The sequence below is a fragment of the Vombatus ursinus genome, unplaced genomic scaffold (assembly GCF_900497805.2).
Source record: "Vombatus ursinus unplaced genomic scaffold, bare-nosed wombat genome assembly UNPS02000577.1, whole genome shotgun sequence".
In the NCBI taxonomy this organism is placed as follows: Eukaryota; Metazoa; Chordata; class Mammalia; order Diprotodontia; family Vombatidae; genus Vombatus; species Vombatus ursinus.
In genome coordinates, this window is record NW_020940355.1 from 5,562,197 (window position 1) to 5,634,285 (window position 72,089).

A 72,089-nucleotide genomic window follows, 5' to 3' on the forward strand; every position below is an offset into this window, starting at 1 on the left:
CCATGCTTGAGCATATTAAAAAAAAATTGAGTGGATTTTCCCAGCTTTAAAACTTTCAGTGACTTCCCATTGCTCTAGGATAAAATCTAATCTATTATATATACATATATGTGTATATATATATATATATATTATAAAATATAAATGTTTAGCATTTAAGGCCTCCCACAGTTCAACTTCAAACTACCTTTCAAAACTTATTTCACATTACCTCTCTTCTCATGTTCCAAATTCTAGGCAAACTGACTAGTTGTTCTTCAGTCTCATTCTGCCATCTCCTATCTGAATGCATTTGACCAGATTCTTGCCTCGTTCCCGTAATTTCTAATTTATGAAATCTTCTTTCATCAGGGCTCAGTTGCCACCTCCTCCATGAAGCCTCCTCTGATTTCCCCAGTTAAAAGCATACTCTTCCTCCATGAATTTTCCAAGATCTGCCTGGATCTTTTCTCTGCCTCTAATACGTTCATCCTTACACTGCACTTATTTGGGTACCTTCCATACATATTATAGCTTCCCTTCCTCCTCCAGGTGATTATAAACTCTGAGTACAGTGACTGTCTCATCTTTGATCCTTTAATCTTAGTGCCCAATAATCAGTGTCAGTAGGCACCAATGACAATTGAATTGTACAATTGAAAAGTCTTCCTTGATCCCTGCAAGAGATGTAATTTCTTTTTTCTTGAATCCTTAGTAACATTGTGTTAGTAGGGGATATGTCTCACTTCTTATTGTTTCTCCTTTGGCCCTCTGATCAGTGCCTTTCCACTATGAGGTACAGAGCATGTATTTATAAGATTGCTGTTGAAGGTAAAAGTCTTTATCATGTCCAATGCTCAACACCATGCCATGCATATGGTGGGGGGCTCAATAAATATTTGCTGAATTGAATTACAAAAACCCTATAAGAAGTGCTGTATACTCTAATTACACAAGGACCCTTATGGACTATAAAGTATACCTACAGCACATAAAAAATACAACATGATTGTGTCATAAATTTGACCTAAGATAATATGCTAGCGATGACAAACATTAATTAAACATTTAATTAACAGTAATTTGACTTGCTGCCTCAGAATTTTGAAGGTCCTTTAGGGGATGAGGTGGATGCCCTAAGTCTCTTCAAAGAACTAGAACTGGGAGAGCTTGAACTGATGCCTGTTTGTATTCTCAGGAAACTTTCTCCTTTTCAGCAGAGGCATGCTAAATCATTCCACTGATCATTCATTTTCACAAAAGACCCATTGTAGTAGCTGAGGGTTTGAGCACATCCCTGAGGACTTGGGTTGTGAAGGCTCAGAGGCAGACTTTTCTTGGATCTTGTCCTTTTGTTCATCTTTTCTTTGCCAGCTTTTGCTGTGGTGATAGTGAGGGGAGTTCTTGGGGGTAATTGCCTTTATGGATACCAGACTCAATGCTTTCATAAAGTACTAGCTAGTTCGAGCCTTTTCCTTCATGTCATCTCCCCAAGGCCTATCTCAAATAGGGCCCTACAACAGCAACTAACAAATGAGTAGGCAAAGATATTGACAAGTATAGATGTTAATGAGACAGCTTCAGAATGAATGGACTGGGGAAATGCTAAGCCTCCAACTCCAATGGAGGCTGCTGGATGAATCTTAGGCTGCTTTAATCATAAAGAGCTCAGTGGAGAGAACACTGGAAAAAAAAAGGCATTTTGGCCCAAACAAAACAGAATACTTTGACCCAGCTTTAAGCCATTGGTATGCAACTCAGAGATAACTCAACAAGAACTGAAACATTCATTAAGCCATGAAGTAGGACAGAAAAATGCAGCCAGTTTGACTTCTTAGTTTTAATGCCAAGAAAAGCTTTATTATAGGGGTTCTTAACCCAGGATATGTAAACTTAAATACATACATACATATATATATATATATATTTTTATACATATGTAACATATATATACTATATATATACACACACGCACACATAATTATAACTATATTTCAATATAATTGGTTTCCTTTGCAATCCTGCATATTTTATTTTTATGTATCTAAAAACATTATTCTGAAGGGAGGGCCATTGGCTTCATCAGGCTGCCAGTGGGGTCCATGATACAAAAAAGGTTAAGAACCCCTGCTGTATACATAGGCAGAGAAAGCAGCTGCTTCTGCATTGTGATTTTAAGGGTGCCAAGAAATACCCCATCCCCACTCCAATTCCTGTAATCCCTTTAACATTGGCTTCCTTTTCATTGATCATTTAGAATTAAGGTTGTATGATTGTAAATATTTGTAGGAGAAATAACTACTATTTATATTCATGCAAGAGAAAGGACAAGGTATTTGTAAGATCTAGGGAAAGTGGAATATAGTTCTTCCACGTTACTATCAGCGGGCAGTTTTAAGCCTCAACTTCAGTTCAATTCGATTCAGTTTATTTCACCAAACATTTATTGAACTCCTGCTGTGAACAGAGCATCTTATTCAGCTAGGGGAGATAAGGAGTTTTCGTAAGATATGGTCCTTGCCCTTAGAGCTTATAGAGTAGTAGAAAGATATGACAAATACACCAATAACCATAATAAAATTTTATTGCTATTTTGTGGGATCTATGATTTTGTTGGTGAGGAAATTCTCTAGTGATGTAAAGCAGCATCTGGGCCTTAATTTATAGCAGTAGAGAGTTGTCTGGCTGCACTGAGAGATTAAGTGAACTTGGAAAATATCACATTGCCAGTTTTTGACAGAAGTATACCTTTAGCCCAGGTTTTCCTGATTCTGAGATCAGTTCTTTATCAACTATTCCACACTGACTCTCCTTGTTATATATAAATTATAGGGAAATGGACTATACTTGGGGTTTCATTGGTATAGAGAATTCCCTATAAGCCAACTCTGAAATCAATTAAGGCTGGCACCCTCTCTGAAACTATTGGTTTCAGTTGCCTAGAACACTGCAAGGTTAAGTGATATGCCTAGAGTTAGGACATCAGTATGTGTCAGACACAGGACTTAAACAGGTTTTGCCAGATATAAGGCAGACTCTGCATATGAGAGAGAAATTGCTATTCATTTTTAACTTGGGGATGGGGTAGGAATGCTTCCAGGAGAATAATGCATTTGAGTTGAGTTTTAAGGGACAGACAACTTAATGCATTTTGTTGAGAGACATTTTCAGACTGAACATTAGTGACTCAGATGAGAACATTCCAGGGTTTTAATGAGGGTAGAACACTGGGTACCAGTAAAATAGGAAAGGGGTAAGGGAAGGGACTCCTCCATTTAGTACTTTCCATTGGTGGCCCAGTGGATAGAGTCCTGGGCCTGGAGTCAGAAAGTTCAAATCTGGACTCAGATACTTAGTAGCTGTGTGACCCTGGGCAAGCCACTTAACCCTGATTGCCTCAGTTTCCTTATCTGTAAAATGAACTGTAGAAGGAAATGGTAAACCCCTCTTGTATCTTTGCCAAGAAAACCTCAAAAGTGGTCACAAAGAGTCAGATACAACTAAACGATTAAACAAAATTCTCCACAATGGCATGGAGAAAAAGACCAAGTGAGGATTTGGAGGCCCTAAAAGCAATTTCTTCTACTTTATAATTTGCCCCTAGAGTCTTCCTAGCTTTAGAACACAAAAAGAGGGAAGGGAGATCTTTGCGAGGGGTCAGTCCTAGCTCCACTGAGTCTGCCCTTGATGGAACCATAATATGTCAGGGAAGAGACCCCCAATAACACCTGGTTTTGAACTTGTCTGAATCACTCAAAATAGATCATATGTAGGCAGACTCTTCGAGCTTTCCCCAGTAGAGATGATTAAATAGTTTTTAAACAATCTAGTTCTTAATTAAATTATGAAAAACTCCCATTCCTTTTTCCTTTCTTTAGTGTTATTTTCATAATTGCTTGAAAAAGTCTTCCAGAAGTGCTCCAAAGAGAGAAACTATAAAGATGAAAGTGATAAAGCTTTCTTTTCTTATTTCCATAGTAAATAAATGTTTGAATAAGTTTAAAGGCATTTTAAAATAAATTTAAATTTTATGTCAAAGAAGATACCAAAGCACTCAAATGGTAGAAAGGAGTATACTACTTACATGTTCCTTATTCTAGATTAAATTTTCTCATTAAAATGCCTGCTAATGTAAGCACTATTTCACAGTTCAGCCACCTCTAACTACTAAGAAACAGCTGTGCAGAGGTCAAGTACAAAAGAGGACTGGGAAAAGAAACATACCGCAACTCCTAGGGTTTCTAGCCACCTTTGGCAATCCATTTCCTGACATAGGTGCAACTTTTACAGAATTTGACTTTCCCCCCCAACTCCTCCAAATTGTCTCTGGGACTCCTTTGGGAACTGACTTTGGCAAATCCCTGACTTTGCCCAGCTCCTCATTTAAAGCAATTTCCCAGGATGGTACTTAATGATTAAGGAGTATATCACTGTTTCAAAAAAGCATGAAAATGGAGGGCCCAAACTCTCACAAAGCAGGTTTGTGAGTCGTAATGAAATGTTTGTTCAAGCTTTTGCTTCTTTTATTTCTTCTTCCTGTCTGTGAGTACATTTGAGCAGGATTCATAATCCTGCTATCTTCCTTGTTCTATCTCAGAATGAATTCCGTTTGGAACTTGCTATATGGAGTTTATTTTTAAAAAAATTTAGAGCCTCCTATGGCATTCCCTTGATTTGCCTTTGTATACTGAATCTGCAATCTGGAAAAGATTTGACTAGTATTTCATATTCCAGGCATCCTTTCCCCCCCATATCACCCCCAATCTCCATGTACATCTGTGGCCACCCCACACTTTCCACCTGGTGGCTGCCAAGTCTGTGCTAACACTTTCTTCTTCTTCTTTTTCTCCTCCTTCTTCTCTCTCTTTTTCCCTTCTTACAGCAACCATTCTCCTTCAGTTGTTGACTGAGACTGGAAAAAATAGGCATACAAAGCATTTTGCATTCTCTGAATGTACCACACAGTAATTCTGCTGTCTGAAAACTCTGTAATGTCAATAATTGATGCACTTGAGAAGTGGTAATTAAATTAGTTAATTATGCTGGTAAAATTACATGCAATTATGTGACTGCAGGGTATGTTTAGTAAATTAGGCTTTCCCATACTCACTACATATTGTGGTGCCAATTTTGTTCCTTGATGATTAGGTAGCTTTTGATACTTCTTAATTGATTTAATACCTGGATCTTCATTAGCTCTCGATTGCTATGCAATGTATGTCTGACATTTTTCTCTCTGATATTTTCCTGAATACCATTCAGCAGGGGAAAAATGCATACACAAATACACACACATACATGTGGATGTACACATATGCAGTGGCTTACATATGATGTCCCTTTCTGATGCTAAGTCATCCATACTTGAGGGAAGTAATTTATTCCATGAGTTGTTCTGACTCAAATAGATGCCACTCAGATACCTAGTGATGAACACCTTCAAAGCAGAAATGGTTCATTTCATTTATTTTCCTTATGAACCAGCAATATAAATGTAGACGCTCCAAAAATAAGGGAAAGAAGAAGCATGAAATAAGTCATGTCCATCATTTGGCACTGTGTTCACAATTCAAATGAAATCCATTAACAATGGGGAGTTCAGAGTGAAAAGTTAGAGGTCACAGCATTGAAAATGCAAAAACAGTTTTGATTTCCAGAAAACTGGACTTTATTAGGATCAATCAGTTACTGGTTACATAATCAAATGGGGTCAGCTGGGGTAGGGGTTAAGAGGGAACCTCCAGTTGTATGAGTAGAGGTTCTGGTCTCATCATACTTAGGTTTTCTCTGAACAGAAGGTACCAACATTTACTACTGAACGTTCAATCTTCTTTGCTCATGCTTGGAACATGCAATTTCTTCTTGCTCTTTTAACTACCACCATTTAGTGGCAGTAGACAATGTGATCCACCGAATGGTACTATGTGGCAAACAGAGTGGTGGCAAATTATGCAGATTATGATTTATGAATTGCAGATCATCCCTCATGAGACCCCATCTGTTGATATCCCCAACAATACTATCCCTTTACCAGATTTCATGTGGAATACTATGTCTAGTTCTGTTTGCCTCATTTAAGAAGAGATATTGATGATGGATAATACACCCAGAGGAGAGTGACCAGAATGGTGAAGGGATTTGAAGCTTTGCAATGTAGTTATCACCTAGAGGCAATTAGTGGATAGAGGACTGGGACCAGAGACAGGAAAACCTGAGTTCAAATCTAACCTAAGATACTTACTAACTTTGTGACCATAAGCAAGTCACTTAACCTCTGTGTGCCTCAGTTTCCTCATCTGTAAAATGAGGCTAATAACAGCACCTATCTCACTGGGTTGTTGTGAAAATCAAATCATATAATATTTGTAAAGCACTTAGCACAATGCTTGGCACATAGTAGGTACTGCATAAATGCTTATTCCCTTCCCCTTCTCCAGTTGAAGGAAATGGGAATATATGGCCTGGCTGAGGAAAGACAGACAAGACACAGTCATTGTCATCAAATGTTTGAAAAGTTTTCATGTGGAAATTTTTCTGCTGAGCCCCAGAGGATGGAATTAAGACCAATAAAAGGGCATATTTTAGAATAGTATGAGGAAGAGCTTTCTAAAAAATTAGAGCTATCCCCAAATGAAAAGAGTTGATTTATGAGGTAGTGAGTTGTTTGAAGAGGACAAATGATGTCATAGGTGATGTCTTGACTTGTATGTAAATTGGATTTAAGTGAGGCAGAGTTGTACAAAGTCATCTACCTTACTCTCTCTTACTGAGTCTAGTAGAGGTTGGATGACTGATCCCATCAGATATAATGAGAATTCTTGCTTACTATATGAATTGAGTGCATTTCAAGCATATTAGTATAACCCATGGCTCCCATTCAGGCTCTCTCTTAGCAAGATCAAAATTTGCATTATTTTTCCTTCACCTAAGACCATCTCCCTATCACTGTGTCTTCATCTTCATAAGGGGCTATGTTAATCCTGTCTTGTTGATTGGTTTACATCTGGAAATTTAACTCTTTCAGTGTTGCTTAGAGGAAGAAAATGGTTGTCTTCTTCACATGCCCTTTCATCCCTTTAAGGGATGCTAAAATCTCTTCAGCCACTACTTGAAAAGTATCTCCATTGCTACTATGCCTGCATTCTCATCACTCTCATTTTTTACTATTCTCACAATTAAGACATCCTGCCTGGATGAGAATTCTCCCTCATCATCATCTTGAATACAGGGACTCCACTGCTCACCTAAAGCTCCCCTGACCTGATCTTGCTAACAGTTCCTATGCATTCCATATAACCCTGAGACCCTACAACTTTTTCCCAGCTCTCCATCCTTTTTATATTGGAAAGTAGGAATCTTCAGCTTAATCGTGGCTCTCTTCCCTATGTTCTGACCTCAACTCAGTATGTTCCTGTCATTCAAATAGGGAATTCTATTAAGCAAACATGGGTGGGGGGGGGAAGCACCAAATGGTCTTACATCTCCTTTCACTTTCATATTGGGAAGTGTATCTACTTTTCTTAGACTCATCTTTTATTTATGATTTTTTTATTTCTGGATTCAGAAGACAGAAACTGTGTTAATGATTAGATTCTATTGTAAGATTCTATTCAGAGTCTTCAGTCCGCATATGCAGACTATTTATTCTGTCTTCAAATCTTGAATCTTTGAGATTTTTTTTTGCTCTAAAGAGGCAAGTCCCCGAAGATGAACCAAAATGAAGTGCTGTTTTTTTTTCTTTTTAATTTCTGCTTTATCACATGGGACAAAGCATCAATGAACCATTTGTGCTAGGTGTTACTTGGAGCCCATGTTTTAGAGGAAGCACACAACCTGTTTTTTAGGGAGGCAATCACTTTAATTATATGATAGGATTTATCCCCTTGGACCCAGTGCCATTAATACCATGGAGGGTGCAATTTGATGGTGAGATTTATTTAGCTCTATTATTAGGATGAGCTAGACTTAGAGGATTTTGGTTAACAGCTCACATTTCTGTAGTCCACTGAAGCTTACAAAGTACTTTTGCATATATTATTTCATTGTTTCCTCACAACAACATCAAGAGGTAGGCAGTATAGTATTATTATCCTCACTTTACCGATGAAAACTGAGACTCAGAGAAGTGAAATGACTTGCCCAAGGTCATGGGATCGTAGGATTTAGAGTGAGAAGGCATTTTAGAGATCATCTAATTCAACCTTCTCATTTTATAGATGAAGAAATTAAGACTCAAGGAGGGGATTTGATTTGTCCAAGGTTTCACAGATAAATAATAAATGGCGGATCCAGGATTAAAATCCTGGTTTCCCTGACTCTGAATCCAGCAATGTTTCCATGGGATAAATCATGTTGGTATTTTGGATGAACAACAACATACTTTTCTCTATTCTCTACTTGATAACGACATATTTGAAGACATTTGGGAAATATATATGTATACTGATCTATGTATCTCTGTATATGTCATTTCTTTTGACTATAATAGAATTCTGGATTAGTTATAGAACATCATTCTCTGACTTTTAAAAATAAGAGAGATAATCAGAAGTCTAAGGTGATTTTCCTTGCTATTCTTCCTCATCAGAATCAGCATCAGAATGATCTAAATGACTTTTCTAAAATTCCAGTCATAAAATGTGTACCATGCACAGACATATTTAACTCACATGTATTTCATAGGGGTTGAATAGGGTGGACCTAAATCTACTCTTGCAAATTCTTGAAACCACATGAATGCTAATTCAAGATTTGGGTGATTTGGGTATGACAAGCCCCTAGCTACTTCTGAGGATATGTGACTTAGTGCAGAAGGGCCTTGAGATGATGCAATAACTGCCTTATTCACCCCTGAGCATGAAGAGTGAGTGACTCAGTAGACCTTTCAAAATGGAATGACTACACCCCTAAGTTTCTTCTCTCTATTCCCTTCCTGGCAGCAGGAAAATTTTGAGCTACTCTCTGTGAAGGGTTGAGGGAAAAGCAGCTTACCCTACCCCCCAACCCAACTCCCATGTGGATGTTAACACATGTCAGCTAAAGGATAGGTCCAACATAGGGGGGGCTTGAACCAGAAGTTCTAGCTGCTACTTTTGGAAATAAATATCAATCCTGAGATGGATAGGACTAGGCTTTGAGGCCATGTTGTGAATTCAAGAGGGTTCAGATATACTGAGTTTTCTGGTAGGAGCTGACTGACATCAGAGGGGTGAATTCCTAATAACTATCCTAGCACTTCTTAGAGAATATGACTACTGAAAAGAGAATAAAACCCACCCCTGGTCTGGCTGACCAGAAGATACCTGCCACAGGTAGAGTGGGACACAGTGCAGAGCCAAGGTGAAATGTAGAATGATTATATTCATTAGTTTCACAACCTGTTTTATGTTCTGATAAGGTTTAAATATCAACCTCCTAGGAGAGATTTTAAACAGCATGTAAGTTAAGTTACTGAATCCTGTTTTGTCTTTCTGCCAATGCATGCTTATGAATGATTTGCATTTAGTGTTTCTCTTGTGTGTAGGAAATAAATAGCTGTCTCATACTTGATTCATAATGTATATTGAGCACCTCTCGACTCCCAACTTTTGGGGAGACCCTAGACATGTGTTAGTAATTTTATCTGGGGTGTTGGAATAGGGGATATGATGAGCCAAAGAGTTGAAAGGAAACTAATCTGTTCCTTTTTAAAGGTAATCAGGCTCTCTTCAGACTAAACCTAGTGGGTTCAGTGTATGTGGGTCCCTTAGTGGAAAGAGGATTGGTATAGTACCCCTGCAACTGAGCTACATAACAATTCCTAATGTGCTATTTGTGTGTGTGTGTATATATACATATATATATATATAAATAGGGATAGATAGTTAAATAAATAGGGATAGATAGAGATAGCCACACACACACACACACATGCACACACACACACACACACATACACACACACAGCATTTCATGGTTACAAATTGCTTTCTCATATATTAGTGCATTTCTTCTTCACAATAGCCTTATGAGGTAAGTGACACAGATATAGCTTCTCCTATCTTATAGAACAAAAGCTGCATCTTAGAGAAATTAAATGCAGTGGCGACACTCTTTAAGGGCATCCTAAATAGGTGGCAGAGTTGGAATTTGAATTTCTCCTCTTGTAGTATTGACTGATTTGTTGGGAAGCATCATGGCTTAAACTTGGTGAATTCTATAATTTGCTGCTCCCTCAGTAACTCTATAGTATAAATAACAATGTACTTGGAACCAGGAAACCCAAATTTGAATCCTGGTTCTTATACTTACTCTCTGGGGGTGGGGGGGAGGGGCAATGACAAGTATTTATTAAGTGCCTACTATAGTGCTAGGCACTATGCCAAGTGCTTTAAACATCTTACCTTATTTGATCTTTATACCAACTCTGGGAGGTGTTATTATTATCCTCATATTACAGTTGAGGAAACTGAGGCAGACAGTGGTTATGTGATTTGCCCAGGGTCACACAGCTAGTAGGTATCTAAGGCTGGATTTGAATTTGAGTGTTTTTGATTCCATGTCCAAAGCTCTATCCACTGTGCCACCTAACTGCCTCTGTGTATGACCCTAGGTAAATCATTTACCTTCCCTGAGCCTCAGTTTCTGTAATTATAAAATTGGACTAATATTGACAGTACTAATTTTACAGGGTTGTTGTAAAGAACCCCTGTAGGCTATGACTTGCCATAATTGCCAGCTGTCATAGTTATTGGTTAATGATCTTCTCCCTTGCCATTTTGAATTGATTTCTTTGCTAGATTATAACTTAGATTCTTGATGTCACACCTGGGCTCTGATAGGTTTATACAAGGATGGGTTAAAAAAGTAATACAAGAAAAAGTAACTAATATTAATAAAGCACCTTGAGTTTTATAAAGAGCTTCAAGTGTAGTCTTCAAAACAATCTAGTGAGAAAGGGACCACAATGTTTATTATCTCCGTTTTGTAGTCGGGCTCAGGAATAAGAAATGACATACACAGTTGACAAATATTGGGGTGGGATTTGAATCCAAATCTTCCTGCCACAAGATAAGAAAGAAAAAAAATGAATTAAAAAATTGGACCTGGAGTATGTCACCCAAATGTATAAAAGTCCAGATTTTGACTCAGAGATTAGGTCCATCAGCATCAATGCCACCAAATAATACAGGGGCTTCATCTAGTCCTAAAAATCTCTAATACCTTCAACTACTCTAAGTTAATCCCCACAACTTCTTGATCTAGAACAGAGGTCCTTAACCTTTTTTGGTATATATGTGTATCATGGACTCCTTTGGCAGTCTGGTGAAGTCCATGCACCCTTTCTCAGAATCATGTTTTTAAATACATAAAATAAAATACATGGGATTACAAAGGACTACAGTTATATTGACAAAGTTATCAAAATTCTTTTAAAAAAAACCACAGGGTTCCCAGACCCCAGGATAAGAACCATTGGTCTACACTCTAGCCAAATAATCTTTCTCTTTGTTCCTCACACATGGCACTCCTTCTCCAACCCTGAGCCTTTACAGTGGCTGTCACTCATTCCTAGAACGCACTCCCTCTTCTTCTCTGCTTCACAGGATACTTTATTTCAGAGGTTTCATGGACCCCTTTGCAATCTGGTAGAACCTATAGACCCCTTCTCAGAATCATGAGTTGTTGCCTGTCTTCTTAATTAAAGGGAATGCTAAATTTCTGATAGATACTAGGAAAATAAAAATGCATTTTTTTCCCATCCAATTTCACTTGCTCCCTGAAATCCCCAGGTCAAGAACCCTTGATCTAGATATTGGAGGGCATATTTATTAAGAACAAGGACATGAATGCACAATTAAAAATAAACTAAATAAGTATTCCTGATTGTGGAGGGACAGAGATGTTCTTCAGTTTTTAAAATTGGTTTTTATCCTTATAGTTCTTTTAACTCTAAAGTACAGTATGATCTTTAGTGTTCATTGTAAAGTTTATTCTGGTAGCACTGAAAGTTGTAGAGTCTAATACACAAAAAAATTAAATGACCTTTCTTGTGTCTTACAATAATTGGCATTGTTGTATTTTAATCAATTCAATTTAAAACAGTGCAGAGGAGAACCAGATGAAAAAAAAAATTTGGAGAAAACTCTCAGTCCAAATGCTATAGATTGTATGTGTATGTATGGTTGTGAAGATTGAAGGAGACACTCAAGCTGGGGAACAGAGGAAGTTTTGGGGAGTAGAGGAAGGGGCAAGGGAGAAGCGGCTAGAATCTCTGCAGATCTCTCTTTTTCCTGCCAAGTACCATCAGCCCCACCACCTGTCTGTTTGGCAGCTACAAGTAGCTCTAAATGCTCTGTGTACTTTCCCCTCCAGGTTTCAAGATTTGGATTTACAGACTTCACCAACAGAATCAACAGGTTAAATAAAATACACTGGAGCAAAAAGCACTAGTGATATTGTTGTCAGGGATATGGATGAGGGAACTGGGGCCTATGGTAGTTCTTCCAGTAAAAATCCCATTCGAGGGCTTTTGGAAAGCTCCATTCCATATACAACCCTTTGCTTGGTACCTATGCTTCAGCAAAGCTGGCATGCTACCTTGTCAGCTGGCCCTATGCCATACCAACAGATGGGCAGGAGTGTAGGCAGCCAAGGGACCATGTATGAGCATCAAAAGTATGTGCTGAAGGCAGGATCCCTAGCCAGGAGCATGGAATCTGTCTGCTTGTCAGTTTGTCCTGAGTCCCTGTGCATGTGGGATGAGGTGGCATGCCCTGGGAGTTTTGATTGCAATTAATTTTAAAGAGAAACACCAATCAGCTCTGGCTTTTTTCCCTATGCAAAAAGGTTTGGAATTACTTTTGCTTTTAAATTCCAGTGGTAGGGGTAGATCAAAAAAGAGAGTAGTGAAGGGAGTTTGTGGAACATCCTAAAAAGCAAACCAGTGTCATCAGAAGGTAAGTCAGTTAGCAAGAAGATGTTTTTAATGATGGACATTTAAAGATTTTGCTGACAATGACCATACTGTGGCAAATCAACCAAATTCATGAAATATCTATTAGGTACCGGTTACCTAGCACCACATGCTGGGTGCTAGGGATACAAAGACAAATGAAGCAGTCCTTGACCTCAAAGAATTTACGACATATGCAGATTAGTAAATATAAATTCTATCCAGTGGTGTACTGGTGAATAAATTTTAATATTCATTATTAAGAGTTTTTCCATTACTTTCTTAAGTCTAGACCAGGGGTGGGGAACCTGTGGCCTCGAAACCACATGTGGCCCTGTAGATTCTCAGTGTGGCCCCTTGACTAAATCCAAACTTGTGAAACTTCACAAAAAACTTCACAGAATCAAACTTCAAAAAAATCTTCACAGAAGTTTGGATTCAGTCAAAGGGCTGCACTTGAGGACCTAGAGGGCTACATGTGGCCTCGAGGCCGCAGGTTCCCCACTGCTAGTCTAAACAATCAACAACAACAACAACAACAACAAATGAAGTCCTGATTTGTAGCATTTCCCAATTTCCAAGACATCAGGGTTCCCACTGAACAATTAACAATAGACTTTCAGGAGCCCATTCTAGCTGGCTTCAGCACACATCTGAGCACATTCGGGGTAATAGAAACCAATATGAATAAGGAAAGAGCAGTAACAACTGGGGGTTTCAAGAAAGATTTCCTGTAGAAGATGGCAGCTCAGCTGCGCTTTCTTCAAGTTAGAGACAAGGAGACAGTGTATTCCAGACACAAGGCACAGCCTGTGCAAGGATATAGAGGTGGGACAGGGCTGGGGTGGGCAGTGAATAGTTCAGTTTAACTGGAATAGAGAGAGGTAGAAGATCAGTAAAATAAAATAAGACTGTCACGGTCAATGGGATCCATATTGTGGATGGCTTTAAATACTCCAGAGAGGGGTTTGTACTTTTACTAAGATTTTTGGTCAGGGAAATGACAAGGTCAAAGATTATTTAGAAGACTATTGAAAGTGCTTTTGAACTAGCATGTGGTCCTATAAGTAGAGAGGAAGTAGATGAAAAACATGTTGTAGAGGTAAAATTGATAAGAGTTGGCAACTGAATGCGGTAGTTGAGAGAGTGGGAAGAACCAAAGATGACTGTACAATTGCAAATGAAAATAACTGGAAAAATGCCTTTGCATCAACAGAAATGATAAAGAATCTGAGAAATAGAGGGTTTTTTTGGGAGGGATATAATAAGTCTGAAAATATCAAATGTGCTATATCTATAGGCTATTCAAGTAGACATATTTATCAGGCAGCTGGTGATGTAGGACTAGGGTTTAGGACAATGATTAAGACTACCATATAGATTTAGGAATCATTTTCATAGAGATGATAATTGAACCCATGGGAATTTGTGAAACACCGGGGGAAAAGTAGATAAAGAGAAGAGAAAGTCAGGGAAGGAGCATTAAAGGGCATCCATACTTAGTAGGTGGGAAAAATAATAACAATCCAGTATAGGAGACTAAGAAGCACTGGTCACACAGGTAGGAAGAGAAACAAGAGAGCACACTCATGGAAGCCAAGGGAGCAGAGAATGCCAAAAAGGGACAAATCATCAAAAGTGTCAAAATTGCAGAAAAATCAATCAGAATGAGACCTGAGAAAAAACCATTGGATCTGAAAGTTTAGAGACCACTGGTAATCTTAGACAAATTAATTTCAGTCATTGGGAGGTTCAGAAGACATGACTTTCCCATCTACTAAGTGGCAAAGAACTAGAAATTGCAGGGATGCTGGTCAATTGGGGAATGGCTGAACAAGTTGTGATATATGATCATAGTGGCAATACTACTGTGCTATAAGAAATGATGAACTTGATGATCTTAGAAAAACATGGATAGACTTACATGAAATAATGAAGAGTGCAATGAGCAGAACCAAGAGAACATTGTATATAGTAACAGCAATATTGTTTTAAGAACAACTTTGAGTGAATAAGTAATTTTAACTATTATAAATACCAAAATTAACTACAAAAGACATAAGAAGGAAGACACTATCTGCATCCTGAGAAAGAATTAGTAAACAGAAGTATGTATAGAATGATTTTACATATACACACACAGAAACACACACACATATACATTTGTGTCTAATGGTAGTGATCTCTAGGGTGGGGGAGGGGGAAAAAGAAAAAAGAAATGTATATAACTCTAGTATATATTTAAAAGTAATAGCAAGTTGTACACAACAGATTTGCTGTTTCACATACAACTATCTGTTTTATTATGCTGTGTTATGGAAATGCTTATTTTCTTCCATAAATTAAAAATAAAATAAATAAAAATTTTAAAAATGAGCACATATTTCAAGAGATTGAGAAGTGAGTGGGGGTGGAGAGGGGGTGAGAAAATGGAAGTAAAAAGTGTAGTTGTAACTAGGCATTTATCTATGAAAGGGAAAAGTGATATGGGAAGGTAGCTTGAGGGGATAATAGGGTTAAGCAAAAGTTTTCTGTGTATGGAGGAGACCTAAGCATATTTTCAGAAAACAAAGAAGGAGCTAGTGCATAAGGAAAGGTTGGAATGGAAGAAAGAGTGGGAATGATAAATGAGAAGGCATTGGAATAGAGCAGGAATTCTTAACCTAGGGTCATGGATAGCTTTCAGGGGGTCTGCAAATTTAGATAGGAAAAGTTACATCTTTATTTCAATATAATTCATTTCCTTTGTATTCTATGTATTTTGTTCTAGGCATTTGAAAGCATTATCCTAAAGAATTCCATAGGCTTCAAAAAACTCCCAAAGAGATCCATGATAAAATCATCATCTAGGGACTAGATGATCTCCAAAGGCTTCTCCAGCTCTTAATCTTATGGATTCACTTAGAAATGGTCTTTTGCATGGTATTATATAGGAAAGATGGCTATGTTTCTTTTTCCAGTCATAGGCAACAGGCCTAGATTTCCTAAAATGACTCTCTTTGACCTAGTGTTTTCTGTCTTTAATGTTTCACATGTTTTTCTCCAGCATGTGATTGTCCTGCTCAGATCCTTATGGTAAGAAAGTGACTCTGAAACTCTAACCTTGGCCTTCCTCCATTCAAATCACTCATCTCTGTTGTCAACTTTCTGGCTCTTCCTGTTTTCTATATCATGAGCAAGTTAACTCTTGCCTTTAATGTACCTTCATAGGATTTCAGCCTTTATCCTTCCTAATCAGACCTCCTAATCACTGTTTTAATTATCTGGTCTTACTCCACTGGCTTTGTATCTTTTTTTATGATTGTTCTTCATTTTGAAAAGTCTATCACTTCCTGTGCCACAAATTACTTTGTTCCCATCTATAAATTGCTCCTTGTAACTCCCTTCCCAGAATCAGAAACAGAATCAGAAAGACAGACAGAAAGATGTACACCTGTGTGCATGCACACACGCGCACACACACACACACACACACACACACACACACACACACAGAGTAACTAATGGAATTTGTCTAGTTGACTAATGGTATTTCAATGATATTGATTTAGATTATAAGTTTCTCTGGGCATGGGCTCACAATTTCTTTGTTGCTGTTTGGTGTATAGTTCACATTTCAAGTTCAGTAAAAAACCTTTTAATTGTAATATACCAGTTTGTTTTTCTGTAATTTGGTGTTTGTGCACCATTACTCTCCTATAGGCTATTTCAATGGAACTCACCCCAAACAATGTCTGTTCACACTAATTCGCCATCATTTCTGCTTGCATCTCATTAACGTGCCTGATAGCACTGGGGATGAAGAGACAATCTGGGAGAGAAGTCAAAGGGAAGGAAACTCTCTGAGCTAGTATTTCTTAGCTTTCAAGCTCTCCCTTCATCTGTTTCCTTTTGTCTTCCTTTGAGCCCTTGCCATGCTCCTAAACATTACTGCACCTCTAAGAGCTATTGTAGGGCAATAAATCTGTATACTAAATGCCAGACTTGCTCATTTCCACTGATGACTGCATTTTTGTGGGCATTTTTTGATGGTACCTGTGGATTGCAAATAGAGCAATATGTTAAATTAGAAACATATATCGTACAAGAATTATTTAAACTTACAGAACACAAGTGTTTCCTGATTGCCTATTTGATTAACTATAAATAGAAATAAGTGGTCAACAGAGGTAAATGCAGCCCTGTTTAGAACTCTTGCTGTTCATTCCTGTGCATTGCCTGCGTACATAACCAAGTTTATTTGAAGTGGGGCCTAACAGCTGGGTTGCCATCTTCTTTTCAATAGGGTCTAAAATCATTCCATTTCCAAAATTTGAGCATGCTTACCTTAGCTGCCTGAGGCCAAGGATAACATTTCTAATGTCCTTTTCTTCTTGTTACTTTAAGCACTACTTATAAGCTTGATTCACAAGCACTCAGACATTCCAGTGTTGAAGCATCATGCATCAGGGAAGAAGAGAGATAAGGAACCTAAAAAGAACCCAATCTCTCAGCCCATTAATCAAAGCCCATGCATTTCCATTAAAGCAGGTGAAACAATGAATAGAGCTAAGAAAAAAAATTATGTCAAAAGCATTTTTAAAAGCAAAAGTCAGACTCTATTGTCACAGGGCACACGAGGGACACAAAAAAGGCATAAGTTTTTGGACTCTAAGAGATGTCATCTGCAGGCCCAGATAAAAAAAAAAAAGTGGAGGGTTGGTGGAAGATTATGCTTAAAGCTCACAATTAAATATAGAATATGTACCTTTTCCCCACCTCCTTTTTATGAATGAACCTCCACCTTCCAATACAAGTGAAAAAGATGCTTTAGATATACACAGTGTTCTAAAAAAGTTTTAGTGCAGCTTTAAGTTATTTAAGCTTGAACTACACTAAAGCCTTTGGTGGTCCCTGTATAAAATAGGACTAAACTTCTTTTCCATGTAGCATTCTAATGGAATTACCATTCCCTACCTTGAACACAAACATTATTTGTATTATTTACATTCCAAATACTTAGGATAAATAGGAGAATCCAAGTTTTCAATTAATGTACTTGATTTCAATGAGTATTATGGCTCTTCTATTTTTAGAAATCTTGGTATTTGAAAGATATTTTTATTTGGCAGCACTATTTTTCCATTAGACTGGGTATCATTCATGCATAAATTATATTTTAATGAAAATTCTATGGACAAGATGTAAACAAATGGTTCTATTATGACTAACACCAAACATAGTAACCAAGGGCTCTAATAGTTATGTATCTGCTAATTTTCATAAAAGAACAGCAATAAGCAATAAATGGGATGATGAAGGCATTCCTGATGCACAGAAAAGGAAAAGCCTGGCATGGGTTGCATTCTGTATGTCTGTCTAAACTTTTACTAATGTTACCCTTCATCATGTTAATAAAATCTATATACACATATTTTCCACCCTATAGTTAAAGGTATGGAAGAGTCTGACCTCCTCTTTTTGTCTCCTCTAACAAAAAGCCTCATTTTCCTTTTTCATTCTTTTTCTTTATTATTTAGAGCATTAAAAAACTAGTTTTTATTGCTTGCAATTTTCAGTTTTTAGATTTATGAATTTATATCTTCTCAAATTCCTTTTTCCAAATAATTTGAACTCAACAAATGGCAGCTAAATCCCAGCATGCCCAGCTAAAATATATCTTTGGGCTTCTGATCCCTCTAGGACTACATTCATCTCTATCCTTTTTTTGAGGGGGGCGTCTTTTTTATTACTAAAACTTAAAGCACAATAAGAAAAGAAAAACAAACATATTATAAACTTAAATATTGAAACTTAAATGCAAAACAAGAAAAAAATATGTCATGTGCACAGCAGAACAAGAGAAAGGATTCAAAATATATTGCAATAAATTTTCATTTCAAGAAAGGCTATATAATAAATACTACATATTGTGTTGAGAGCTGTCCATCTTTTCTTTTCTTCCTTGTAAGTTTTCTTTTGTTTTCCATCTCTCTGCTTTTGCAAGGTTTTGTACCTCCCAGTGCAGTGCCTCAAACCTTCCCGAATCCTATGACCATGGCCAATGCTTTGTCAATAGTCGTCAATCAACATGTATTAAGTATGGGGGCAGCTAGGTGGTGCAGTGGATAGAGCCCCAGCCTTGGACTCAGGAGGATCTGAGTTCAAATTCGGCCTCAGACACTTGACACTTACTAACTGTGTGACCCTGGGCAAGTCCCCAGTTGCCTCACCAAAAAGCCAAAAAAAAAAAAAAAGTACATACAATGTGCATGTTTCTGTGCTAAGTGCTATAGATATAAATTCAAAAAAAGAAAGACAGCCTCTCCCCTCAAGGATTTTACAGTCTAATGGGAGAAAACAACACACAAAAGAAAGCAAAAAGAAAAAGAAGGGGAGAGGGACTTCAAGGGGGGAAAAGTATTCAGAGTTGAGGGCATGGTAGAGAAATGAAAAAAGTTCAAAATGAATGCTGCTGAGTGGGAGATGAGCCCCCTCCCTCCTTAAATAGAGGTTGAGGAGCTCATGATTTTCCCCTCCCCAATCAGAGGGGCAGGGGATACTGATGAGGTATAAATACCAAGGCCCATTGGTTCTTGCAGGATCATGAGATTTCCCAGTGATGACATTTCTGGTGGAGAAATCAAAGAAGTTCAAAACGAGTGTAGCCCAATGGGCAATGAGGATCCCTAGCAGGGGGCAGAGAATGGAAAGGGAGTCCAGCCCTTAGCTTTTTAACAGCTGGCACCACTCTCTCTGAAGTAGAATTTCCATTGACATGGAACTTCTCTGGGCATATTGGGGAAGTAGGCTGCTGCTCTTCTTGCTTCCTTTGTCAAGCTCCATTCCCACCTTTAGTCTGGGTTTGCTCCTTCCTGTCCCAATTTGAATGACCAAGACTCTCAGACTTTCTCCCCTTGCTCCATATTAATTTTCTCCCCAGATCCTTCATTCAAATGAAGAGGTAAGTAATAGATTTGAACTTCAAATGTTACCTCTTTCTGGAATATTCCCAATATTAATAGTGATAAACCTAGAGATGATGTAATTTTGACAGAATCAGAACCAACAATTATGGCTCTTGAGGCAAATTAAGTTTGGGGAGGGATGAAAGATAGACAAATAGAACCCTGTCCCCCTTTCCAAGCCTACTGCTAGGGAGGCTGGCACATACTTTTTCTGTATCTCATATTTCCAGTGTTGCTTGGGTCATCAAGCCTGATGATATTACCTGCACAGCCCACACAAGTCAAATCACACATCAGCATAGGAGTAGTGGCAAATAAGCCCTGGGAAAAGGGATTGATGTTGACAGGTATTAGGGTTTGGGGAGGTTGGTTAAATGGACAACAGAGAGGCTCAGAAAACTGCATTGGAGGGAGGAAGTGGACCTTCTTCATGTTTGTGTCAAATTCTGTCCATCTCAAGCCAGTTTTAGTTTTGCTAACCAAGGTGGAGAAGAACATCATGGGAGCCTGCAGCCTCTCCAGTCCCTGGAAATCCCACCTACATGTTAAAGTAGCTTTGAGTACAAACAGTTCTATACCTAGAAAGCACCATTTGCCAAAGAAAGAAAGGTTTTCTTATTTTTACACATTTCTATGACCCCAGACTAAAAACCATGACCTGGGGAGACCTTTAGTTTGTCAATTATTTCATGTAACTCAGCAAACTGATCATGGTGATTGAGGATCCTTGACAATAAGGCCGTGGTTGGTGGATGAGAACTACCAATATTAGAACATTGTCTCCAATTGAGTCCCTCTTTTCATTATGCATCCTAATGAGTGTCAACAAAATCAGAAGAGATGATATATTCTTTAATTAAAATACATTTGATATGAAAGTCATCAATCTAATAGGTCTAGCCGATCTTGGTAATCTTAAATTAAAATGCTTCCTGAATGTTAATCTGCACACATTTAGCTTCAATATATGGCTGTGATAAGAGACTCTGTCATTCTATGTACATATGTTTAAAGAGGAATTGCTCCCCCTCCCCACCTGTTTATGTTTATTAGCCAATATATCAAAAGTCACCTTAACTCCCCACCACCACCCATATAAAGGCATGCTCCATGTTTGGGTTCTGTGACTCATTTGGTCCTCGATGAGGTGCCAAACACAAATTCCAGTTCTTGTGTTTTACTTACAATAGCATTAGTGTTTAATCCTTCAGATTCAATCAAAAATACACTTAATATGGAGAAAACAAATCCTTCCTTTTATTGCCACACTAAATACTTTTGCCAGCAAATGCTTTTGGGGGCGCTTTTTATTTATGGATTTCTACAATGCCTGAGAGCTTTTGTCTTTTTTAGTACTCCATATTTATGGTTGGGGGATGATCATTTTCTGCTTGGCTTCACTTTGAGCTCTTTCAAAACTAGTTGGAGTAGTAATAGTTTCATACTGTTTATCCCTTTTCCCCACTGAGTCCTAAGTTAAATCTTTTCTACTCTCTCAGTGACATTGCAGTGTATTATGCAATACATTCTTAAGCTATTAACTCTGGGCATCATTATTGATTTCTTTCTTTAAAAAAAAAAAGACCATCCAGCACATAAAACATGTAAATGTTTCTTATTAAAACCCCAAATGAAAAACACAAACAAGCCTAACAGCAAAAGGAAAGAATTGGGGATTGTTTCAGTAAGATTGCAAGGGAGAAACTAGTGTCTAAAACAGCCATAACAGCAAAGAAAGGATCTTGAAGGGAAGATTTCATTTTCCTTGTTTTACTAATTTTCAAAAAAGCAGAGGGGTACAAAGTCTGCAAACTATAGGGCAGAGGTAGCTTAAGTTTCCTGGTAAAATTCCAGAACAGATCATTAAAGAGATGGTTGGTAAGAATCTAGAAAAGAAAGTGGTGATTACAAGGAGCCAGCATGGCATCTTCAAGAGTAGGTCATGTCAAACTAACCACATTATCTTTTTTGACAGGGTTGCTAAACTAGTAGATAAGGGGTATGCTGTAGATATAGGTTAGAAAAGCTTTTGACAAAGTTATTTCATGGTATTCTGATGGAGAAGATGGAGATATATGAGTTAGATGATTATACAATCAGATACATAGAGAACTGTTTAGATGGTCCGACTCAAAGACTAGTTGTAAGGTTCAATGTCAATGTGGCAGGAGGTCTTCAGTGGAGTAACCCAGAGATTTATATCTGGTATTGTGCTGTGTAACATTTTTATCAATAACTTGGATAAAGACATAGACTGCATGCTGCCCTAACATGTAAATAACACAATGCTGGGAAGGATAGTTAAAGAGATGTGCTGGAGCCAGCTCTAACTGGCTTGTGACACCCAATTGCTTAAATTTTCAGTGTGGGAATTTACACCTTGGAAATTGTCAAATACTACAAACCAGGGTTTTATTTATTGTTTTGCTGATTGTGTAGACTTAAGAAAGTGATGAAGAAAATATTAATAATGTAGTTTAAACTTAAAATTCTGTCATGAGCACATATTTTTGAGAGTTGATTGTTAAACATTTATTGTCATAACCCTGGATCATAACTAACACATTAAATAACATAGTCTGCATCCATAAATGTTTTGGGCTAGAGCAAATAAGATAAAATTCTTCAAAGATAAATGTAAAATTTTACACTTGGATCCAAAAAAATCGACTTCATAAATATAAGATGGGTAAGGCATGGATAGACAGAAGCTATTCTGAACAAAGATCAGGGGATTTTAGTGTGCTGTAAGCTCAATGTGAATAGATTGTGTGATATGGTAGCCCCTAAAGCTAATGAGATCTTGGGCTATATTGAGAGATATGGCTTCCAGGGGATGGGGAAGTTATACTTGCACTGTACTCTGTCCGCATTAGGTCTCTTCTTGGATACTGTATGGGCAGCTAAGTGGCTCAGTAGATAGAGTTCCAGGTCTAGAATCAGGAAAGCCTAAGTTCAAATATGGCCTTAGAAACTTACTAGCTATGTGACCCTAGGCAGGTCATTTAACCCTGTTTGTCTCAGTTTACTCATCTGTAAAATGAAGTGGAGAAGTAAATGGCAAACCACTCCAGGATCTTTTCCAAGAAAACCCCAAATGGGTAATGAAGGGTTAGACATGACTGAAATGACTCATCGAGGTGTTGTATTCAGTTCTGGACTCCAGGACTTAAGGAAGACATTAATAAGCTTATAAATGTGCATGAAATTCAACCAAGATGATGAAGGATCTTGAATCTATGACACATGAGGTTTAGTTGAATGAACTGGTCATATTTAGACCAGGGAAGAGAAGATTCAGGAGGATCATAATAGCAGACTTCAAGTATCTGAAGGATACTTGGTCTTATGGTAGAGGGATTAGCCTTGTTCTGTTTGACCTTAGAGGTGTGGACATTGCAGAAGGGCAAATTTGAGATTCATGTCAGCAGAGCTTCCTAACCAATAGGACCATCCCATATTGTAATAGGTTGCTTCAAGAGGTAGATTCCCTATCTTTGGAGGTCTTTAAACTGTCTGGATGATTGCTTATCCGTGATAGTATTATACTGGGGATTCTTTTTGTGTATGGGTTGAACTAGAATAGTCTCTTACAACTCTTAAATTTTGTGATTCTTAAAAAACAGGGGTTTTTTTGTCTTTCATTTTCAAAGAGGACCAATGACATCATGGGTAATGTATTGATTCATGCATGAATTGGATTTAAGTGAGGCAGAGTTTCACTAAGTTGTCAGCCACACTCTCTTTTCCAGAGTCATCAAAGTCCAATGGCAGAAAAAAAAGTTGGGATGCCTGGTGATGGCCTGGGGTGCAGTGGGTGAACTTAATGTTTTCAATATCTGACCAAGTTCTAAGCATTCCACAGTGCCTGCTTCAGCCACCTTCAAGACCTTTGGAACAAATTGTCCTCATCTGCTCATTTCAGTGGAAAAAGTCTTCACATGCCTGGGGTAGATACCTCCCTTACTCACTGACAGGTTTCTGTCCCATTGGTTACTCTCAACCTAATTTAGTCTATCTGTTGAGACAATTTACCAGGGCATGGCCACTGTGCATGCTATAGTTTCTTGGAGGCACAGATGAGAGTTGAGTGCCAGGTGGACACCAAAGGTGGATGAAGGCAAGGGCTTAGGTAAGCCCACACACCAGAGGTGCTAGTCCTTCTTGAACACCTAAATACTCCATTTGCTATGGAGTTTGCTATGAAGTTCCAACTCCTAAAAACAACTGGCACACTTTAATTATCAGCATTTTTAATGACACTTTGAATGCCAAACAGAAGATTTTATATTTGATTCTGAAGGTGATAGAGAACTATTGAATTTGATTGAACAAGGTGAGTAATGGCATGATCAGACTTTAAGAAAATCACCTTAACAGCTCATGGAAGACGGGATGGAGTAGGGTCAGAATTGTGACAGGGAGACCAACCAGAAGCCTTGGGGTGGGTGATGAGTTCCTGTACCAGGATGGGTGGCAGTGTCAGAGGAAGATAGGGGCATACACAAGAAATGTAATGAAAGTAAAATTGGCAATAGCAGCAGATGGGATGCAAAAGAAAGTGAGTGGTTAAGGAAAACACCTAGGTGGCCAACCCATGCGTACCCATGTGTGTGAATATGTGTGTGTGGGGGGGGGGTGGGGGGTGGTAATAAGGGTAGAGGCACAGGTACATATATATAAATTAAGTGGGAAACAAGAACCCTTGGATGCAGAGACTAACTACAACAAAAGACTCCATGCAGCCTGATGTTTCGAAATGGCCAGGAAAACAAAGACAATTGGGCTACTTAATGCAAGTGAGAGCCTCATAAACCACCCAGCTTCCCTTTCTTGTATTCTCACAGCTGGAACCTATAAACAAAATACACCCCTTATAGCCAGTGGTTTTAGACTTTCTATGTAGCTCACTTTCCTTTACATCAGGACTTAGACACAAAAGAAACCATTCTGAAAACACCTGTCAAGAAGAAAAGAGGAAAAGTGACCTTTTTCAGGATATTCACTAATCAGGATTTTTGAGGGGCAGTAAATAGTGGGGTAACGGGAGATGATTGGTGAGGTAAAGGCAGGTGAGACAAAAGAAAATGCATCCTGGGTGGATCAGTGGACGATCATTGGGTTATAGGAGCCTAGATCTTGGAGATCATTTAGCCCAGGGGTTCTTAACCTTTTTGTTTATGTCATGGATCCCATTGGCAATGGGATCCCTCTTCAGAAGAAAGTTTTTAAGGGCATGAAATAAAGTACATAGAATTACAAAGGAAACCAATTATCATTACAGCCATTGAAAGATTTTTGAAAGTTCATGGACAGCAGGTCCTGATCTAGTTCCGTTATTTTGTGGGTGAGATTGAAGCCCAGATAGATTTAGGTGACTTGTTTACTGTTGCATAGATCCTAGGTAGCAGAGATGGAGTTGGAACTCAGATTCCCTAAAGCTAAATCCTGTACTTTATTGTTGCTCCTGTTTTTTACTTATGTAAGGGATGACAGTTATTTCATTTATAATTCAGACTCACAAATGTTTAGAGCATTCCTCAACCCCTCTGATTTTAAAGGGTGATGAAACCAAGGTCCAGAGAAGTAATTTTCAAGTCAGCAGCAGCCTCTCCTGACTGAGAGGCCAAAGCTCTTGCCACTAGTCCAGTACAAAGTATTCACATTATGTGATTTGAAAATTATAGTGAACAAGTTCCTATTTTTTGAATCATATTGAAGGGATTTATGGTGACTAAATAAGAAAAACAATCCTTCTCATTTACATAAAATAATTTTTTTGGTTTTTATTTTCAAAACTATTCAGTGTGTTGCATGATCATCAAATCAACACTTTGAGATAGACATCACTTTCCTTGTTTTATAGATTAGAACTTTGATGCTTAAGGTTAAAGTTAAGATATGTGTTCCAAACGAGACAGAGTAAGTTTTCTTACTTGGTGCTGAAGAGCTAGGGAGCAAGATCTAACACCACCAACCTCTAGTCCATTTCTCTTTCTACCACAGGTGGAGAGGCTCTTGGAACTAAATATTGCTGTGGTAAAATCAGCAAAGCAAACAACATGGAGATGAAAGAAAGGAGGGAATGGACTCCTTTTTTATAGAGTGGGATTATAAAGCATTCAAACTCATTTTGAGATAGAGTTGCCGCAGCAAGCTGGAGATGTCTGCATCATACTCGCTTCCTTCCTAGTTCAATTTTTAGCGCCTGTGGGTGTGAGAGAACAGTGAGAAGTATCTCACTACATTCACTTTATAAGGCTTTGCTCCTAACCAACATGTTGGTCTGTGAGCTCGTAGACACTCTTTTGCTCCCTATTCTGGAAAGAACAATTCATACTGTGTGCAGCCTCCACCTAGTTTGACTCCAGATGAAATCTGGTTAAAATGAACCTCAAGGGCTGCCTTGAACAGGAACAAGTTTAGAATGAGCCAAAGTAGCCTGAGAAGAATCACCTTGACCTTACTGATTCTGTGTGAAGATTTTAGAGGCTAGTTTAAAATTTTATATTTGTATATATATATATAATATATATATTATATATATATATATATATATCTCAAGTTTTGTGTTGCTGTTGTTGGGTTTTTGTGTTTCTGTTTTTATGTGCTTATATTTGAAGCACTAGCTGATGGAGCAGCTTTCTTCCCACTCACAGCTAAAAAAGCAACTTCAAGATCAATCATACTAGCAAAACCTGGGACTCAGGATTCTGTTTGCTTCTCCCACATTTATGTACTGGTAGGGGATTAGAGGTTATAGAATTCTTAGGTACCTGCTTTTTGCCTTTCGGAAAGAACATTCCTTGCCAATGTTTGACACACTTCCTGGCCCTACTATGTTGCAATTGCCTTCACCTTCATGTCTGTGGTCGACTCCCCAGTTCTTTTATCAACTCAGCACATCTCCCGGGCACCTTCCAGTCTTACTGTCAGCCAATATATATTTATTAAGAGCCTACTATGCACCAGACATTGTACTAAACTCCTACCACCCCCTTAATAATTAACAACTTATTTAGAAAATAGTGATACTTTGCTGAGAAGAGAATAACAAGGAAACTCACTTTAGCTGTAACAGAAAGAATTTAGGGTAGCTATAAGGAAGAAATCAAAGAAGAAATATTTATTAAGTCATTACAACGTGCCAGGTACTGTACTAGGTCACTAGGGATATAAAGACTAAAAAGAAATGATCTGTGCCATAAAGGATCTTACATCTTATCAGGAGAAACAATATGCCGGCATAACTCTTTTATTGTGCTTTGCTTTATTGCACTTCACAGATATTGCATTTTTTCTTTCACAAACTGAAGGCTTGTGGCAATCCTGTGTTGAGCAAGTCTATTGGCACCATTTTTCCAACATGTGCTCACATCTTGTCTCTATGTCATATTTTGGTAATTTTCACAATATGTCAAACTTTATTATTATTATTATTATTATATCTTTTAAGGTGATCTGTGATCAGTGATCTTTGATTCTTTTTTTTGTCATTCTGGCTTACTTATTTATTTAAAAATATTTTATTTTTCTCCCAATTACATATAAAAACAATTTGTAACATTCTTTTTTTTAAGTTTTATTTCCAAATTCTATCTCTTCCTCTCCTTCCTCCCTGAGATGGTGAGCAATCTGATATAGGTTGTACATATGTAATCATGTAAAACATTTCCATATTAGTCATTTTGTACAAGAAAACTCAAACAAGAAAAAAAAAGGAGCAAAGAAGGAAGGAAGTAAGAAAGAAAGAAGTGAAAATAATATGCTTTGGTCTATGTATTCAAATGACTTCAGTTCTTTCTCTGGAGGCAGATAGCATTTTTCATCATGAGTCCTTTGGATTGTCTTGGATCATTTTATTGTGGAGAATAGACAAGTCATTCACAGTTCTTCATTGTACAATATTGCTGTTACTATGTACAATGTTCTCCTGGGTCTGTTCACTTCACTTTGTATCAGTTCATGTAAGTCTTTCCAGGTTTTTCTGAAATCATCCTGCTTGTCATTTCTTTTGGCACAATAATATTCCATTATAATCATATGCCACAAATTGTTCAGCCATTCCCCAATTTATGGGTATATCCTAAATTTCTAATTTCTAACCACCATGAAAAGAGCCGCTATAAATACTTTTGTACAAATAGGTTCTCTCCCCACCTCTTTTTATCTTTTTGGGATATAGACATAGTAGTTGTATTGCTGGATCAAAGGGTACACGCAATTTTATAGCTCTTTGGGCTGTAGGTTTAGGCATAGTTCCTAATTGGTCTCCAGAAGGGTTGGATCAGTTCATATCTCCACCAACAGTGCGTAGGTGTCCCAGTTTGTCCACATCCCCTCCAATATTTATCATTTTCCTTTTTTTCTTGTCTTATTAGCCAATCTGATGGGTGTGAGTTGGTACCTTATATTTTTTAATTTGCATTTCTCTAACCAATAGTGATTTAGAGTATTTTTTCATACTATAAATAGCTTTGATTTCTTTGGCTGAAAACTGCCTGTTCATATCCTTTGATCATTTATCAACTTGGGAATGACTTGTCAGTTCTCTACATAGTTGAGAAATGAGGCCTTTATCAGAGATACTTGCTGTAAAATTAACCCCTAGTTTTCTGCATTCCTTCTAATTTTGGTTGCATTAATTTTGTTTGCGCAAAAGCTTTTTTAACTTTATAAAATCAAAATTATTCACTTTATATTTTGTAATGCTCTCTGTCTCTTGTTTGGTCCTAAATTCTCCCCTTATCCATAGATCTGACAGATAAACTGTCCTATGCTTTTCTAGTTTGCTTATGATATCACCTTTTATGTCTAAATCATGTATCCATTTTGACCTTATCTTGGTATATGGTGTGAGATATTATTCTATACCTAGTTTCTGCCATAACAGTTTCCAGTTTTCCCAGTAGTTTTTGTCTCCAAAGCCTCGTTTATTTCTTTGTTTTTTTTTTGTCAGATTTATCTGGTTCTGAGAGGGGAAAGTTGAAGTCCTATAGTAGTATAGTTTTACTGTCTATTTCCTCCTGTAACTCATTTAACTTCTCCTTTAAAAATTTAGATGTTATACCATTTGGTGCACATATGTTTAGTATTGATATTGCTTCATTGTCTACAGTGTCTTTTAGCAAGATATAATTTCCTTCTTTATAACTTTTAATTAGATCTATTTTTGCTTTTGCTTTATCTGAGGTCGCTATTGCTAGCTTTTTTTTTCTTTTACTTCAGCTGAAGCATAGTAGATTCTGCTCCATCCCCTTACTTTTACTCTGTGTGTGTGTCTATGTGCTTCAAATGTGTTTCTTTCAAACAGCATACCATAGGATTCTGGTTTTCAATCTATTTTACTACCTGCTTCTGTTTTATTGATAAGTTCATCCCATTCACATTTACAATTATAACTGTGTTTCCCTTTATTGTATTTTTTCCTTGTTTCTCTCTCTCTCTCTCTCTCTCTCTCTCACTCTCTCTCTCTCTCTCTCATTTCACCCAGTCCCTCCTCATAAGTGTTTTACTTCTATTCACCACCTTCCCCAATCTGCCCTCCCTTCTATCAGTCCCCCCACCTTCCCACTGCTCTTATCCCTGTCCCTTTTTATTTCCCTGTAGAGTACTATAGATTTCTATATCCAACTGAGTGTTTATGTTATTCTTTCTTTGAACCAATTCTAATGAGAGTAAGGTTCAAGCATTGCCCACCACTTCCCCATCTTCCCCTTTATTACAATAGCTCTTTTGTGCCTCTTTTCTGTGAGATAATTTCCCCTTCCCTCTTCTCTGAGTACAATATTCTTTCTCACCCCTTAATTTTGTTTATTTTAGATATAATCCCATCATAGTCAATTCACACTCACATCCTCTTCTTCTCATTGCCCTTATAGTGATAAAGTTCTCAAGAGTTACAAATGTCATCTTGCCATGTAGGAATATAAACAGTTTAGTATTATTGAATCTCTTATATTTTCTCTTTCTTGTTTACCTTTTTGTTTCTCTTAAGTCTTGTGTTTGAATGTCAAATTTTCTATTTGACTCTGGTCTTTTAATTAGCAATGGTTGAAAGTCCTTTATTTCATTAAATATCCATTTTTCCCCTGAAGGATTATTCTCAATTTTGCTTAGGTAGGTGATTCTTGGTTGTAATCCTAGGGCCTTTACCTTTTGGAATATCATATTCCAAACCATCTGGTTCTTTAATGTAGAAGCTGCTAAATCTTGTGTAATCCTGACTTTGGCTCCATGATATTTGAACTGTTTCTTTCTGGCTCCTTGTAATATTTCCATTTTGTCCTGGAAGCTCTGGAATTAGGCTATAATATTCCTGGGAGTTTTCATTTTGGGATCTCTTTCAGGAGGTGATCTGTGAATTCTTTCAATTTCTGTTTTACTCTCTGGTTCTAGGATATCAGGGCAGTTTTTCCTGATATTTTTAGAAATAGGATATCCAGGCTCTTTTTTTTTAATCATGGCTTTCAGGTAGTCCAAAAATTCTTAAATTATATCTCTTGGATCTATTTTCCAGGTTAGTTGTTTTTCCAATGAGAAATTTCACATTTTCTTCTATTTTTTTCCACTCTTTTGATTTTATTTTATCATTTCTTCATGTCTCAAGAAGTCAGCAGTTTCCAGTTACTCAATTATAATTTTAAGGATTTGTTTTCTTCAGTGAATTTTTATACCTCCTTTTCCATTTCACTAATTTTATTTTTTAAGGGATTATTTTCTTTAGTGAATTTTTGTATATCTTTTTCCATTTTTTTGCATTTATTTTACCAAACCATTGACTCTTTTTTAATTATTCTCTTGCATTACTCTCATTTCTTTTCCCAATTTTTCTTCTACTTCTCTTATTAGCTTTATAAATTCTTTTTGAACTTTTCCAGGAATTCTTTTTGAGCCTGAAATCAATTTAATATTTTCTGAAGCTTTGCATGTAGCCATTTTGACACATGCCCTCTCCTAAGTTTGTGCCTTGATCCTCCCTGTCATGATAATAACTTTCTATGGTCAAGTTCTTTTTTTGTTTTTTGTTCATTTTTTTCTCCCTAGTTTGTGCTTTTATGTAAGAGTTGGGCTCTGCACCTGTACTGTCTGAAGCTTCTTATGCTGGGTCTTAGGGTCTTGCTGCTGGCTTGCTTCAGGGGTAGGGTCTTGCTACTGACTAGCAATGGGGGTGGGGTTTTGCTGAAGGCCTGTACTAGGGGTGGGGTCTGAGTGGGCTGCTGACTTGTAAGGACTTCTGGCTTTCCTTGGGGCTGATGGCTTGCATGGGGAGGGGGTTTCTTGGTGGCTTTTCACAGGGCTTGGACACTAATTGGAGGCCCCTTTGGGTGCAGCCTGCTGCTGCTTACCGATTAAACTCCTCTCCCACTCTTTTCTTGCTGAGCTTTCAAGCTGCTCTTAACTGGTAAGTCGCTTCCCTGTTCCTAAATTGGTTCTGAAGCATTTGCAAGGTTTTTTGGATGGGAATTTGGAAGGACCCTGAGGATTTTCTGCCTCACTCTTCAATCTTGGCAATGGAAGTCCTGATGTTACTATTGTAATTGTTTTGGGACACCATGAATCATGCCCATATTAGACAGCAAATTTTATCAATAAATGTTGTGTATGTACTCCCACTGACCTACAATTCTCCCAACTCTCTCCCTTTCCTCAGACCTCTCTATTCCCTGAGACACAACAATATTGAAGAGTATCATATAAACTTAGTTGATAAAGCAATGGCAGGCTTTTGAAATTTCTATTGTGGGTAAAATGTTATCAACATCACCTGTTACAGAGAAATCTTTCATGAAAGGAAGAATCAATCCATGTAGCAAACTTCATTGTTGTCTTATTTTTTATTTATTTTTTTATTTTTTAGTGAGGCAATCGGGGTTAAGTGACTTGCCCAAGGTCACACAGCTAGTACGTGTCAAGTGTTTGGTCTGAGGCTGCATTTGAACTCAGGTCCTCCTGACTTCAGGGCCAGTGCTCTATCCACTGCACCACCTAGCTGCCCCTGTTGTCTTATTTTTTAAAATTTACATGGCCACTCCAATCTTCAGCAACCACCACCCTGATCTATTAGCAACCATCAACATTGAGACAAGGCCCTCCACCAGCAAAAAGATTATGACTGGCTGAAGACTCAGATGATGGTTAGCATATTTTAGCAATAAAGTATTTTTAATTACATTGTACATTGTTTTTATAGATATATTACTACTGTATAGTATAAACAAAATTTTTATATACACTGCAAAACCAAAAAATTCATGTGACTCAATTTATTGTGATATTTGCTTTATTGAAGTGGTTTGGAATTTAACCTGCAATATCCCCAAGATATGCCTGTATACATAAATAAGTAAATATGCATTATCACATATGTATGAATACACACAAAATGAATATAAGATAATTTTGGGAGGGAGGGTAGTAGTAACTGAGGGAATCAGGTAAGGCTTCATGTAGAAGGTGGTGCATGATCTGAGTCCTGAAAGAATACTGTTAGTGAGGAAGAAATGCCTTCATGGGTAGCGGGGAGTATGGGGAACAAACAGTGCAAAGACATAAAAAGGGAAGATGGAGATTCATGTGTGAGAGATTGCCAAAAGGAAATTTTTTTATCTCTACATCACAGAATGTGGGGGTGGGAATAATATAAAATGAGGCTAAAAAGGTAGTTTGTGGACCAGGATGCAAAGAATTTTAAATGCCAAACAAAAGAGGGTTGTTTTTTTTTAAACTTTAATTTTCAAGGAATGAGTCTTAGCCATTTACATCATAGGTCTCTTTGTCAGGATGACGAAACCTATAGATCCTTTCTCAGATAATGTTTTTAAATGCATGAAATAAAACATGAGGGATTACAAGGAAAACCAATTATGTTGGTTCCCTAGCATTAAGGATCTGCTGGGGTTTAATGAATACAGGAATGACATAGTTATACCTGAGCTTTAAAAATAATCATTTTGGCAGCTTTGTTGATTAGGATGGGGAGGGATTTACTGACAATGTATGTAAAAGATTAAACCTCAAAATGGGTAACCATAGTTTATAGGATCTTTTTCTTAGGTTTCCCTTTAAGAAAGGATAGATTTTGGTTTATTTCAATACGATATTGTCTGATCAAGAGAATGAATGAGATGAGTATAAAAACATTTTATTGTGAGGAGGTATAGCACATTCCTTACCCGAAGGCTTATGATCAATCCCAGTCCTACATACTTTCTCAAAGGTCCTTCTGGTCCTGTGATTTTGTTTATTTTCCTGGCAGTTTAGAAAGATGATAATGATGGTCTTGACACACAAAAAAAAGAAACAAGAAAAAAATAGAAGAGATCATTGATACTGTCTGGCTATTGTGTGGTATAGTTGTGAGTCATGGAAACTGTACATTCTCTGAAGAATTAAAGTTGAGAATTGCCCAGAGGGCAATGGTAAAAAATACATGATGGATATGAGCAGGCTGGAACCCATTGTGAACAAGGAATTATTTAAAAGTGACATAAAGGATATTATCAAAGGAATGTATGACTGAAAAAGAACTGATCACATAGTGAGAGTAAGAGGTAACTAAAGGATTGTGAATGTGCCCCATTGTTATCTTTATATTGTGAAGGGAATATGACGAAGGTACCAAATGGACTTGCCCTGCATCAGCTAGAAAGTCAGGTCAGTAACATTACCTTGGCATGCTGAGATCCAGAATACAGGATTTCATAGGCAGAAGGAAGTGGGAAGATGTAGGGGAAGGGGAGAGGATTGAACTCACAGACTGACACCAGGTAACATCAAAAAAGCTTATCACCAGCAGAAAATCCCTCGAGATCTTAAACACCTGGGTTGTCTTTTTCTATACCTAACTTAGTCTCATACTCTTATTTTCACAGGATATTAGGGACAGAATCATCTAGTTCATTTTACAGATGAACTATTTTCCTTTTGTCTTGATATCTTAAAAAGGTTCTGAATCCTAGAGCATATCTAGAATGAAAAATTTCAGTTTCTTGCTAAAATTTCCTGAGATAAAGGATAATACATATGACTGTGGGTTTTTATAAAACAAAGCAATTTATGAAAAATATACAGCCTTCAAGATCTGAGTCATGTGCTTTGCCCTTCTTTGGCATTGCATGAACTGGGAATCAGGGAATTTTTAGTTTCTAGGGGACTGAGGAAGAAGGAAAAGAAATAATCATCTCCATTCTCTTGTCACAGAGTGGAAAGTAAGCTATGATGAGGTTTGCATGGGGATGCCTGAAGAGACTTTCAGGCCCTAATACAAGTTAAAATCACTCATTGGATTTAATTATGATATGTAGTACCCCAGAGACATTTGTGTCCATATAACTTCAAAATATATGATCTTGGGCACTAAACATAATAAGGGGGAAAATGAAGCCAGTCTGGGTGTGTGTGACTGTTAAGCTCTTAAGTATCTATGCCACTGAGGTGTTCCACATCAGATCTAACTCTGAATGGTCGCTCTCTCTGGCACTGATTGAGAGCTGTTTGAAGGGTATCTATATCATGTCAGATACAGACCACTGACTTTTTGATATAGAAGGTAAACTAGATAGATGATCCATGTTAGGAAATTCATAAAGTATAAAGATATAGCCCCCATCCTTCTGGAATAGATATGCTAAACTGCACAATAGACCTATAAACATTTGTAAGCACAATTTTCAATAAAATATATTAATTAAAAAACTTATTTGTAGTCATATTTTACTAATTTGAAAAATCATTTATCTATCAGACTCTACCACCTGGATCATAGCCAAGAAGTAAAATGTGGGGCAGCTAGGTGGCACAGTGGATAGAGCACCAGCCCTGAAGTCAGGAGGACCTGAGTTCAAATCCGGCCTCAGACCAAACACTTGACACGTACTAGCTGTGTGACCCTCGGCAAGTCACTTAACCCCAATTGCCTATTAAAAAAAAAAAGCAAAATGCATGTAAGAAGACCTCTAACTAGCAAACATATGTCCCAAAATTCAGTCACGAAGTTTATGACTTTATTCATAGGCATAGTTGTTTGTATGTCGTTCCCTTACACCCCCCTCCCCACTACACTGTGAGTTCCATGAAAGGAGAGGCCATCTTTTGCCTTTATTTGTATCCCCAGTGCTTAGCATAGTGCCTGGCATATAGTAGGTGCTTTAAAAAATGCCAGTAGACTGATTGGCTGAATGTTAAGGGATTTTTAGGCTTCATCAGACTACCAAAGGGGCCCCCCTGGCATAAAACAGGTTAATAACATCAGGTATAAGAGCAAATATCTCTGCATATTTTGATAGTAACTGGGCACATAATTACATGATAGCACTGACACTATATAATAATGATCCTGAACCATCATGGAAAAGCTAAATTATGTTCAATGTCCTTACTTTAATAGGGCATGGCTGACATGCTCACTATTAGAAAGTGGACAAAGTAGTTCTTTCAGCAAATTCCACCAACCCCAAAATCTGGGAAAAAAAATTATATGCCATATATGGAGTAACACAGCAGAATTTACAAGAAAATAGAAGTACTACATAAGGCAAAAATAACATTGGAGTATGTAAAAACTTCAATCTCTCCACTCAATGTCCATACTTCCAAATCCACTTCACATTCTAGTTGCAAATAGCCCAAGAAATATAACATGCTTGGGCTTAATGGTTAGCATGTGTACATTCCAGTGCAGTTAGAGATTTAGGCTGAACACTTCATCTCGCAAGAGATGGAAGAACCTGATTCTACTCAGGTCCCTAAAGGGAAGAGAGATCAACTTGGAGAAGAAGACATAGGCAATACAGAACTGTCTAGGGCCAATCCTTTTTCTTGGCAGTTTACTTTGACCAGGAATTCAAGATGGTCCTCCACACACCACCTCTGTACCCACTCCACACAGAATGTAAAGAATCTGTCAGTTTAAGGGGATCTGTGCAAACAGTGGAAGGGGAAAGGACAACATACTAATGAGAAAAACTAAAGACAAGCTACTAGAAATAGAAGAGAGTGATTGAAAGAACAAAATTCAAAGAGACAAAGCCTTAACATAAGTCTAGCTCACAGAAAGATAAAATAAGAGGTTTATAAAGACAAAAAAAGAGGGAAAATGAGTAAAAACTCAGAGAAGTCAGAACATAATGGGAAAAACACATAATGTAAGAAAAGGAACACTAAACAAGAGAATGTTTCAGATTCTCCAGATATCACAGAATAAATACAAGTAACTCTATAGTGTATAAATGAATTGGAATGTTATTGTTCTTTAAGAAATGATAAATATGAAGAATTTTGAGAAACTGGGTAGTCCAATGGATAGAGTACTGGTCCGGGAGTCAGGAAGACCAGAGTTCATATCCACTCTCAGACACTTACTATCTACGTGATCCCGGGCAAGTCACTTAACACTGTTTGCCTCTCTTTCTTCTATAAAATGAGCTGAAGAAGGAAATGGCAAACCACTCCAGTATCTTTGCCATGAAAATCTCAACTGGGGTCACAAAGAGTCAGCCATGACTGAAACAACTCAACAATACAACAACAACAACAATAACAACAACAAGATATTCATGCAGAGTGAAGTAAACAGAACCAGGAAAACACTATACACAATGACTATAACAATGTAAATGGAAACAACAATAACAAAATTGAATAATTTATCATTATAAAGGCCATGCATGGTTCCTCAGAGAGGCTGAGAAAATGGACCTCCCTTTCCTCTTTGCAGAGATGAGGGACTCAAGTTTTGAAATATTGCATATATTGTCAGAATTGGTCAGTGTGCTGATTGGTTTTGTTGAATTGCTTTTTCTCTCTTTTTAAAATCCCTGTTACCAAAAAAAGGGCTTATTGGATGGAGGGCAGATGGATATTCTTGGAAATCAATGTAATCTTAAAAAAAAAGTCATTAATTAAAAATTATATTTAAAAAAATAAAAGGGCCTATGGGAATTTGTGATTTTTAAAAAAGTTTCCATTTTAAGATAGTTAAAAGAAATTGATGCTTAAAGGAGTAAACCATATTTGTTTGGCAAAATTCACTTTTGAATAAATGTTGTTAGATAAATAAGGAACATGCAGAGACAGTTTCTGGTTGTCTGGTTTGCATATCTTACTTCTCCTTTAGGCATAGAAGGCTGGGATTTGGGCTAGCTGATTACCAACTTAAATACTTTAGAGAAGCAATCTCATTGATATCATTACTCCCTCTGTGATAGAAGATAGCATCCTATTCTCACTTCATTCTCTGAAATTCTTATCTGTATCTTTCCATAAATTCTCTGTAGATGATCTACTCAATGTACTGATATTCTTTTGACTGCTTAAGGTGTTGATATGTTATATTTTGCTCTTGGTACATTTCTGGCTTTTCTGGTTGTATATGTCTTGGTTGATGTCTTTTATTACAGTTCTCACATACATACTATCATTAGTAATAAATAGGAGCCTATGTATACCTACCATATGCCTTCATATTGCCTTTTAAACCACTTACAATTTTGATTCTTCTTATATCATGGCATTCTAATGTTCCTAGCTATTCATAGCATCATTGGGAGAATTATTATATTAAATAGCTGAAGTTTTTTGACTGGAGAAAAAAAATCAAGCATTCCATATTCTTCCCCAAGCCTAATCTCTTTTAGTTCAGTTGTGGAGTCAATCCATACTGGGAAAACCAAATTGGGAAAGAATGCATATCATCATTTTATGAATTACTGCTGCTGCATTGATTAAGAAGACCTCAAGATGGACCATTATGTATTTAAAATCTAGTACTTCCTTCTATGTTCCCCATTTTCAGGTGAAAGTAGCTGTAAAAGATGTATAAGGATTGGGAATAAGAAGAGTTCTTTGGTACAATTACCTATTTTCACAGTTAAGCTTTTCCAAAGTGCTCTGAGAAGCATGGTTGATTGGCACTTACTTTTCATCTTAGAACATCTATGTATTTTTGGGTTCTGATCCAGACTGGGAAAATTATGTTAACAACAATAATAATAATAAAAAAAAACAGAGCAAAGCCAATAAAACACAGTCCCAGGAGAGCTGACATATCTAAAAAGGGAAGGGACAGAACAGTAAGAAAAGAGAAGGCCAAGATGCTTAGTCATCATCCCAAATCAGAATGGGGACCTGGAAATTGCTCAGATCAACCTTTCTATCCATTCTTCCAACTTGTGTTTTTGAGTCACCCAGAACAGAGAAAAAGGAAAGGAAGATGCATCAATTTTCTCTTGTAAGTTATAGGAAGTCACTGTTTATAAGTTTTCACAAAATGGGTCTGCTATAAGGAAGACTGCTTCTCTCTTGTATTCCTCTCTCTAACATTCTACTTTATAGATGTCATTAATTCCTATAACTTGTAATAAAGCATTGAATGACACTTCAACATATGTACTTTCCTGCAGTTTGGAAAACCAGCTTAAGCAACCAATTTTAATCTTAGATTTAGTTACAGAATTTTATGGCATCTAGAACAGCCATGTCAAAGATGGACTTTTCACAGGTGTGTTGAACTTATGTGTTAAAACACCAAAACATGACAGTGATAAAACCTGAGATGGAGAATAAGGGAATAGACCTATATTTACATATATCTATGGAGTCATTTCTATCTATAACATTAGATTTAGTGGCTCATGCATTGACATTGATCATGGGATGGCATTTTTCTATCAAGGTCAGAACTACCAGGTGAGAGATCTTATAAGGATCAGAGGAAAAAGAAGAGTAATGTTTATTGGTGACTATTCATTTGTACCCAAGCAGTTATTTGAAGACCTGATAACAACAGTAAAGAAGTTTCCTGTCTTTTAAGGGCCTGTACCCAAGACATGTCAGAAAACTTCCCAGGAATTATCAAAACAGATGACGGCAACTTGCTTCTGATGATTCATGTAGACACAAATGATCCTGCCAAAAGGACCTAAAACTGAAGATTGTAGGGACTTAGGTTGTATTTTTCTCCTAACAGCCTATCAAAGGCTAGAGATATAGAAAAGAAGCATACAGCTAAGAAAGTTGTATCTGAGAGTGGGATTTGGATTTCTGGACTATAGACTAAAATATAGGAATGATAGACTTCTGATCAGGTATGGATACATCTAACTAATTAGGATTTTATTTAATTGATACTTGATATATTTAAAATCTAACTATACATTGAAATCTAACTTGATACATTGAAAATCTAACTTTAAAATTTATATATATGTATATACACATACATGCATACATAATAGACATATATACACATAATACATGTATATGTATATATATATATATATACATATCTATCTGAACTAACAATAACAACAACAACAGTGGCATTCATATAAGCATTTTAAGTTTTGCAAAACACTTTATGAAAGTTATCTTCATTATCCTTACAGTAACCTTGGGAGAAAGTTATTATTAGCACCCATTTTATTTTTGAGGAACCTGAGGTGAGGAGAGGTTGAGAGACCTGCGCAGGGTTACCAAATTTGAACTCAGGCTTTCCTGACTCCAGAGCTAATGTCTTATCCAATGTGCCACCTATCTGTATATGTAGGATAAGTTGGTGATAATCAACAGAGGAAAGGCGTTAGAATTAAGGGGGATAGTGAAATGCTTCCTGCAGAAAATGAGATTTTAGCCAGGATTTGAAGGAAGCCAAGGAATTCAGAAAGTGGAGATGAGTAGTATCAGTGCCTAGACATGCTTTTAACCTAGTTAGTATAGCAAAATGCTTCTGGGAAATACACCAAAAAACCCATCATTTCACCAGCAGCATATGAAATTGCCAACTTCTGTCTTGAAACTGAAACCTGAAGAACTTCCAAGGGAAGAACAGAGAGATTGTCTTTCTGTGAAAATTGACGTAGTAGCCAATTAATCAATTAATTAGTAGGTCAATTAATTATTTAATTAACTAATGCTTACTCAATTGATTGACTAAGCAATAATTTAATTAGATAGGTTTGGAACTGGTTGAATATAAAGACTTCAGATGGGTGGTGAAAGGGCAGGTAGGTGTTACTATAGATAGAGTGCTGGGCCTGGAGTCAGTAAGATTCATCTTTATGAGTCCAAATCTGGCCTCAGATGTTTACTAGCTGTGTGACTCCAGGTAAATCACTTAATGCTGTTTGCCTCAGTTTCTCATCTGTAAAAATGATCTGGAGAAGGAAATGGAAAATCACTCCAGTATCTTTGCCAAGAAAGTCCCAACTGGGGTCACAAAGAGTCAGACATGACTGACACAACAGAACAAAGAAAAGTTAATAATCGTTCAATGTTACCTTGTCATGAGGCCTCTGATGGAATGCCCCAGGGATCTCTGCTTGGTCCCGCATTTTTTAATATTTTCATTAATGACTTGGATAAAGGCGTGAATGGCATCCTTATCAAATTTACAGATAACACCAAGATGGGAGACATAGTTAAGTTAAGCTCCAGAAAGAATCCTCATTACAACATCCTCAACAAATGGTCAAACAGCTTCTACTTGAAGCTCTCTAGCACTAGGGACCACCACCACCTTCTGAGGCAGTCCATTGCACTTTGGAGTAGCTCACATTGTTAAGAAGAATGTTCCTGACATTAAACCTGGATTCCTTTGAAACTTCTACTCATTGCCCCTGGATCTGCCCTCTGGGACTGTAATAGAACATTTTGAATTCCTCCTCCATGTAAAAGCCCTTCAAAATACTGGACAGTTCTCCTGTCCCTACTGAGTCATCTCTTCCCTAGGCTAAACCTTCCCAAATCCTTCAGAACTCCTTGAATGTCAGAGTTAAGGTCCTTCCTAATCCCAATTGCTTTCTTCTTGATGTTTTCCTTTCAGGGGTCCCTTTTAAAATGTGGCATGAAAATCTAAACAGAGTCCTCTAGCTATGGTCTGACCAGGACAGAAAAGAGAGGAGTGATTTTAAAAACTATACTTCTTTTAATTCAGGCCAAGATCACAGTATTTTTTGTTTGTTTGCTTGCTTGTTTGTTTTTTTTGCTTGTTTGCTTGTTTAATTGTTTGTCTGTCTTGTCTATCACACTATATTGCTGATAGTGAAGCAGCTAGGTGGCTCAATGGACAGAGCACTGGGCTCAAGATTAGGAAGATCTGAGCTGAAATCCAGTCTCAGACAATAGTAACTATGTGACCATACTCGAGTCATTTAAACTCTACTAGCTTCAGTTTATTCAACTGTAAAATGGGGATCATGATAGCACTTACCTCCCAGAGTTTTTATGAGGATCAAATGAGATAATATTTGTAAAGGACTTAGCCCAAAGCTTAGCACACAGTGGGTGATTAATAAATGCTTATTGTCTTCCTTCTTGAGTTTAAAATCCACTGAAACACCCAGATCATTTTGGGGAAACAACATTCAAACTATTGCTGTTTAATCAGAACTTTTCCATTCTGTACTTACGAGGTTATTTTTTTTTTCAAATTGTGAGGTTTTACAGTTTTCCCTATAAAATTTCATCTTATAATATTCATCTCAAATGCCCTAGCTTCTCAAGATATAGCTCTAGTAGATGAATGATCCTACCTTGAATTGCACTTATTTTTGTATGTCAAGTTTCCTCCACCCCTAAATCAAATACACTTTAATTCAACAAACACTTATTAAGCACCTACTCTGTACTAGACACAAGAGACACAAAGGCAAAAATGAGATAGCCCCTGCCTTCAAGGAGCTTACACCCTATTTGGGAAAGTAAGTTTTTTGAGGGCAGGGGCTATATGATTTTTTTGTAAATCTTTGTATCCTAAGCACCTAGCACAGTATCATAACATGATTTATGATTAATTAATGTTTGTTAAGTTAAATAGTTCACATTTTTATTGTACTTTAAGGTTTACAAAATGCTTTTCCAAGCAAAGTGCATCATGGTAGTCCCTGTTGCTAATGAATTGGCTATTGAATTGCTTGGGAACAGGTGTTTTGGGCTCCAGGAGACTGAAGCTCTTTGGGCTTTGGCACCAATACGGTCAGCCCGTAGGAACATAGAGCTACAAGGTTGTGTAAGGAGGAAAAAACTGGCCAAGCTTGGGTTAAAAAAAAAAGTAGGTTAAAGCTTCTGTGCCAATCAGTATTGGTAACTGCCTGTGAGTGGCCATTGCACTTCCAGTCTGGATGAGATAAGTGGACCCAGTCTCAAAAAAAAAAAAAAAGAAAGAAAGAAAAGAACAAGAAAAAAGAAAGCTAGAAAGCAAGCAAGCAAGAAGAATGTTTTTTCTAGTGTTTAGCACAGTGCCTGGCGCACAATAGGTGCTTAACAAATGCTTGTAGACTTGACTTCTCACAACATCTCTCTGAGGAAATATTACTATTCGTATTTTGCAGATGAGGCTGAGAGGTTAGTTGATTTGCTCAGATATACACAGTTAACGTGTCTAAAGTAGGATTTGAACTCAGGTCTTCCTGACTCCAGGTCCAACACTCTACCACTACAACCTAGCTAGTGAATAGCAAAGCTATTATTCCAAGTCAATCATCTTTATTATCTGTATGCCATGCTTCTTCCTTTCTTCAAGTCACCCAATTGATTTGCCTTTGGGTTCTCTGCTTCTTTGCCTCTCATTTTTAAGAAAGTTGCTAAGCGTGCTGTCAAAATGCTATCATAGAAGACCGAAGAGGGATACCTTTCCATAATAAATCAAATGATTCCCATGTGCTTACATAGAAGATGTAAACTGCTTTGAGATTATGGGGGATGAAAGATGTTTTATTTATTGTCTTTTGAGATGAAAGATGTATAATTTACGACACCAGGATCAGTATTTTATTTACTTTCAACAATGCTGAAATCACATTCTTTCCCAGTGATGGAATGGCAGAATGCTTATTAATTGGTTAGCAAAGGGCTTAATAAAAGTTATAGGATTGGAGGGGCTGCTTATCCAACAGTGATGCAGTGATGCAGCCCTACTGCTTTGTTGCTAAATAAAAGCTTTGTTCGCCTGCTTGTGAGAAATAGCGAGACATTAAACATGTGTGCATGATGCAAGATATTGGCTCAGAAATGTGTTCTTGTAGGCTCATGGTTTGTTATGACATCATTAGATATATTCTGTAATAATGGATATAGTTGGACTGAATGTTTTCACGGTTGTTTCTCCCAAGGCTGGTAGAGCTGCTAAGCAACACCGGAGACCTCTGTAGGGTTTTCACCACCTCCAGTGGTGCGAAGACAACATTTTCAGTGCTTAGCTGAAAGATAATTTGCATAGCTAGTAGCAGCTCTAAATAGCTGGCAAAACTGCCCTTGCTATCTGAAGGAAGTTGAAGTTTCCTTGGATGAAAAGGTACCAAAAAGTTTATTCCTTGATGGCAGGCCTATGTCAATGTTGACTCATGAAGGAAATGTTTTAGGCCCAATATCAGGCTCTAGATGCTCTTGTTACAACTGAGATATTGGGGCTTCTGAATCTGTTGTAGAAGCTGAGAGTACAGACAAGGAGAGGATGAATTAAGCATGGTTCATTACCTGTTTGTCAGTGTCTTCGTCCTGTTATTGTGACCTTAATGTCTCATACCCAAAACTTGTCATGATCACCAGAATGGTGAAACACGTAGAAATGAGTTCAGGGGAGTTGATTACCACACTTCTAGACTATCCTTCCTCGCTTGCTAAAATAAGAGGTAGGACGGAATAGCTGAACAAATTACGTTATATGGGTGGAATGAAATATTATTATGCCATAAGAAATAATGACTATGATGAATTCAGAGCAACAACAGAAGAAGATGTGTTTGAACTGAAGCAGAATGAAGTAAAAAGAACTGGAAAATGATGTACATAATGATCACAGTAATGTAAATTAATCATAATAGTAATAATATTAACATTTATATAGCACTTACCATGTGCCAGGCACTGTGCTAACCCCTTAACAATTGTGATCTCATTTGATCCTCACAACAACCCCGGAAGATGAGTGCTATTATTATTCCCTTTTTGCAGATGAGGAAACTGAGGCAGGAAAAGGTTGTGACTTGCCCAGGACCACAGAACTAGAAAGATCTAATAAGTGTCCATATTTGAACTCAGGTCTTCCTGACTCCAGGCGTTATGCTCTATCTACTGCACCCTCCAAACTAAACTAAACTGACTAAAATGAAACCAAATGTTATATGATTATATTGACAATTCTTGGTTCTAAACAAGAGATGAAGAATTACACTTCTGTTCCATTGAAGAATTGGACATGGATGGGTATGTAATGTTGCACATGCTAACAGCCAGGGTTGTTGTATTAGTTGGCCTCATTACAAGGAAAGGCTTCCTGAGAATAGAGGTATATGTGGAAATAATTAATATAAAAATAAATGGCTTCAATAAATTTAAAAAATAAAATGTATTTGAGAGTTGGTCAACAAGCATGTATTAAGCATTTGCAATGTGCTATGTGCTGTGCTGGCAAGTAAGAAACAAACGAACAAGGGGTGAGGATCTGACAGCAGCAGTTGTCTGAGCTCTTTCTCTATCCTCCTGGTGGTCAGGAAGCAATCACAGCACAAGGGACTTCCTTAAAGCTGAATGTGGGATGGTCAGGGCATAAGTAATTCTTCCATTCTCTGCCTGTTGGACACTTATCATCCCAGGAAACAAGGAGATTTTTCTTTCCCTTTCTGTAGTGTCCTTAGTGAAAATGATTCTTTGGTGTTTGTTCTTCAATAACTCCCAATTTTGTTATAGACATCTACTTCCTTTCTTGCTCAGAACCATTTATATACTTCTTAGAATGTTCCATTCAAGATCTGTAAAAATACTTCTTGAGCATTAAGCTGGTTCTCTTTCTCATGACCTCCAGTGAGTCACTACCATGTTTGTTTTACAGATGCAGAACCTGAGTTTCAGAGACTTATGAAAGTTGCTTATGATGAGCTCATTAGCCACAGCTGTTGCTATCACAGGACTGGGGGAGGGCAGGCCCCAGTCTGGACTGCAGCATTCTTTCTAGCATCCGGGGAAGGAGAGAGGGAGAACTCACAGGGAGTCTCCCTTTTCTCTCCAGGCCCCAGAGATTCTATAGCTACTAGAAGCTATGGCATAGAAGTAGCACAAAAACAACTCTTCCTTTCTGTGTAAGATATATGTGTGTATCTATATTTATATCAACATAATGTATCTATATCTATATTTATATATCTCTATCTATCTATCTATCAGACCCCAATTTAAGAACCACTGTTCCAATTCAACTTGAAGAAACTGAGGCTAAATTGCAACTTCCTCAAGGTCATATAGCTATCTAGTGGCAGATTGAAGACTAGAACATTAGTTTCCAAATCCAGAGCTCTTTCCACTATATTACATTGAGATTTTTGTCCTTAGAGGAGAAAAGAAAATGTTTTATGATTTCTGGAGGTTCCTTTATGTGTTTCTAAATATTTACGTGAGGCTTTGACCTTCTAGGCCTCACTTCTCTAATTAACTCACTATCCCACTCACTGCAGTGGCTCTTCCACCCCCTTTCAACCTTCTCATGGCTCTCCCTCTCCCACCTTCTTAGATGAGAACCTTACCTAATATTTGACCGGAAAAGAAATTGAAGCCATTGGCTGAGAGCTCCCTCTTCTTCTCTGCCCATCTTCTCATGTCACTCAGATGCTTTCTGCCACTATTTCCTCCTTTACTCCTATTTTGGATGAAGAGATTACCCTTCCTTGCCCCATGGCAAACTTGTTTACCTGTTATCAAGTGATCCCATTCTATCCCCCATTTCCCCCTCTATCATCTGTACTCTCTCACTTAAGTTCAATTTCTCCTTCTCTTCTCCCTGATTGCTTCACTACTGCCTACAAACATACCCATGTCTCCTTCATCCTCAAAAAACCTTCACTTAATCCTTCCACCCTCCCTGTCATTCTATATCTCTTCTGTCATTTTGTGCCTCACCCCTTGAGATGGCTGTCTACAACAGATGTCTCCACTTCCTCTCCTCTCACTCTCTTAACTCACTGGATTCCAATCTCACTATTCAACTGGAACTGCTCTCTCCAAAGTTACTAATGATTTCTAAATTGCCTCACTCTTCTTGACCTTTATGCAGCCTTTAACATGGTCCATCACCCTCTTCTCCTTGATACTCTTTTCACTCTAGGTTTAAGAACTCCACTTTCACTTGATTCTCCTCCTATCTATCCAACTGCTCCTTCTCAGTCTCCTTTGATGTATCCTTATCCAGGTCATGCACACTAGCCCTGGGTATCCTATGGCATTCTGTCCTGGACCCTCGTCTCTTTCCCTTCTATTCTACTTTACTTGGCAATTCCAACAACTCCCATTATGCAATTATCACCTCCATGCTGATGATTCTCAAAACAATTCATTCAACCCTAGACTCTCTGCTGACCTCCAACCTCACATCTTCAACTATCAATCAGACATCCTGAACTATGTCCTCTACATACCCTCCTCCCACTCCAATCATTCTTCCTTCCAAACTTCACTATTACTATCAAGAGTACCACCATCTTCCCAAAAACTGTGTCATCCTTGACTTCTTATTATGTGGAACCCCCTCCCCCATACCGAATCTCTTGCCAAGATCTGTCGACTTTACCTTTGCAACATCTCTCATGCACACCCCTTTCATTCTTCTGATACTGCCACCACTCTAGTGCAGACTCATTACCTCATGCCTGAAGTATTGAAATAGCCTACTGGTGGGTCTGACTGCCTCAAATCTCTCCCCACTCCAGTTCATCCTCCAAATTCCACCACTAAAGTGATGTTCCTGAAGTTCAGGTCTGATCATGTCACCTCAGATTCAATAAACTCCAATGGCTCTCTATCACATCCAGGATCAAATATAAAATCCTTTGTTTGGCTTTTAAAGCCATTCGTATCCTAATCTACCTCCCCACCCTTTCCACACCTCTTCAATCTTCTTAGAACTTCCACACATCCAACTCACACACATATATAATCTTCATTCTAGTGACACTAGCCTCCTTGTTGTTTCTCAAACAAGATACTTAATCTCTGGGCTTTGGCATTTTCAAGGGCTGTCCCTTATGCCTGGAATTCTATCCCTCCTTACATCCCTGCCTTCCTTCAAGTCCCAGCTAAAACCCTACTTTCTACTGGAGACCTTTCCCAATCCCTCTTTGTTTAAAATTTTTTATTTTATTTTCAGTTCATGGAACAAAACAAACATTTTCATAACAGTGCAATAAAAAAAATGATTTGCACACAAAGTTGCAAATCTACCATGTGCAACTTGCTATTCAATCCAAATGTACAATAAAGTTGTGTAAATTTCTTTTTTTTCCCCTTCCCTCCTCTCCCCCCCCACCAGAGATGGCTATCATAGACACAAATATATGTGTGTATATGCATGTGCATACACACATATGTATACGTACCTATATATGTATGTAGAATTATTCCATACGTAGTTCTACTTATCAGTTTTTTTTCTCTGGATGCAGACAGTGTCTTTCTTCATAGGTACTCTATTTTTAATTTATATGTTTATAATAGTCAAAATGACTTAGTCACTAAAAGTCTTTCTTAAAACAGTATTGTTGTTACTATATATAATGCTCTCCTAGCTCTGCTCACTTCATTCTTCATCATTTCTTGCAAGTCTTTCCATGCCATTCTAAGATCATTGAGCTCATCATTTCTTATAGCATGGAAGTGTTCCATCACAACCATATACTACAACTTGTTTAGCCATTCCCCAATTGATGGGGCTCTATGCAATTTCCAGTCCTTGCCTCCACAAAGAGAGCTGCTATAAACATCCCATTCACATGCAAAGTTATAATTACTATTTTTGAATTTCCCTCCATCTCATTTTTACTATTTGCTTTCTCAGCCTCTCTTCTTACTCTATCCCTGTTACCAAATCCCTCTTAATTCTAGTGCTTTTTCACTGTTATTTCCTTTTTATCTTGTATATATCATGTTTGTACATATTTGATTTTATTAATTTTTTTATTCTGAACTTTAGAAAAAAGCAAGCATTTCCATAACATAGTAGAACAGAAAAAAAAGATGGTTGTACTTGAAACTGCAAATCTATTATATACAACTCGCTATTCCTTTTAAAAACATAATAAAGTTAATATGCAACTTTTTTCCTTTTTTTCTTCCCTCCTCTTGAGATGGCTATCATTAGACATAAACATATATATGTATGTATATAATGTATGTAGATATGTGTGTGTCTCTCTGTGTATTTATGTATGTATGTATGTATGTAAATAAAATCATTCTATGCATACATCTATTTATCAGGTCTCTCTCTGGAGGAAGACAGCATCTTTGGAAACTGTCTTCTGCCTTTCTTTTATTCATAGCCCTTAGCATAGTTTCTGGCATATAGTAGGTGCTTAATAAATGCTTGTTGCCTGACAAAGGGTAGATTAGGAACTCTACTTCAATATACAGTTGGATTTTCCAGTCCTGGGTCTACATGCACATAATTTTTTAAAAAGTGACTTACCTTTTAAAGTGATGCAGCAACAAGCATTTGTTAAATGCTCACTATATTTCAAGAACTCTGATGGCACTGGAGATATAAAGACAAAATTAAATAGCCTCCACCCTTAAGGAACCCAATTCTTACAGGGAGAAAACAGCATTTGCACATAGAAGTAAACGCAATAAAATTAATAAAAAATAATATGTGGGAGTGGGGCACAGATCACATATGAAGCATAGTTTATTAACCAAAGAATAGGGATTACAGAGGGTATGTGCCTTCTTAAATGGGAAATTAATATGATTATCCAAATAATTCAGGACTGAAACCACTTTTACTTTGATTAGATAATTTTAGAAGAAAGTGGATTTGGGGACTTCAATTATTTAGATCATCCATTAAACTTTGCTTGTACATAGAGACATAGATTTAGAGCTGCAAGGGGTATCTGAGGTCATTTAGTTTGCTCCTTTCTTTTTACAGATGAAGAAACTGAGGCCCAGGGATATTAAGTGATTTACTCAGAGTCAAATACAAGTTCTCTGACTCCAGAGCCAGGGTTCTTTCCACTATACTACAGTACCCGCCATATCTCAAATTTCTATTCAAAATGCACAAAACTACTGCATCTCTAATTTCTATTAAGTTATTTTGCTTTTTTTTCAACTTAAGTTAAAGATAGAACCTAAAGATATTCCATAATGTAGTGGCCCCTCTTGGCTATTTTCTCAACTGAAACTCATAAATTTGGTCACAGTTGGAGGAGGGCAACTATCATCAGGTTCAAGAATACTGTGTAAATCCACAGTTCTAAATGTACAGCTCAGAAGCCCCTATTGGTGTATCTCCCTTTAATGGTCAGCAAGATGACATGATTAGCTCAAAGCAAGAAATTTACTAGGATGGCATAGTAAGAACAGTAGCCATAAATCTGGATCACACTCTCTCACAGATATGTACAGTGTCTGTGCAAAGTGTAGGCAGAAACTTAGAATATGGTGTTAGTGAATCTCTCTCTCTGTCTCTGTCTCTCTGTCTCTGTCTGACTCTCTGTCTCTTTCTTTCTCTCTCACATACACACACACCCACACACCCACACACCACAAAGAACATGTGTGGCCTACACAACTCAAACAACTCAAGCTTCTGGCAGTGAAGGGCCACAGAGAATTTTCTTCTCTTGTGGTGTTCTCATACTGCTCCCTAATGGGTGCAGCACATCTTTTGGGCAGGTTGTTCATCTGGCTCCTTAAGCATGCGCCTCTCCACAGCTTGATTCCTGACAACATAGTCTAATTCTCTTATGAATCCATAGTTGACTCTCTTCTTTGCTGCCAAGTATCATCCTCCTTGGAGTTAATCCCACTGACTTTTTCTTTCTGTTTCTGTCTTTATTTGTCTCTCTGTCTCTTTGTCGCTATGTGTGTGTATGTGTGTCTCTTTCTACAGAGATGATAAATTAGCTTTAAAAAGCAGCCAGGAGTATTAACAATCTTCAACCAACCCTTGACCTCTAATTCCAACAGGTTTTTCACACTTCATTAAGGGTTAACCAGGTGTAGACACAGGTTTGTACTTTATATTTACATCTGTGATTTCATTCATTGTGGTAATAGAGGGTATGTGATGAAGTCATGAAGGGTAGGTGTTCTGACCAATGTTCCCATTACACTAATAATTAACTGTTCCTACATGGAATGAATTGACTCAGAAAGGGGTGGGTTCTCAATCTCGAGGTCTTCAAGCAAAAAGAATAAGTGACCTGTTCAAGATCCCTATAAAAAAATGCTTTCCACAGGTTTAGAAGAATATCTTCCTACTGCCTGACTCTCAGATTCTCTAAGTTGTCCAGGGCCTATAAAAATGGTAATATTCTTATATTATATTGTTATGTAAATCACATAATATCATATATCATATTAATTATATTATGTTATCTTATATACATTTTTACATTCTTATACTGCTTTGAGGGAAGTTTCTTCTTTTTTATTTCAATAACAGCACTCTGGTTGTTAGGGTAGGCATCACACCGATTAACCAGCCAAAGAAACAAAAACATGGGGAATTTAAGTGATTTACCGAATAGCATACTTCCAACTAGTTACAAAACAAAGACTAGAACTCAGATTTTCTCTATACCCAGTACTGGGTATTCATTTAGACCATATCATCTTTCTAAATGACAGAAATTTCAAGTTTATGGGTGTGGGGGGGTGAAACCCCAGGATACATACCTGTAGTCTTTCCAGTTCTGCTCCTCCTCTGAAAAACAAGGACCTAAAACTCATGGACAAGAGGTGGGGAATGGAAGAAAGAAATTTTTCCCCTTTGTATGGCATAGTGTTCCAAAAATACTCTCTCCACCTAAGCACAGAGGAGATAATGGGTCTCTTTCCCTCCTGAGTAGCATCTGATTTCCCATTCCTTAATTTTGCATCTTTGCTTGACATGCAGGAGAGGGCAATGATAGATTTGCATGCAAGATTTGCAGAATCTGGTAACATATGACAATTATTCTTTAGAAATAATAAGCATAAAATGAAGGGGACATATTGTATAGAGAGGAATCACTTGTAGTGTCAAACCTCATAACTTACAAATTTCTTGGTGTTTTCTTTATGCATATAGCTATTCCCTGATCTGCCTGTTCTACCTGCCTCTGTATCTGACATAATTCCTTTAGGATGACCCCTGCCATCAACACACAGCACAGAGGTGTTTTACGGTCATGGCAAAAATCTGCAATGTATGCCTTAGCTTCTTCCCCGCTATGAAATGTATAGGACATATTTTTGACTTATGGTAGTTACTTTCCCATTCCACTGCTAAAGGCATTCATGCCTCTCTGAAGACCACTTCAAAGGTGAGATCAGAGAATTTAGAGTTGGAAGGAACCTTACTGGTCATATAGTCCAAAACCATCTAAATAATTCTTAAAGGCACAGTCAGGACTAGCCCTAGGCAAAATTGAAACACCATGGATGATGGTCTTTGGTGTCCTTCCACCTCTGCTGACTGGCCCCTGCCATTTGTACCTAATCTGAATGATGTCACAGTTTTTCAAGTGAAAACTGGTGAAAACTAGTCACAGTTTTCAAGGCAGAACATTCTTCCCAAGAGGCCATGTAGCAAAGTCAATAGAGGACTGGTTTACAGTTGGGAAGACCTAGGTTGGAGTCTTACCTCTGATATGTAATAACTATGTAACCTTGGATAACTGGACAAGTCCCTCAGTCCCCTGCAGAAATTCCCAAGACAATAAATTGTAGAATAATTGCAGATCTGTATTGATGGAGAGAACAAAAAACAAAACAAAACAAAAACAAAAACACCCATTTAAAGGGCAACTTTTGAATAAAGAAAAGCCTACATCTTGCTCTCCTCTTCCACACAGAGACTCTAAGACAGCTGGAAAGACTGAAAAAATAAAGATTTGGCACATCATTTGTGGGAACATGCCAACTCCTGGCCAGCTCATCTTTTGGACTATTTGGAACTGAAGTTACAATCTTCTGAATTCAGACCTGTTGGACACCAAGTTATAAATTAAATGTTGTTTTTGTAGTTATTGTTTCTGTCTTGAAGGCTTAAACAATTCTGTGGTTTGGGGTCTGATGAAATATATCATTTTCAGTTTAACCACAAAACTAGTGGAGGCTGATGCTGCTTTAACTGTCTCATCCATTCATGTTGCCTTGTATTGACCCTTAGACAGGTAAAGCAGGGTTAGAGAGATGAAGGACAGGATGAAAATATTTATTGCAGTTGAAGCTAGGTGCTTTTTGTATAGAGGACTGCAACCTAGAAAAAGGAAGACCTGATTTCAAATCCAGCTTCAGACACTATGTGTGACCCTGAACAAGTCACTTAATGTCTGCCTCATCTGGAAAATGGAGATAATAATAGCATCTGCCTTCCAGGATTGTTGTGAGGACAAAATGAGAGATTTTCAAATCTTAAAGTGATATATAAATGCTACCTAGCTATAAAGATCTGGCATTAGAACTAGGAAGGAACAAATTCAAATACTGACAAGGAATTGGCAATGTGAATATGAAAATATGGCCCAAATTTTACCTCTGAGGACCCTATGCATCTCTCTAAGGCTATAAGCTACAGATTTGCATCAGCAGAATTTCTAGATGAATAGTTTCCTACACCCAAAGTTATGTTGGAGTCAGTTTAAACAAGCCAAAATTTTTAGTGTGAACATTTGTACCTTAGAGATTGGTAAATCCTACAAATTAGGACTTGATTTACTGAGGTTGTTTTTTATTATCTAGAGTAAACTTAAGAAAATAATGGAGAAAATGTTAATAGCCCAGATTAAACTTTAATGTGTTATAAATACAAACTTTCCCCAGAGAGCTGATTGGTAAACATGTACCAGCACCCTTTGGGGTGTATGGGATGTTCAGGAAGACTAGCGCCTCTGGTATGAGGATGGCCAAGCCCTTGTCAGGGTTTTGTCTTGCTACCAGACTTTGATGACTCTGGAGGAGACAGTGAGGGTGATGACTTTGTGCAACTCTGCTTCACTTAAATCCAATTCACACACCAGTCAAGACATCACCCATGTTGCCACTAGATCTCTTCAAAAATGGATGGGGCAGCTAGGTGGTCCAGTAGATAGAGCACTAGCCCTGAAGTCAGGAGGACCTGAATTCAAATCTGGCCTCAGACCAAACACTTGACACTTCCTAGCTGTGTGACCCTGGACAAGTCACTTAACCCCAATTGCCTTAAAATAAAATAAAATAACAATAATGAAGGATGAACAGCCACCAGACCAATGAAATCACAGTTATGGATCTTTAAAGGATCTTACATTCTAGTCTTCTTACTCTCCCCTTTTACCCCCACCCCATATAAAGTGGCCAGGTCATTTGCTAAGGTCTGTCAATTCTACTTTTTAGCCCATGTCACTTCACACCTGGATGATCACAATAGCCTCCTTGTTGGTCTCCAGTCAATACTACACTCAGGTGTCACATTGAAGCACAAATCTGACCCCACCCCAAATTCAATCAACCGCAGTGACTCCCTATTGCCTCCAGGACCAAATCTAAAATTGTCTATTTGGCTTTTGAAGTCCTACACAGCCTGGCTTGTGCAAATCTTTCTAATGTTCTTACACCTTCCACCTCCCCATTTACTCTGTGATCAAATGACTCTGGCTTCCTTGCTGTTCCTGACACTAGACTCTTCATCTACCTCCTCTTGGTGTTTTTCACTTACTGTCCCCCATGCCTGGAACTCTGTCCCCCATTATCTCCACCTCCTGGCTTCCATGGCATCTTCCAAGTTTCAGCTAAAGACTCACCTTCTACAAGAAACCTTTCCTGATTCCTCTTAATGCTAGTGTCTTCCCTCTGCTGATCACCTCCAAATTATCCTCCATTAGTCTTGTTTGTACACAGCTGCTTCCAAGTTGTCTTCCCCATTCAACTGTGAGCTCCATGACAGCAGAATTTTTTTTTTTAGCTTAGTGCACGGCACAAAGTAAGGACTTAATATATGCTTGTTAACTAACTGTTGACTGACTGACTTCAAAGTAGAAGGGACCTTAGCATTCATTTCATTAGACTCCCTTATTTTAAGTTGAGGCTCAAAAAGAAGTAGCTTATCCAACATTTTACAGATAGTACCAGTCATATGAATAGAATGAATACCTTTGGTATCTTTGTGGGACGTTTCAGAGAACAGTGGATTGGAGAGAAACTAACAGAGTTATATATGAAGGGAGGGCCCCTACCTACCAAGAGTTATCAAACAAGAGCAAGTAAAGGAATTTAAAATTATAATAGTAATAACAATTTCAAAACAGATTTGTTTTATTATTCTCCCTAATAGTTAATTTTATTGTATTTTTAGCTTTACTATATTCATTATTTTAAAGTTTAAATAATTTTCTCTTGTTTTTGCATTAGTCATTTCTGGATACATCTCCTCCTTAACCCCCCACCCACCTTAATAATTGTTCTCACTTCTTTATATTTAATATTCATTAAAAGAAAATAAAACTTAGGATCTGATCATAAATGTAACTGAAACGCACTTTAAAGGAAAGATGTGACTCTTTGGGAGCTGAATAAGATGTGATCACATAACTCTTGCCATGCATATGTACAGGTTGTATCTTTTGCCCAGCTGCCCTGCTTTTGCCAATTCAAACCCAACCCATGATAACAGCTTTCAACCTTAGGCTGGCTAAGCAGCAGCTGGCAGCCTTGAAAAGGCTAGGCCATAATGGTTTGATTATATTTAGTTAGAATTTAATGGCTTTCTGCAAGTTCTAGTTCTCTTAAGTGGAGAGGGTGGTGGGGAGAGGAGAAAATCAAGTTGATGACAGAATTTGGAAAGGGCATTCATAGCTAACGTTCTTTTTTAGAAGTGTCTCCAAATTCTGCTGTATTCATGACATTACCTCTAGTGTTTGCATATCTTTTCACTGATAGAAACTTGGTGAGGGTCCACATTCGTGGTGTCTGCAACTGTAGGCTAAAAAGGGTTTTTCAGAGAAAGTCTAAGTACCTCAGGGAATAGCTGTGGAGTAAATCACAACATTTTGGAAAGTTATTACCCTGGATAAAGGGGGCACAGGCCAATAGAAAAGTACTGAAAAATATTAATTATACCCTTTAACAAGATGAGAATCCAGAAATGGAACTTGTAATAATAACTTCTTATAAAAGTAGGTGTATAAAAGACTTTTTTCCCATCTGAAAAAGCAGCTTGGAATGCCATGCACATCTTTCTTCCAGGTACTACTGGCCTCCTTCAGAAAAATCAATAGGAGAGGTGCAAGATTAAACAGAGAATAAAGCAAATTGTCATTCTTCTTCCTGAATCCTCTTCCAAGGAGATAATCTGCTCTTAGAGAGTCCCTACAGATGTGCAAATATCTGAGAACCGGAAAAAAAAGTCAAGGTAAGTATACTGGGTAAAAGCTAGGAGAAAGAAAGGCAACTATACCAGGAAAATCAGAGTCCTAGAAATAGCCTGAGGATTTGTAATAATGTACAATGTGTGCTTCCCCAGTCCATTAACTTCTCCATTTAATTGTTGCTCACATTTTAGCCCCTCCCTTCTTCCTAGTAGATGCAAGAGAGGGGAAAGGAGAGGAGGCAGAACTCAAATCAGCCAAGAATTATAGAAGCACAGAATATCAGGGTGAGACAGGACATTGGAGATGCTTTCTACAAGATACGCAACAAGTAGTTATTCAGCCTTTGCTTTAAGACTTCCAGTGATGAGGAATTCACTGTGCCACAAAGCAGATCATTCCCCTTTTGAACAGTTCTAATCACTAGAAAATTCCCCATAATATCAAGCCTATATCTTAATTTTAAGCCTAATAATTAAGTTTCCTGGCTGCTAGCTCTCAAGTTCTCAGTTCTGTTGAATAGTTAAGTTTATTCCATCTTCACCATGAGAGCTCTAACATTCCTTCCCTCTACCAAGCATGTCCTCTCTTCTTCAGGCTGGGATTCCCAATTGATTCACTTAAGCCTTGTTTAGAGGCATTGTTTAAAGTCTCATTATTCTAGTCATCCTCCTCTGAAGATATTGTAATTGGCCAATGTCTTGTCTAAAATGAAGTGTAGGGACAATGGCCCAGATGTGAAAAATGCCCCAGATGTGGTCTGACTAGCAAGTGCCATTGGGATTATTATCTCTCTTGCTTGGGACAGTACACCCCTCTTAATGAAGTCTAGGACGGTATTATTTTTTTTGCAATGGTCATGTCACACTGCTGACACACAGAATTTGCAATCTGATAAATAGTTAGATTGTCCAGCAATGCCTTCTCTGTCTTACAGTTATGAAGCTGATCATTTGAACCTGATCATAGGACTTTACATTTATCACTAATAAGTGTCAGTTTCTTAGACTTGACCCATTATTTTGTCTTGTCAAGATGGTTTTGGATCCCAGCTCTGTCATATAGTGTATTAGCTATTTCATGAAATGATCTGTTATCAGCAAACCTGATAAGCATGCCACCTGTGCCTTCATCAGTCATTGATAAAATGTTCAACAGCACCAATCCAAGTAAAAACTTTCAGGCTGACATTTTCTATTAATGACTATTCATTGGATCTAGTCATTCAAGTTTTTTCAGATTTACCTAATTATGTTTTCATATAGGCTACATCTCTCCAACTTGCTCTCAAAATAGCATGAGACTCTGTCAATTAATTTACCAAATTCCACTTCTACTTATGTATCCTACTATTTTCTTTTAGGCAGCTACATAGCATGGTGAAAAAATAAACATTGGGCCAGAGTCATGAAGATCTGAGTTCAAATCCAATCCCAGACATTTATTAACTGTGTGTCTCTGGGCAAGAATGTCACTTAATCACTATTTGCTTCAGTTTCTTCTACTGTAAAATGAGGATAATAATAGTACCTACCTCCCAGGGTTGTTATGAAGGTTGCATGAGATAGTATTTATAAAGTACCTGGCACATAGTAGGTTCTAGATAAATGCTAGCTATTTTCTTGGAGCCCTTGCTAACTCATTAAGTTAAAGCTCTTTTTGAGCTGATGATGGCTTTTGCGTACTGGGAATTTCTCACACTAAGGAACTCACGTATCTAGACTATGAACAAAAGTAAGTCTAGCCATGCATGCACGTACGCATATATACAAACACAGACACACAATATAAACTTCAGGTCAAAACATGGCCCAAGGTCCAGAGCTAGGTGAGCTGTTTAGGGCCAAGGTAAATACAGTTACTATAGGTTATCAAGGAAATGCTCTGTGTCAAATGAACTATGTGTTCAAGAGAAAGAGCACTGAATTTCAGATCAAAGGACTTGGATTCAAATCCCAGATTAACTGCAAGTTTGACTATGGACAAGTTATGCTAATGTGGGTCACAGTTTCTTTACCTTTACATTTCCCACTTTCAGAAATAATTTCTGGGGTAGCTAGGTGGTGCAGTGGATGAAACACTGGCCCTGGATTCAGGAGGACCTGAGTTAAAACCCAGCCTCAGACATACAACACTTACTAGATGTGTGACCCTGGCCAAGTCACTTAACCCCATTGCCTAACCCCCCCCTCCACAAAATAATCCCCTAAATGCCACTACCTGAAAGACAAGTAATATTACCAAGTCTCATCTGCAAAATGAGGAAATTAAGAGAAATGGTCCCTAAGATCCCTTGAAACTCTAAATTTATGATTCTATAGTCTTTGGACACAGTCAGTGTCCAGACATGGCTGTTGCTAGGAGGGCACAGGGTCCATAACCATCTGTTGAGGAGTTTACACCATGTATACTGCTCCCTGACACTCATCATTGTTATGGGGGTGAAATAAGATGTAAATGAGTAAACAAAGGCAGCCTTTAAGGGAAAAATGTAGTGAGAAAAGGGCAAAACAGAGACTGAGGACTGATTATATGTAAGGAAAGATAGGTAGGCAGTTCTATCTGCATTGCCTTGAGGATGGTGGCATCAGGTGTGAGGTTTGTAGTCATATTATATGATATGCATGAATTGATGAGCCTCAAGCCATTTTAATACCTCATCCTGAATAGGTTGTCTCTGTTAGTAATTGTAAGCTTCAAGATGCTGGAATAGCAGCTCTTTCCTCTCCTCTAGCCCTGCTTTCCTGCACCCACCCAAGGTGGAAGAGTCCAGTGATTCTTTTTTTTTCCTTATGGTAAATTTTTTATTTTTTTTTTTGTTTTCAACATTTACTTCCACAAGATTTTGAGTTCCAAATTTTCACCCCACCTTGCCCCTCTCCCCACTCCAAGATGGTATGCATTCTGAATACCCCTTCCCCTAGTCTGCCTTCTCTTCTATCTCTCCCCCCCTTCTCTTATCCCTTTCCCCTTCAATTTTCCTGTAGGGCACGATGGATTTCTGTACCCCATTTCCTGTATTTCTTATTTCCCAGTTGCATGTGAAAACATTTTTTTTTAAACATGTGTTTTTAAAACTTTGGGTTCCAAATTTTCTACTTTCCTCCCTCCCCACCCACCCTCATTGATAAGGCAAGCAACTAAATATAGGTTATATATGTGCAGTTATGCAAAACATTTCCATAGTAGACATGCTGTGAAAAACTAACTCTATTTCCCTTAATCCTAACCCACCCCCCCATTTATTCTATTCTTTCTTTTGACCCTGACCCTCCTCAGAAGTACTTGCTTCTGATTACCCCCTTTCCCAATCTGCCCTCCTTTCTATCATCCCCCCACTCTCTTGTCCCCTCCCCCCCCCATTTTCCTGTAAGGTAAGACAGATTTCCATACCCAATTGAGTGTGTATGTTATTCCCTCCTTAAGTCAAATTCTATGAGAATAAGATTCACTCATTCCCTCTCATCTTCCCCTGTTTCCCCTTTTCACTTCTGTTTATTTTTGTGAGATAATTTATCCAACTCTACCTTTCCCTTTCTCCTTCTCCTAGTGTAATGCTCTCTCACCCCTTAATTTTATTCTCCAGATATGACCTCTTCATTTTCAAGTCACCCTGTGCCCTCTATCTACCTATATCTATATATACGTACACATAATTTTTTCCCCTCCAACTACCCTAATACTGACAAAGGTCTCATGAGTTACAAATATCATCTTTCCATGCAGGAATATAAACAGTTCAACCATAAAAAGTTTCTTATGATTTTCTCTTTCCTGTTTACCTCTTCATGTTCCATTTGAGTCTTGTATTTGAAAATCAAATTTTCTATTCAGCTCTGGTCTTTTCATCAAGAATGCTTGAAAGTCCTCTATTTCACTGAATGAACATTTTTTCCCCGAAGGATTATACTCAGTTTTGCTGGGTATGTGATTCTTGATTGTAATCTTATCTCCTTTGCCCTCTGGAATATTATATTCCATGCCCTGTGGTCCCTTAATGTAGAAGCAGCTAAATCTTGTGTAATCCTGATTGTGTTTCCACAATACTTGAATTGTTTCTTTCTGGCTGCTTGTAATATTTTCTCCTTGACCTAGAATTTGGCTACAATATTCCTAGGAGTTTTCCTTTGGGGATCTCTTTCAGGTGGTGATCGGTGGATTCTTTCAATGTCTATTTTGCCCTCTGGTTCTAAAATATCAGGGCAGTTTTCCTTGATAATTTCTTGAAAGATGATGTCTAGGCTCTTTTTTTGATCATGGCTTTCAGAGAGTCCAATAATTTTTAAATTCTCTCTCCTGGATCTCTTTTCCAGGTCAGTTGTTTTTCCAGTGAGATATTTCACATTGTTTTCTAATTTTTCATTCTTTTGGATTTGTTTTGCAGTGTCTTGATTTCTCATAAAGTCACTAGCTTCTAATTGCTCCATTCTAATTTTTAAGGAAGTATTTTCTTCAGTAAGCTTTTGGACTTCCTTTTCCATTTGGCCAATTTTGCTTTTTAGGGCATTCTTCTCCTCGTTGGCTTTTTGGACCTCTTTTGCCTTTTGGGTTAGGCTATTTTTTAAGGTGTTATTTTCTTCAGTATTTTTTGGGGTCTCCTTAGCAAGCTGTTGACTTGTTTTTCATGATTTACTTGCAAAACTCTCAGTTTTTTCCTCTACTTCTCTTACTTGCTTCTCAAAATCCCTTTTGAGCTCTTCCACAGCCTGGGACTGATTCATATTCTTCTTGGAGGCTTTGGATGTAGGAGCTTTGGCTTTGTTGTCTTCTTCTGGTTGTATGTTTTGATCTTCTTTGTCACCAGAGGAAGATAATATAGTCTGACTCTTTTTGCACTGCTTACTCATGATCCTGGCCAATTACTTGAATTTTAAATTCTTTATTAAGGTAAAAGTCTGCTTCCAATGTGGAGAATGTACTATCCCAAGCTTCAGGGGTTTGTACAGCTGTTTTCAGAGATATTTTTAGGGACCTGAAAATTTTCAGTTCTTCCAAGGTGGTATGAAAGGGATGAGGTTTTTCCTCTCTACCACCACAAGCTCCACCATACCAGCTTTCCTCCTCACCCCAGGACCGTCCCTCAGAACTGTGACCCAGATTCAAGCACAGATAAAGCAAGAGATTCCTGCCTCAGCACTGGTAAATAGATCCCTGCAATCCCCCTCTAATCCGCCACTTGATTCCCCCTCAGTCTGTGGGCCGGAAGCTCAGAAAACAGCTGTGGTCCTGGGGGTGGCTGAGACCTAGCTCCTTCTCTCACCGCAGTCACAGACTTTTCCCACTGACTTTCTAAGTTGTCTTTGGTGTTCATGGGTTGAGAAGTCTGGAAACTGCCACAGCTGCCTGTGATTTAGTCATCTGAGGCCTGCTCCAGGATTGCTGTGGCCTGCGTGCCCATGCCACACTGTGCTCCTCTCCCAGCCCAGCATGATATACCTTTCTGATCAGCCATCCAGGTTGTCTTGGGCTGGAAATTTGTTTTACTCTGTCTTTTTGTGGGTTCTGCTGCTTTAGAATTTGTTTAGAGCCATTTTTTATAGGTATTTGGAGGGGTGTGGGGGGAGAACTCAAGCAAGTCACTGCTTTCTCTCTGCCATCTTGACTCTGCCCCCCCGATTTCCATGATTCTTAAAAGTCATGTGTGGGCAGACAGGATGCCTTCTCCCAGATCTCAGGGGTTCATCTACATTTCTGTTTGACCCTGCAATCCTAGCACTAATAGGGAACTCTACTCTTGAATCTTTTGGTGCTGTCCTTTTGCCAATATTGCTTTGTTAAACCCCAGCCCTGGATTACTGCTACCATCCTTTGCTCCTATTCACATGCCACTGAATGGAGCAGGAGGAAAACATGAAACTGTATTGATTAAATCTACTACATTTTCTGTTACCTAACATCAATGGGCTCTCTTTGCAGCAAAGCAATCCTTCTGCTCCTCCTTAATCTGTGTTCTATCCTACTCTTCACAGTGGCTATTCCAAACCTCAACTTTTCTCATGCCTCTCATTTTAGCCCCCATCCTCTCAGCTGAGGACCCCACTCCATAATTCCCTAAAAATAAAAGTCATTCACAGAGAACTTCCTCTTCTCCTTCCTCATCTGATGTTACTCATACATTTTATTCCATTATCACCTCCTTTATTTAAACTTTAGATGAAAAGAGGGCACTTCTTGTTAAGGCCTGCCCCTCAATATGCACCCTTGATCCATAACTTGGCTACTTCTTCTCTTTCAAGTCTTATTACCCTTACTCCATTCACTCTGTGATACAGCTACACTGGTCTGCTTGATGTTCCTTGAGCATGTCACTCCATCTCTGATCTCCATGCTTCTTTGAAGACTTAGTTGAAATATCAGATCATTTTTGCCAGATCATTTCTGGTCTCCCCAGGTCCTAGAACCTTTCTATCTGAGATTACCATCCATATACTCCATGCATCTTGTGTGTCTATATTTGCATGCATTTTTCTCCCCTCTGATTCCTTGAAGGTGGGGGATTTTTTTTTTGCCTTCTTTGAATCCCCAAACCTTAGCATGGTACCTGGTACACAGTAAATGCTTAATAAATGCTCACTGACCAACTGACTAGTGCCAATTTCCTAGCAGCCGATGCCAAAATGTCAGAAATCTCACCCTGAAAACAATAGTAAGAGTGGCAGAGCTCTGCCACCATAATATCCTTCCAAATTCTTCTCACTTTAAATACTTTCATTGCAGAAGTGCTGTAAGTCCATCAACCCAATAAAATTCTCTCTAACTACCTCATTCCTCTTCCTTGAGTTCCATCTGGGGAGCTCATGGTTGTATCCATTCCAAACAATGAAGTCAGGAAAATAGATGCAAGGCATTAGCAACAAAGACATCTTGGTATTAAGACAAGTTTTTCCTTCATACTTACATGTGTCTTCTGAGCAAGTTACTTAACCCTATTTGCCTCAGTTTCTTCAACTATCAGATGAGTGGAGTAGGAAGTGGCAAACTACTTGACTATCTTTGCCAAGAAAATTTTAAATGAGGTCACAAAGAGTCAGTCAAAAATGAGAATAACTAGTCAAGAAGAAAAGAGGCAGGAACAATTCTGTCACATTATCCAGATCATAGACTTGGAGTCAGCCAACTTAGATTCAAATCCCAGTTTTACCATTAGCTGTGTGACCATAGGCAAGATTTCTGGTCCCCATGGCATGAGTTCCAAAAATGAGTAGATTAACTCCCTAAGGAACTGTAGGGGTGGGTTCTGGTATTCCTCTATAGAGCGTACTGGTTCAAGTGGGGAGAAGCATGGCAACATGGGTAGGAAGATGGTCAGATGGCTAATGAGGATTAATATTTTGTATTAAGTAGCTATAATTAGTTCATGATCTTCAAGGACTGATTGTCCAGCTTATGGATTATTGTCTTAGTTCTCTGGCTCCCTTTCCTTCAGGTGGTTGACCTTTCAAAACTACATCTATGTGAACTGTAGGTAACTAGTTGTAGCATTTGTGGGGAATAATACTTATTATTGTATATACTCTAAATACCTTAGAACAGTTGTTCCTCCATAGCTCTCCCCCACATCTCCATCCTTCCCCACACTAGCTAATGGTTCTTTTATATTCTTACCATCACTTCTATCACTAAGACTCTTATCAACTCATACAAGCATTATTGCAGTGCCACCTTGACTGCAATCCATCTTGTTCTTTGATGCCAGATTAATCTTTAATCACTTTAGTCATGTCATTTCCTCACTCAAAAAAAAATGTTAGTAACACCATTAGCCAGTGGATAAAGTCAAAAATCCTTTTTCTAATATCCAGTTCCCTCTCCAATCACAGGTTCCCAATCTAAGGTATCCTTGTCAAAGGGGTGGGAATGGGAAATACTTAGTAAGTAACCATATTATTCTTTCAAAACTTAATTCATGTCTATGTGTCTTATATTCATATGAATGGTAAACTCTAGAATTTATTCCCTTTCATATTGAATAACAAGTTTTTAATTAAATAGACATAAAAATTTAAAGTAAAAAAATTTAAATAGGTTTACTGAAAGCCAAGGAGAATGGGAATTGAAAAGGGTGGGGGATTTATGCTCTCCATTCTGGCCCTCACCTGCCTTTCTAACCTTATCCCCTAGTACTCCCGATTGAAACCCTCTCCTCCAATAAATCCCATTTATTTAAAATTCCCTGACCATGCCATATGCATTCTCAACTTTGCTCATGCAATTTGCTACCTCCCACACCACAAACTCCACATTCTCTGCCTGAACAAATCCTACTCATCCTTTAAAGTCAGGCTCAACTGTGACCTCATCCATGTATGAAGCCATCTTTGACTGCTCTAGTCTTTAGTCACATCACTCATAGGGCTTCTTGTTTGTGCTACTCATTTGACATCTTAACCACAACCTAATAAGGACATAGGATCATAGATTTAGAGCTGAAGGACCATTAAGAGTCAACACTCTAATCCCTTCATTTACAGAATAGGAAACTGAGGCAGGGAGATTAAGTAGTTTGCCCAAAGTCAAAGAGATAATGAAAATATCAGATATAGTATTATTGTTTTGTATTAATAAATTTTTGTGTTCTTCATTGTGTATAGTGGAGAGTCCTCTACTCAGAATCAGGAGAGATCCAGGTTCAAATCCGACCTCTGACACCTACTAGTTATTTGACCATGGACAAGTCATTTACTTCTCTAAGCTTCAGTTTCCTCTTTTATAAAATCAGGAAAATAATACCTGTATAGTACCTAACACAGGAACTGTTATGAGTAACAATTATATATAATATACAGATATATACACACACACATACACATACATATATACATATAAACTCATATATGTGTGTATATAGTATTCTCTGTGTGTAGATATTGATATAGATATAATTGTTGTTGCTATTAATTTATTTCAGTCATGTCTGACACTTCATGACCTCATTTGAGGTTTTCTTGGCAAAGATACTGGAGTGGTTTGCCATTTCCTTCTCCAGCTCATTTTACAGAAGAGGAAACTGAGGCCAATAAGATTAAGTGACTTGCCCAGGGTCATGCAACTAGTAAGTGTCTGAGATGAGTCTTCCTGACTCCAGGCCCACTATCCATCGCACCACCTAGCTACCATTCTCTCTCTCTCTCTCTCTCTCTCTCTCTTTCTCTCTCCTCCCCTCTCCATATACATGCATACATATACACATACACATATAGACATTTAGACACACATGTACACAATACATATATACATACACTTATATATATATATATGTATATATATATATATATATATACACACACACATATTGCTTTGTAAATCTTAAAACATTATGTGTGAGCCAGCTATAGGTTGTAGGCTTTTGGAAGGCAGAGAATGCATGTAACATACATACCTGTTGTCTTGCCCATTAAAACATCAACTTTCTGAGGGATGGAACTCTTTAGCTTTGGTCTTTATTTCTTTGGTACCTAACATAGTGTCTGGAACTTAATAAATGCCTATCAGATGAGTGATTTACCCCATAGCAATTAGCAGGGTTTTGCATTTAGTTGTCTATTAACCACTTGTTGAAAATATTAATGGGTAAATGAAAATGTTTGCGTAACCAGAAGGTTTTTAAGCAGTGGCCAATGGCTAAATCGCAACAAACAATACCAAAAAAAGATCTAGTAACTCATATTTTGTACTGTTCCTTAAAGTTTGCTTTAATGGGATCTGGCATCTATTTATAATGGGATATGAAGAACAGAACATTCACAAATTACGATACATAATCTGCCAAATAACTGAGGACCTAAATGAGAATATAGAAATAAATAGGGAGTCTGTTAAGTTATTGGCCCTTCCTCCTGCCGTATAAGAGCATCTTCAGCATAATTAGCACCCTTATTGTGTGCCTTCAATTAGTCAGTGTTTGTAGGCAGAAGTAATTATGATTGAATTTTAAAACACATTATTTGGAATGCTTGATTCTCTGGTTCACTGATGGCTACATTTTAGTTGGAAAATGGTTTTCTTTTCAATGTTTAAACTCCTTTTGCTATTAAAATGTTCATAAAGTTAAAAAGAAACTTCCCAATAGACTACCAGCTGTGAAATAATACAAACTAATGGGGTAAAAATAACAGGAAATTCAGAATAAAATAAAATACAGCACAATATTACATGTTATTGGAAACTTTTGGTCCCTTAATTTACTTTCTGCATAAATGAGCTCCCAAGTTACCATGTCCAAAGATAGTACAAATGCAAGTCTGGATAAATTAGATCTTGAAGGATATGAAAATAGGAAAGACCAGAAAATCTGAGGCAATTTTTCAGGTCTCTTCCTTGAATGGAAAGTAAGCCATAGTGAAAAGATAGCCTTCTGCTTGTGTTGTTGCACTAGGATTTCTATATCTGTATAATTCTGAAATAGAGTGACTAAATTAGATTTTGCAATAGGCAGGACCTAGATAAACCCAACTACAATGGGTCTGTAAAATTTCAATAATCACAAGTCTAGAAATTTCAGTTACATTGATATGCCCCCTCTCTAAGGAGTTCAATCCATTTTATAGGCCTCACAGTATCTAAATTAACCTTGTAAATTGTTGGATGAAATGAATAGTCTCACCTCAATTTTAGTTGATGAACAATATTTACATATGCACATTACAACCTATGTCCACAGTCATATACTAATACATATTGCAGACCATCAGTACCAGTTGAAGGTCATTATCAAATCAATATCAATTAGGCATAGCAGGCACAAAAGGTAGAGAAGAAGCTAAAAGTAGTTGAGCAAAACAAATCACACCCTTCTTATCTACACCACATAATCCATTAGTCAAAACAGTTTTCTGTTTCAGGGAGAAGCTTGGTGTTTCTGAAGGTGGGCCAGTTGATAGGATTATAGCCTCAGGTGAACTCCAGAGACTTGGCCAAGTGGAAAAGTCCAGGGTTTTTCCTTTTTGGGGTCCAGATCCCAAAGACATGGTATTTTCCTTTCAGGGGTTCAGATTCCATCCCCATCATTCGCCCCTCAAACAAATGGGACCCAAATTCTTTTGGGGTAAGAGATGAAGGTCTTGGCTTCTGAAACTGCTTCCTGCTGGCAAGGGGTGTAGAGTTGTCACTGCCTCAAGGGGTTCCCAAAGAGGTTGACTGGAACCTAGCATAGGCTGCATCCAGAGGACAACGGGCAGATATTGGCTGGTAACCACTGTGTAGGTGAATGACCTGTAGTCTGGAAGACACAAATCTGACAGAAAAGATTGCAGAGCCCAGATACAGGGAGAAGTAAAAGTGTAAGAGCCCCTTTAAGATCATTTACATTTGACCTGCAGGGGGATTACCTAATCTTGTTACTTTTTCTAAAGTTTAAGTAACACTTTGGCAGGTAGAAGTTTTCCACCCTTGGGTTCAATAGTTATACAAGTGGATTTGTCAGAGGCTGATTTTCACTTCAATTATCATTCAAATTCTCCTCCCCAAATCAAACTGAAGATATTTCTGATTTAATTTCATTTGCTTGGAGGTATTGAATGACTACACATTCAGGTCAAAACAGCAAGATCTCACACACTTGCATTGATCTTTTATTGACCACTTACTCTGATAATAGAAATTTGCTATAAAAAGATAAAGCAGGGACTAGATTTAGGGGCCAAAAATATGACAGGATAAAACATCCTAGCTCTGGATGCAGATAATTCAGGTTTCCAACCATGCAGTATTGATGTGGTTTAGAGGTTCAGGGGTACTGGGACCCCAAAATCATAACACACGGGTCTTGCCTGAAAGAATTTGACCCAAGCCTTCTTTCAGTAAAAGACAAGGTTTATTAGAACATCTATCATATTGGGCAGACTCTTAAGGAGTCTGAACATTAGTAAACTACTGGCTAGATAATAAGAATCTAAGCAGTGGCTAGATTACAAGAATCAGAGCACCTTAATGGAGACAAGATGGACAGAAAGACTGTGGGAGGGATCTAGGAGTGGCCAAGTAGTCCATGAGGTAATAGAATTACCAAGGGTGGGAAGTGGCCTGGGGCCATAGGGAGGCAAGACAATGGAAGGGAGATTGGGTGTAGCCACAATGAAAGGCTTGTTGATTGGATTATAGCCTCAGGCCAACTGCCAGAGATTTGGCCATGTGGGAAAGTCTAGGGTTTTTCCTTTCTGGGGTTTAGATCCCAACCCCATCAGTATCAAATTCACCTCATAGCCAGATTCAGGAATAGCCAAGTGGGTAACATTCCTTTTCAAAGGAACATAATGGGGAAACTGAGCCAGGAGAATGCCATCTTAGACTGAGGCTAAAATTGTTCTCTCAGCTTTTCCTGATGCTGACTTTCCACCAGTATCACATTCTTTTTGAGTAGTTTGTGGTATTTCTCTCAGATGATGGATTATTGATTATCAATGGATTATTATGATCTATCAGACAACTCAAAATAAATCCCACTGGCTTTTACCTCAAACAGCAAGTTTCACTAATCACAGTTTAGGAAAAACTTTTCCAGGATTTACATCTCAAATTCAAATTTGTCCTGGTGCAAAAAGCCAATCGTTACAGATTATTTCTATACACTTACAAATTCTCAGACAAAACCCAAACAAGCTTTTTGGCAAGTTTACATATTAAGATAATAACCAATAATAGCCAAATTATTTTAACAGTAACCAAATTATGAAAAGTTGCCTGATGTAACTGATACAAAAAGTTCACCAATTTGAAAATTGAAACAAATCCATTACTAATCAGGTGACTTCAATTTTTTTAAATGCATTTCCAAATTACTTTACACAGAGAATCAACATCTCATCATTAACAGCTTGAGCAGGATATGCTGAACCTGGGTGATGCTTCCAGGCAAAGGTTGCCCCAGAGCCCAAGGCCATTGCCAGTGGGGCTCATGCTGTAGGGGGTGAATTCAGAGGATGGGTGAGGGGAGGGTGAAATTCTCTTCTCTTACAAGAAGGATTAACAGATACCCTCTTGACTCAAGGGAAGGGAGTGGAAGAAGGGAAGAAGGGTTGTAAAGAGGTATTTCAAAACTCCTTAATGATTGATCACAAAACTTTCAGAATCTGCTAAGATGTTTTTAGCTGTTCTAACTTTTCCCTGTAACCTCCATGCAGGAGGATTCATGGGGTAGAGAGGGAAGGGAGAAAGTGAGACTCAGGGAACCAAAAATGCAGTTTTCCCAATTCCCTAGCACTGAGAGAAGTGACAGAATTGGGCATGTGCTTCCAGATATGGCATCCATCCTTGTTCCCTATGCTGCAGAAGGTGTATCCAGGTTCATGGCCTTAAACTGAACCAGTGGACTAAGAGCCTGAGAGCATCAGGTGACATGCAAGACAGCCTCATAACTGTCTGCCTGAAAAGTACCTCCAAGTCTTCCTAGGTGCTTGAAGAGCAACCCCAACTCCAAGGCAATAAAGAAGGAGGAGGGGTGAGGGAGGTTTACATACCTTGCAGTCTTGGCTAGGGAAGAACTTGGGATTAGGCAGCTTCCCTGTATGGGCCACCAAAATGTTGAGGTTTAGAGGTTTAGGGGTGCTAGGATCCCAAAATCGCAACACTTGGGTCCTACCTGAATGAATTCAACCCAAGCCTTCTTTCAGCCAAAGACAAGGTTTAGTAGAACATCCACCATATTGGCCAGACTCTTAAGGGATCTGAATATTACTGAGCTATTGGCTAGATTATAAGAATCTGAGCAGTGGCTAGATTTTAAGAACCTGAGCCTTTGCTGTATTTTTCAAGGAATTGTGTGTTTCTTTACAATATTTATAGGAGATATCTTGCTTCAGGAGAATCCTTAAAACTATACTTTGATATATTAAGTCAAATGCTTTTTTTAGTCAATTAACAAGGACAGTGGAATTCTATATTCTCTATACCCTTCACTCAATTAATTTTATAACTCCAAAGATGTATTCTGCAATAGAATATTGTTTGCAAAAACCTGAATTAATTTATCTCACATTTTCATCAAAGGTACCCCATATCTGTACACAGATTATGCTCATAAATACTTTATTGAGATAAGAATGTAAACATCTGGATTGTGAGTTATTGATGCCCTTTCAATCATTTTTCAGTAGTGGTAACATCTATGATTTCCCCAATGTCTTTCTCAAAATTGCATTACTTCTAGCATGAAGTTACTTTGTCTATTCCAATTTTCAATTGCTTCAGTGCTATTTTTACTTCCTCCTGCAGTAAATTGGGAAGAGTTATTAGAATCTAAAGGCATTGTTTCCATTATGACTAATGTAGCAGATATTTGTTATAGAAATGTTAAAAAACATCTTTTCCATTTGTTGTCAGTTTATTGGCTTCCTTCCAGTTTTAATCTTAAATGTTCTTGGCATGATTTGGCTTATCTGGATCTCATGCCAACCTTTTTTTTTTTTTGCAAACTTGTTTTTTTCCCCTTCTAGCCATTTTATGAGGTGCTGTTGCTCATAATACTTCAATAACCTCCTCTGTAAGATTTTACAAATAAGTTTATACTCCTAATCAATATTGACTTTGTCTATCATATTTCTCTAGTTGGCAAAGAGATCAGTTATTTGCTGACTCAGATGGTTTCTAAGACTTTCAGTTGTCTTTTTATGGTAATTATGTCAGTTAAACTTTAAAAGAAAATGATAATAATCCATGTCTATATCTGTTCCTTAATCCACTTTCTTTTTTCTTTTGTCATGAATAACATATAAATAGGTAAGAATGGGGTTGTTTTAATTGCATATAATACCTTTTCATTCAATTCAATTTGAAAAAAAAAGGTGGGGGACAAGGCACTGTACCTACCAAGGGCAAGGACAAACTGAAAACAGTCATTAATCTCAACTAGTTTATATCTTAACAGGAGAATACATTATCTAAAAGTAATTTGAGGAAGTAGACAGCATTGACAACTGAGGGATCAAAGAAGATTTGACAGATAGCATTATATTAACTGTATTTGAATCAGAAGATCTGGGTTCAAATTCTGCCTCAGTTACTATATATGGGTCAGCTACTTAACATCTCATAGCTTCAGTTGCTTTATCTGTAAAATGAGAACAACAATAGTCTACCTTCCTAACAGCACTATTAAACTTCCCCTTAAAATGCCATACAAATATGATTATTAATTCTTCATCCTGCCAAATCTAGCTCCTAATACTTTAGCTGACTCAGTAGTTCTACAGTATTTATTTTAATTGTATCAGTGTTCTTTCATGTTTTGCTTACTTTTGATTTTATTAGTTGTTATTTTCTTGCATGGTTCCTTTAAACCATTTCTTTTTGATGTTTCTATTTGTTTTTTTTTCCTGCATTGATTGATGGGGTCAGGTGTGAAAAGTCTGGTTGCCTTTGATCCTCTCCCTCTGATGTGTTGTTCATTCCATGAGCTACTTCATTACCAAGTATGGATAACTGCCTTTAACTCACAACCTCTTCCATCATCTTTGACTTCTGGGGAACTAGCTGTCAGAAGGAATCAGAGCTCACAGAAATGTTAAAATATTTTATGAAGATATTCCTGGAATTGCCTAGATCACATTTTGAATTAGATCTAAAACAACCCTATGCACAGAAAAATTATTAGAGCAGTTAACAAATTTGATTTGGAACTAGCATTTTCATTAAAATAATCAGGATTTTGGGGGGTGGATCCAACATGGGGGTGTGAAAGGAAGTCTAACTCATTCCCAACACCTCCTCAACAAAGATCTAGAGAATGCACCAGATTAAATTTCGAATAGGAGAGGCAAGGAAAAGACACAGTGAGGTTCGTTTTTGTTTTCCCAGCTCAAGGCAACTTATAAAGATAGAGAGAGAGGTCTGTGGATGCTGGGGAAGGGGTCTGGCCACGAACACTTGTGGCAGTAGAGAGATATACAATATCCAGTGACTAAGAGAGAGCTGAGACAGGGCACCAGGATAGAAAATACTAGGAGAGAAAGAGATCCCAAGGAATCCCTGCACAAGCACTGGATATAGGAACAAGGGTCATCTAGCAGCTCTATCACCTATTACCCAGTTCTAGGTTATGGATCCAAGATGGAGAGGAGCAGTTTTAAGTATAGACTGTATATCCCTATCTATGCACTGGGAGAGGGGTAAAGGGAGAAGAATGGGATAAATTATCTCACATAAATAGAGGACACAAAGAAGATATTATAAACAATATGGGAGCAGTATAGGGAAACAGACAGCACTTGAACCTCATTCTCATTTGAGCTGGTTAAAGGAAGGATTAATGCAAATACACACAGAGTTGGGTACAGAAATACATCTTACTCAACAGATAAATATGAAAAGAAGGAGTTAAAGGAAAGAGAGTGGGATGGGGTAAGAGGTAGATTAAGGGAGGTATTAGTTAGAAGCAAAATAGGCTTTCTTAAAAAAATAGGGGAAAAAGAAGGATAAGTATAAGGAAATAGGATGGAGGGATATACACAGTGAGCAATTATATCTGTGAATGTGAATGGGATCAACTCACCTATAAAATGTAAGAGGAGAGAAAGCTATGTTAGAAACCAGAATCCAACAATATGTTGTTCATAAGAGACACACTAGAAACAGAAGGATACATGGAATTAAAATAACGGTCTGGAAAAGAATCTGTTACACTTCAGTTGAAGTAAAAATGACAGGTGTAGCACACACCAGCTTAGATGAATCAAAAGCAAAAATTGATCTAACTGAAAGAGATGAACAGGTAAACTATGTTTTTGCTAAAAGGTACCACAGAAAATTAATTAACAGTATTATTTAATATATTTGCACCTAACGGCATAGCATCTAAATTCTTAAAGGAAAAGTTAAAGGAGTTGCAAAAAGAAATGGACAATAGAACTATAATCATGGGGAACTCCAATTTCTTGCTTCTCAGACCCAGAGAAATTAAACCAAAATTAAGCAACTAAGAGT